The 71,918-nt window shown below is 33.1% G+C and overlaps 6 protein-coding genes across 29 annotated transcripts; all 6 read right to left on the bottom strand.

Moving 5' to 3' along the window:
* Positions 1 to 2,591: 2,591 nt before the first annotated feature.
* LOC147387653 (uncharacterized) lies at positions 2,592 to 8,492 on the bottom strand. 9 transcript variants are annotated; one of them, XR_015171301.1, is made up of 8 exons: positions 8,285 to 8,491; positions 8,022 to 8,112; positions 7,054 to 7,154; positions 4,502 to 4,684; positions 3,824 to 3,915; positions 3,592 to 3,624; positions 3,234 to 3,296; positions 2,592 to 3,133 (listed from the first exon to the last, which is right to left on the bottom strand). XR_015171301.1 is itself a non-coding variant. In XM_086420933.1 (7 exons), exons 1-7 carry the CDS (start codon positions 8,324 to 8,326, stop codon positions 3,114 to 3,116), a joined length of 603 nt encoding a protein of 200 aa, XP_086277059.1. In that variant the 5' UTR covers positions 8,327 to 8,488; the 3' UTR covers positions 2,592 to 3,113. The 9 variants fall into 9 exon arrangements, 4 of the variants coding, with proteins under 4 accessions (XP_086277059.1, XP_086277060.1, XP_086277062.1 ...); XR_015171303.1 differs by having other exon boundaries at positions 3,824 to 3,926; positions 8,285 to 8,488; XR_015171300.1 differs by having other exon boundaries at positions 3,234 to 3,624.
* Positions 8,493 to 14,657: 6,165 nt separating this feature from the next.
* On the bottom strand, positions 14,658 to 23,200 carry LOC147387652 (transcription factor VOZ1-like). 6 transcript variants are annotated; one of them, XM_086420932.1, is made up of 6 exons: positions 20,000 to 20,469; positions 18,175 to 18,420; positions 17,423 to 17,586; positions 17,003 to 17,102; positions 15,507 to 15,579; positions 14,658 to 15,269 (listed from the first exon to the last, which is right to left on the bottom strand). In XM_086420932.1, the coding sequence occupies exons 3-6, from the start codon at positions 17,545 to 17,547 to the stop codon at positions 14,932 to 14,934; spliced, it is 636 nt and encodes a 211-aa protein (XP_086277058.1). In that variant the 5' UTR covers positions 17,548 to 17,586; positions 18,175 to 18,420; positions 20,000 to 20,469; the 3' UTR covers positions 14,658 to 14,931. The 6 variants fall into 6 exon arrangements, with proteins under 6 accessions (XP_086277058.1, XP_086277057.1, XP_086277056.1 ...); XM_086420931.1 differs by having other exon boundaries at positions 17,423 to 17,573; XM_086420930.1 differs by having other exon boundaries at positions 17,423 to 17,491.
* An 11,200-nt stretch (positions 23,201 to 34,400) lies between these two features.
* LOC147387651 (uncharacterized) lies at positions 34,401 to 40,948 on the bottom strand. 11 transcript variants are annotated; one of them, XM_086420939.1, is made up of 9 exons: positions 40,706 to 40,944; positions 40,413 to 40,534; positions 39,461 to 39,560; positions 36,407 to 36,588; positions 35,970 to 36,103; positions 35,728 to 35,819; positions 35,139 to 35,179; positions 34,749 to 35,037; positions 34,401 to 34,656 (listed from the first exon to the last, which is right to left on the bottom strand). In XM_086420939.1, exons 5-9 carry the CDS (start codon positions 36,054 to 36,056, stop codon positions 34,590 to 34,592), a joined length of 576 nt encoding a protein of 191 aa, XP_086277065.1. In that variant the 5' UTR covers positions 36,057 to 36,103; positions 36,407 to 36,588; positions 39,461 to 39,560; positions 40,413 to 40,534; positions 40,706 to 40,944; the 3' UTR covers positions 34,401 to 34,589. The 11 variants fall into 11 exon arrangements, 6 of the variants coding, with proteins under 6 accessions (XP_086277065.1, XP_086277064.1, XP_086277066.1 ...); XM_086420938.1 differs by having other exon boundaries at positions 40,444 to 40,534; XM_086420940.1 differs by having other exon boundaries at positions 40,493 to 40,534.
* A 5,306-nt stretch (positions 40,949 to 46,254) lies between these two features.
* On the bottom strand, positions 46,255 to 50,344 carry LOC147387650 (transcription factor VOZ1-like). Its single transcript, XM_086420920.1, has 5 exons — positions 50,190 to 50,344; positions 49,657 to 49,888; positions 49,427 to 49,582; positions 47,702 to 48,224; positions 46,255 to 47,136 (listed from the first exon to the last, which is right to left on the bottom strand). The coding sequence occupies exons 1-5, from the start codon at positions 50,324 to 50,326 to the stop codon at positions 46,589 to 46,591; spliced, it is 1,596 nt and encodes a 531-aa protein (XP_086277046.1). The 5' UTR covers positions 50,327 to 50,344; the 3' UTR covers positions 46,255 to 46,588.
* Positions 50,345 to 57,842: 7,498 nt separating this feature from the next.
* Positions 57,843 to 64,880, bottom strand: LOC147387649 (Optic atrophy 3 protein (OPA3)). The gene is made up of 4 exons (XM_086421277.1): positions 64,479 to 64,880; positions 62,044 to 62,178; positions 59,883 to 59,969; positions 57,843 to 58,241 (listed from the first exon to the last, which is right to left on the bottom strand). Exons 1-4 carry the CDS (start codon positions 64,605 to 64,607, stop codon positions 58,077 to 58,079), a joined length of 516 nt encoding a protein of 171 aa, XP_086277403.1. The 5' UTR covers positions 64,608 to 64,880; the 3' UTR covers positions 57,843 to 58,076.
* A 2,324-nt stretch (positions 64,881 to 67,204) lies between these two features.
* Positions 67,205 to 67,827, bottom strand: LOC147387648 (histone H3.2). The gene has a single exon (XM_086420916.1). The coding sequence runs from the start codon at positions 67,767 to 67,769 to the stop codon at positions 67,359 to 67,361; it is 411 nt and encodes a 136-aa protein (XP_086277042.1). The 5' UTR covers positions 67,770 to 67,827; the 3' UTR covers positions 67,205 to 67,358.
* Between the last annotated feature and the right edge of the window lie 4,091 nt (positions 67,828 to 71,918).

Genomic DNA, 71,918 nt, shown 5'->3' with positions numbered 1-71,918 from the left:
TTTTATTATAAAAATATGGGTTAATTTGTGTTTTTAACCTTTTTGTAGAAAATATTTTTGATTTGTTTAATTCGGGAAAAGAATAAATCGTGAATGATTCAAAAAGATTCAAAAAATCAAGAAATTTTAATAGGAATTAAATTGGACAGAAGTTTTAATCGTTTTCTTTATCATTTGAAAAATTCAAGTATAATTCACGAATTATTCGAAGAATTACTAACTATGCTCAGGAAATTGACCCTATTTCGGTCGAAGCAATGGATTATCAAGTGTATAAGATCCACTTTGATATGAAGCCTGAGAAAGCCCAATAGTTAGTGGAGGAATCCAAGAGTGAGAACTATGTTAATGGGCTCACAAATATGGTAGCGAACTGCGAACTGGTACAAACTAAATCAATTCCAGGTTGGGTTCGTAGTGGCTTCATGAAAAATAGCAGACGTAACGAACTCTTATTTTGGTGAATTTTAGAGATGCACAACAGTTTGGTCAATAAAAGAGACAGATAACCCTCATTTTAGAAATCCCAAGATTTGGTCAATATTAAAGATAACTCTTTATTTTTTAAATTGATCATATGCCCCCCTGACCTGAGCCTTCTTCTATGAGATGAACATAAATGACTTAAATATCCGTCACGAACTGCCTCTACTAATCTGGTTCGTTCAAGAGTAGTGAACCACAAATCCCAAAGCTAAATTCGAACAAAACGAACCAACAAACCAAGTAACAACGAGAGATTGCCGTAGTGATAGACTGAACAAGGAAAGGTTCATATTTCATAGAGTAGTAACAAGGCCTAAAAGGAAGATCAAGGAGAAAGTCTAACCTAAGGTTGTCAATGGATGCTTATCGGTTAGGATACAGTAATATCCAAATTCGAATTCGAATCAGACGGATGTTCTAAAACTCTATCCAAATTCAAATCCGATTATCTTATCGGATATTGGATAATATCCGATTAGAATTCGAATAATTTGTATATTAAAAAAAACATTATTTTTCCTTATCCAACTGATTTTTCATTATTAAAAAAAAAACTTATTATATATTATATTATTTATATAAAAAATTAATCAAATAAAATAATATATATTATATGTTATTTCAAATTGGATTTGAAATGTTAATATCTGAATTTGTATCCGATAAGGATTCGAATATATAAAACTATCCAAATTCGAATCCAATATCCAAAATTTTTGGATAATATCCAATTTTTCAAATTCGAATTTTCGACTATCCATTGACACCCCTAGTCTAATCCAGGCCAACTGAAACGAATTCTATATAATGGGCCCTACAAGAAATAAAGTTCCTGTTGGGTTTCCCTGGTTGGAATGTATTCCTAGAGATGTGCCTTCTGGAACCATTTCTCATTTTGTTAGTTTTTTGTACATAAGTTCTAAGAGTTGATGTAACATTTTGATTGTTATGGACTTTATCTATTGGTTGTTGTCTGTTTAACTATGTGCTTTCGGTGGAGTTTATTGTAGTTTTCTTTGTTGTTTTCATCCCAGCACTGCAATATCAGATGAATCCACTTAATCCAAAATGGGGTTTGTCTTCTAAAATAAAAATTACCCATAAATCACAAACAAACAAACAAAAAATTTTGAAAAATAACATTGTAAAAGTGGAACATATGTGAAGATTTTGTAGGCATAGAAATTGTAAATTGATCCCTACATTTTGTATGAATCACAAGAAACCCCTAAAAATAATAAAAGGCTTTATAAATTTAAATTGGAGTCCATATTGGGAACGAGCTTCCAACTGTTTGGATTTAACTTTTCGTAGATAAGCCCATGAATTAATCAAAATCTGATTTCAAGTGCTCCACATTAAAAGGCTTTACATGCAAACCAATAAGTAAAACCACTAAAGATTCATAGAGTTCTCAAAATTGAAATTTGACCAAATTAACCTTTAGACTAATTAATCAAAACTCATTAAATCATGGCCATAATTGAAAAATTAAATTATCCTAAATCTATAAATACTAAAAGTTCACTCATATAAGAGGAGTTTGAATCATTTTTTTTCGAAAGAAGAAATGGACTTTAACCTCTAGAGAAGATCAAGTTCACAAACCCTCATCTTGAAACAAACAAAAAAACCTTCAAGAGAAGATCAAGTTTAAAAATCGTTTTCAAAGATTAAGAAATCATTCTCAACCAATCAAGTGCGAAGTCTGAATAGAAGAAAATCTACAATAAGCATCTACAAAGCCTCTAGAGAAGATCAAGCTTAAAGCCTTCTCTATAAATAAATAACTCCTTCTATCAATCAAGTGCTAAGTCCCAAGAATAAATAACTTATACAAAATCTCTACAGAAAAACAAACTTCTCAAGCAATCATCTACAAATCACGAAACCCTTTTTCAACCGATCAAATGTAAAGCCAAGAGAGAAAAAAGTTACACATCATTGTTTTGTAAGTGACTATTAATCGAAGGATAACACTCCAGTGATCAACTATACCAAGAATTATATATCCATTTCATCATCAAATCGATTTATAATCTTATTTCATACATCTCAAGGTAGATCATAAAATTTATTATCAATAGACTTAATGATACAAAAACTAAACAAGCAACCAATTTTTACACAAAATATTAGTGTCAAGTTTGTTAAAAGAAATACAAATGATAACAAATAAAGTAGGTGCATGTACGAAAAAGTTTTCGGTTCAGCATACATTGTCGTCAGGATTTTAATCCTTTCTATCTAGGTACAATCAGGAAGTCCTTTTCATCAGTCAGACCAAGTGAACCCGGCAAATCCAAGCACGAGAAAAACTAAATCATTATCTAAGGTATGTTGTAGAACACCAAATCAAATTTTCATGAGTTAGAATTCCCATACTTTTCCGAATTCACACTCGATGTCGGTCTGGATATATGTGTGGCCAGTGATGGAAGTCCCAATGTAGAGCCATGTGAAGCACTGGAGTAAGGTTGGATGCTCACTTCTGACACGGGTGCACGCAATGGAAGATGCTTGAAAGCCCCAAAGTCGAGATGAATTGGGAGTTTTGGATGTGTGATCTCCGCAACTGACCATTAGTCACTGGTGCTAGATTCCTTCCCCATCCAGGTGAAGGCATGTCACACTATGAAAGATGGCTCTGCAAATTTGCAAAAAAGAATAAAATCAAAACATGCAACAAAAAGACCAGATGATCAACCGTATATTATTAAAAAAAAAAAGGTTTGAAATCAGTTTACCGTCTTGGGAAAGAATGCCTAGTTCCCCGCAGGTAAAAGCACTACGTATCCGAAAGAAATTTCCTGTTTGAGAGTGGTCATGTCATCATTAAATGATTAACAAGTAGCACAAATGAATAAAAATAAAATACTTAATTTATGCAACATAAAAATGTTCAAGATAGAAAATTTTGGTGTCTTTAAGCTTTTCTCTAAGGAGGATCTTTGCAAAGACTATTGCTTAAATTAAAGAGAGAAAAAAATGAAACTCTAATTTCCAAGTTTACATTGCATGACAAAAGCTAAGTTACACAAGAAATTAGATATGAATCACGACAGAGAAGGAATCTTATATTTGAATGGGAGAAAAATTGCATACCTTTACTCACATTGCGCCCAAGGTTTCAGTTTTCTTTTAAAGCACAAAACAGGTTAGGATTACAAGTAAACAAGAAATGAATCTATCCAATAGTAAAAAGTAAATTGAGGGATGTTGCTTAATCACTTTTATTTATTATTATTTTTTTCATTTTTATTGACTAGTAGCAAAATAATTAAGAGAGAAACAAAAATGAAAGAAAAACATTATGCACAAGAACAGCATCGCTTACCCAATATTTCTGGCAGTGAAGACACGCAGACTGGGCCATTTAAACTGATGCAATAGTTGTCCCAGTCGAATTTGCAAAAGTATTCGAAAAATCTACATAGGACCTGTGAGGTGTGAGATAGTTTAGTAAATAAAATTTATTTATACCTAGAAAAAATAAAAGAAAAAAAAATTAGAATTTATCTATGACTCGCCAATAAAGGTTCATCTATAGAGATGAGAGGAAAAGATTGATGACATACAAGACCAATGTCTCCAATGCATATGAAGACATCAAACGATGATGAGCACCGTCGGCTCTCATAGTAGCACCAAGCTTTAATCAGCATGATGCGCTGCACTTAAAGAGGTGGTCTTTGCCAATAATAGGATCAACCTTTGAAATAAAAAGCGCCAGAAATGTCAAACCATGTGCCTTAAAAAAAAGGAAAATGTTTATATTCAAGAAGCCTAAATAAATAGTAAGCTCATCTGATAATGTGCTAAAACCTTTAAAAAAATAGAGAAATTATAGAATATAAATCATACCCATGGAACGTAATATAACCTACTATTTTCCTTTTCAAGATATGTTTATCCATGATTTCTAAATTTTATAATTCTTCATATGGTATGGTAAACTATTGATGAATAAATTATAAATAATTTATCTATAATTTTGAGAGGAATGTAGACTAACCTCTGCATTAAGGCATCGGATGTCCCTCACTTCAAATTCAGCAGAATCGTTCTTCTCTTCTCTTTGAAGGACCACCCAAACATCATCAGCCAACGCAGACACTAGATTTGGACTGCTAAGTGTGGTCAAACCTACCAGTCCATCTAGTACATACATTTTCAACGGCACCGAACCAAATGTGAACTAAAAAAAGAGAAAATATAAAAATCAATGAAGAAATCCTCATCTTCAATGAGATGAGAGCTAATTCTCTTCCATGATTAGAGCAATAGAATGTGCATAATGGGGTGTCACATTCAAGTTTAAAGAAACCACTCCTTCAAGAAGAAGGCTTATTATTCTATTTAAAAGAAAGAAAATGCCATTCAATCTGAAATCCCAATCACATATCACCCACACTTTTTTACTTATTTGGTGGCTTGTGGCTATCATCTGTAAAGTATAAACTACTGTAATGGAACTTTACTGCTAGATTAATCCCAACTTTTTTGAACTCTTAAAGACTAAGAAAAATAAATAATTAGTGTTCCAATTTTTAAACATAAGCTTATCCCTACTAAATTATAGATAAATTTCGCTCGGATGCCTCCCAGACCGAGATGACTCTCCAGAGTTGGTCTCGTCCGAGATTTAAAACCACACATCAAACAGACAAGACAACAAGGTTCATTTTTTGTTTGTGTCATCAAAAGAAATCAACATAGCATCTAAACTAACTAATACTATGCCTCTATACTTATTTTGTATCGACAATTAAAGAGAAGTTTCTCTAAGAAACTTAGGAGACATCTTATGGAAGATTTATATATAACAAAACAATAGAAACGAGATACTGACATAGTCACAAAATTCTCCAAATGAGGGACTAGCCGTTAATCGATAACTTATCGATTGATTAAAATATGGAAAAAAAAAAATCCCCTTCAACCTCAAATTTTTATTTCCTTCCACATTTAAATCTCAATAACAAGATTGGGTTTTTTTAAGGGGTTGAAGATGATCGATTTTGGTTAGAAATCTTAAAATATTGTTTTATATTTCTTGAAAAAAATTCAATTTTTCATCAAAACTTTCATGAATGTATCTAAATTAACCGCCTATCAAATAATTACTGAATCCGAACACTATTACTATGATTCTGGTTTACAATTTAATACTTGTAAAAATCCAAAGAAAAAAAAAAAAAAAAAAAAAAAAAACGGAAAAAAATACATAACTTCATAGCTATAGAGGTAAATAATTACAGAACAAATAAAAATGACAAAATTATCAAAATAAAATCAAGCAAAACACCTCCAAGATAGTATCTAATTATCCTTTGTAAATAATTGATAACTGTCACCCTCATCTGCTCAGGGACCATTGTGGGATAAGCCAATGGTCCTCGCCAATTGACAATGGGTCAGGATTTGATGCCAATGAAAACAACTAGAAGAGTGGGAATGAGCTGTCTTCGGTTAAGAACCTAGTAGGCTTTGGTGAACAAATTCGAAGATTGTCCATGAAATCAGAAGCTAAAGGTATCAACTTGGTGAGAAAGAAGTAGTTTAGAGGAAATGCTTCTATGGGTCTATTTAAGTCCTATTTGGGAAAAGCTAGAAAATGGTTTAAATAGAAATTTTTTGAGGAAATTCTATCTGAGTCTATACAGAGATGAACAACAAAGGTTGAAGAAACTTAAAAAAATGGAAGGGAAAATGTCTCAAGAAACAAACAAACAAACAAAAAAATTGGGTTTGAAAGGAAATATTGTCTAATTTGTGCTCCCACTCATTTTACTAGTTTTTGAGCTCACACCAACAACTCAATATATCAAAAATCAAGATCTTTCAATGAGATTTTCACCTAGTGCGATTTTGAGAAGATTTTTTTTTTTTAATTACACGTGGTGCACATGCAAATGGCAAGAGTATTTTTTATATCTTACTTTCAAATTGGGTTAGATGCATCTACCTATAGATTACTGAAGTGGAAATTTAAATGGAAAATAAATTTAATACTTTGAAAATAATTAAAACACTTCACAACATATTAAAAAGAACAGTCTACTAATGTGTAGTTTAGTATATCATTTGAAAATCATTTTCTTTTGAATATAAATTACATATTCATTTTAATTTAAAATTATATAGTAAATATAGTAGATTTATTATGACTAAAGCGAGAAAGAAAATAATTAATGTACTTCTTAATAGATACCATTTAGTATTCCTAAATTCACTTGCATTACACATACATCACTTGCAGTGCGCATGCCCAAGGTAGATCAAGAACAATAAGAAATAAATGATAATTTTCAAGGAAATTAAATTATTATATCTATTAAATTATTACTAGATTTTCTATGAGTTACATGAGAAAAAAATATATTTAACCTTCTTATTGTGATAGGGCTAATAAACACATTATGCACAAATACTATAGGTATAGAATGGTGCATTCACACACAAATAAGACAAAGAACTACCATCCAATGACATTTGTTTTGTACATCGATCTACTAAAAATTAATATAAAAAAAATGAAGATAGTGAAAGTAAATACAAACTTACTTTCAATAACAAAAGACTTGACTCTAAGCTGAGCAGGATGAAGGAACATGACTCATTTAGCCGATCCCAAATCTTCCGACTTAAACTTTGGTATAGTACACCTATCAAAAAACAATAACAAAGTGGGGTGAGGGATAAGTGAATACTTGCTATGTATCATGTAACATAAAATCTTAACTAACTTTGAAAACTAACACCATGGTTTAAAATCTTGTTTCGATCCAATGTTTCAATTTCTTCAAAAATCGAAATGAAACTGAAACATTGTCGGAATATTTGAAACATTCAAAATATAAGTAACATTTCTAAAAAAATCTTTCCTAGAAGACCATGGTCAAAGGGGTATTGCAACAGTTTGAAAATATATTAGTATAAAAAATATTTACTAGAATATGAGAATTGGTCTATATATCCTAGTCATCTAAAGAAGACCAAGGTCAAAGGTGTTCTACTTGGTGGTAAAGGAAGGGTAGAGCAACTTTTATCTAAAAGCTTGTAAAGCAAGTCAAGGAATTTGAGACGTCAAAAGAAGAAAGAGAAAAAATGTATTCTCTCTCTCTCTCTCTCTCTCTCTCTCTCTCTCTCTCTCTCAAATCTCTCCCCGGATCTCTCTCCTTTCATAGATTTCTCGACAGATTTCTCTCTCTCTCCTCTCACAGATCTTTCGTCAGATTTCTCTCATAAATCCCTCCCTTAGATGTCTTTGGAAGATCTCTCTCCTCCAAATATCTCTGTTAGAAATCTCTAAATTAAAATAAAATAAAATAAAAAAAGAAATAGATCAAAACTTGGAATGTTTCAATTTGTACGTGGTTTCATTCTGACATGAAAAAATCCAAAATGTTTCATATGGAACATTACGAAACGAAAAAAAAAAAAATTTAACCATGGCTAACAATAAATATATCAGAAGCTATACAAATCAATGAAAATTTCCATCCACGAGATTAAAAGGTTGATACACTTACAAGACTTATTTCGCAGGACTCTGCTTAAAATGTCCAATGATTGATTTACCATTTGCCCTCTTTCACGATCATATCCATGTTCTACAATTACCTATAAAATGAAAAATATAATTAAAATTCAAGTCCTGATATTTTTTTTTATTTGAATCCTGACAATGAAAATAGATAGAAAATGGTAAGAATATCAATGAAGAAACTCTTTGATGAAATATGTTTAATTTAACCTTAATATTAAAACCTATTCATAAAATAAGACCCCTTACCAGGTAAATCGGGGAGATTGTCGTCGAATCATCATCTTCCATGGCTAGTGAAAAAGAAGAAAAAAAAAATACATGAATCACTAGGTTTCATCCTCTCAATGTCGTAACATGTTTACTTTCATCAAATCGCTAACCACTCATGTTATAATTTTTCCCCTCAAACTTATTGTAAAATTCTTTGATGCTTTACCTAAAGAGAAGATGAGTATAAATAATGTGCGGGCAAGGAGGTATTGTCAGGTTTACTGTGGGCTACAGACTGTAACTAATAAATGTTACATTAAAAGTTATATTATTTAACTTTTTTTTATAATTTCTAAAATGAATACAAACAACATCCTCATCATTTCTGTTGACCTGCCTATTTGGTTTTTAGTATGGGTTTTCTTGTAACGCTCCATGCAGGTTTTCTTATAAAGCCCCATGTACAGTCTGTCAGCGTTCAGTCCAAACATACATTAATTAACCGAGTTGTCAAGAAACCGTTGGTATCTTTTCAATATCTCACGTTTCATCAACCTGCAACATATTTTCGTATTTTTAAATTTGTATCATGTAAATCTCATGCATTGTTGGGCTTGAATTCAGGCCCAAACTCATTTTAAGGATTTATGTGTAGCAAGGGGTGGTAATCTTACAATAACACTCAAACACGACTCGAAACGACAAGAAATTAGTGGGTTTGGGTTATCATAGTGTCAACCCGTCTAACATGATTATTAAATGGGTCGGGTCTAGGTTAAGAGCGTCAACCCATTGTGACACGTTTAGTTATTTTGCCGTTAACATGTAATTTTAAATATATCAACAATTGTTTAAGAAGTTTTTTAAATTACCCACTTTTTATGATAAAACCTAGTTTATGTTTTGTGATAATTTATGTTGTAGATATTAGTTTATCAGGTTGTGACTTTATTTTTAGTAATGATATTTTATTTTGTGGTGGAAATGGAACATATTTTTTTTCAATAAAATTTTGAATTTTATTAAACAAATTAAACATGGGTCCGGTCAGGTATACCTATTTATAAATGGGCTAGGTTTGAGTTTAAGTTTTTGACACGATTATTAAATGGGTCGGGTTTGGGTTTGGTAAATTTTCATAATACCCTTACTTCAACACAGCACGACCCATTGCCACTTGTATGTGTAGCTCAAATTGTGTGAGTGCATGCCCGTTGAGCCATGCTTATCACTGTGCAGTCATACAATAATTATTTTTTTTATTCAAAATCAATTATAAATTAATAAAATTAAAATTAAAACACTTTGTAGATTTTGGTGCAATATAAAAAATTCCAACTAACCTTTATGAATTTTGTCAAAATACCTATATTGAATATAAATTTTTAAATAATGCATTGACTTTAAAATAAAAATATTTTTAAAACAAATCTATGACTACAATTACGAAATTGAAAGTCCCTAACTCTTTGTATTCAATTCTTAGCTTCTGAACTTAACGATACTTGAATTCTGACAAAGATTGAGCTTCAAATCTTGTCTCAAAACTCTACTTTCTTTGATGATTAGGTTAAAACTACTTGGCGATTTGAATCATTTCTTTAACTAGTTTTGCTTTTAGTTCAATTTCTAACAAGTTTAAAACCTAAATCTAAGGTGTAAAATGGGTTAGATACTAGCCGGATATGAGTGTGTCCATATCCATATCTGAATTTGAATCCGAGTCGAATCATACTATTTAAGTCCATATTCAAACCATTTTACTTTTACTAAAATCATATGTGGATTCAATTCGACCGAATTTATTAATTCGGGCCGGATCATGTCAAACTGCTTAAGATTATTTTAAATAAAATTGCTAAAATGTAACTTGAACTCAAGACCTCTCCATTTTGAAGAATAAGAAACTTTTTATCACATAAAATATTTTCAACATATGTTGTCATCTTGAAATTAATTATTTAATTATATTATAATAAAATAAGATGAACGGTCATATGGAATACGTACAAAAATGGAGAAAAAATTATTAACAATTTTCTTTTATTTGAATGAAAATAATTACAAAATGACTTTGCCAAAGCATTGTTTTTAACACAAACCTCTCAAAATCTTATTAGGTATCATGTACATATACACAATATAAAAAATTTAAACACCAAGTATTATTGTGTAAATTAAAGTCTGCAAGATAAATATCAATATCTAGGATACCACTATATAAGAACAAATGCAACATATCAACATAAATAACCGCACAAACTATCATAGTATCGAACTTAAAAGTCACATTAAATTATAGGAAAAAATTAAGATAACAAACAATTAAAACAAAGAAATGCTTTGATTTTATACAAGGAAGGACAACCAGCAAGGTACAATGAATAGTTGTAACTGACAACAAATATTCAAGGATTAGATAACAATAAATCCCTATGGTCATAAAAATGATCCCAGTGATCATGAGAATGAATGGTAGCAAGAAATTTCCAAATAAAGGTAAGGATGGAAATCTTTATAAATAAATATCGGAAGGTAAGTGTTAAATTAAAGACTATTGGCTTTGGTAAAAATATTTTAGTATTTTATAAACTAATTTTAGTATCAAGGTTCTTAAGCAGGAATCACACTAATTTCCCTAGGTGTAAGCAAGCAAGAAGAGGAGGAAGATCTACTCTTTAGTGAATATTCTCGAGTTGTAAGTGATCAGACAAAGAAAATCATTAATACAATAGACAAAAAAAATTAGATACCTCAGAAGTTGCTTTAGAGTCAACAAACTCTACAATAAAGTAAGACCAATACTAAGTATATAATGTGCAACATCAATGACACACGTAAAGAAAATAATCAACAAAAATTGATGATCCATAAATACCTCGAAGTGGTCATATTCATTACATTGGTCTGTTATGCAAAAAATGAGAAAGATTATCAAAGAAAGATTGTAAGTAATGGTCATGGATCGGTGGACTCGAAGAATTTGAACGTGACAATTTGAGCTCAAGAAATAAGCACAATGTATATTTGTGGTGATTGATTCTTAATAACACTCCAAAGAAAAAAAATTCCATGAATTTCAACTTCTAAAATTTTCCATGTAAAAAATTGATTTCAATTATTTCAAAAGTATTGTCCCCCTAAAAGAATTATTGATTTTCTACAAGTCCATTGTCTTCCATCACTATTCAACAGAAAAAATTGACAGGCCAAGGCTCATGAATTTTAGAAACTTAATTTTGATGGTCTAAGACCGTCGAAATTCTTGATGTTCCCAGATTTGACGGCTTAGAGTTGTCGAATTTCTCCCATCGTTCATTAATTTGACAATTTTGACCCGTCGAAAAAAAAAATTTGACAATGAAAAATTTGACACCAATTCGACCTCTTGGTCTGTTGAATTTTATGAAATTTGACAGCCCAAGATCGTCTAATTTGAGCTTTTTCACATTGTGCATGTTAATTTACTTGGCAAGATCATATAGGGTAAAACCTTTATCTATTTTATTATCATTGATTTTTAGAACAAAATATTAGAGAAATTGAGTAATTAATCAAATCGCATCACCAAAACCCAAAGTCAAAGGGAGTATGTTTTGGTGAGTTTACGTTATACTCTAGTGGAAGACTAGAAGATCATGGTGAAGAAGGTGTACCAATGATTTTGAAATGCTCAACAAAGCCAATGCCAATTTGCTTTTATCATTTCATGCAAATGCTTAAGTGACTTGACATAGTACTCCTAGTAGCACTGAGAATATGCTTGAGTGTGCAGAAAACCATGGATGCTTTTATTAAAGAAAGATACACTCGATAAAAATCAATGGTTCTCTCTGCACACACGCACATAATGATACATCGATTGTTATTTCAAGTTACTGTAGCAATACTTGTATCATTTTGGTAATTTAGACATAACCCCATTAATCTGATTATTCATGGTGACACCAACGGAAAAAATTGACCTAAATACCCTCGTCTTATGTCATCAAGATCCTATACCATTGGATCTGGGGACAATAAAAAAAGGTTAAAGAGATAGGCCTTAGCGTGTCAACATTGAAATAGGGACAGTAAAACTTTTTCCTCACTAGTTAGACATAAAGTATCTTGTTCATTTGACCGCTATCCACAAAAGGCACTAGTCCTACAATTCTCCCTGGGCTTGACCAACTCACGTAGTGCCATGACATCCCAAATAACTAACTAAACAATTGATTTTGGGAATGTCGAATCCCCTATTCTCCTCTACATGTAATCCTTCACGATATGGGAACCAAGTCCTTCTCTACCTCATCACCACCATAGAACATTACCTAAATCTTCAACCTCAAAATTCTATCTCTCAACCCCTTCAAACCTCAAGAATAAACATGATATGAATTATAACTACGCTCCACTGATAAAGTCTTCAACACTGATTATGCCATACTAGATATCAATAGGCCCTCTGATGGATTATCGAACTAATCAAACACCACAGCCCTCTAGATTTCATGGAAAAACTTAGATAAAAGTAATAATAATAATAATTTTGGGGGGGCTTGATTAAGGTTTTTAAAAAACCGACAACTACTAAACTCCCACCGAACTCTAAAATTTAAAATCAAAATTTATCAATAAAAATAACTCTTTTCAAAGTTTTTTTTAAGTTTATACACTACGACAAATATGCGAACTAGGAACGGTTTATAACCGTTCCTTAAGTCAATATGAAACTGTTGATGGACCATCCTTAATTGAGGCGTCGTTAATGAATATAAAGGGAAGTTCATGATCTCAAGATTTGGAACTGCTAAAATCGTTCCAAAATTCATTTGTAGAACGTCTTAAAACCGTTCCAAATTTACATTCATATATTAAACAAAAAAATTTACCTTAGACATCAATTTAAAATCTGATGTCTAAGATCAGAGATTTTAGACATTGGTTACAAACCGATATCTACAGTGTTCAATGTTTTAGGGATCAATGATTCGTATCAGTCTCAACCGGCACATTATGATATTTAAAACCAATGTGATTTTTATGTTCGGCAATACTGCTTTGGTTGAATCTAAAGAAACCCCACAAACCAAAACAAATTACTAACCAAATAACATAATATTCTACACACAAAAAAAAAAAGTGCTTTTTTTTTTTTCTAATGTACCGTGTTCTGTCCAAGAGGAGCCCAAAGTGCAAGTTGATCAAAAGTCAAGCATTCTCCACCAGCTTTCTCAATCCTGGCTCTTGCCCTCTCTGTAAACCTCAAGGCAGTAACTTTCCTTGCAGGGACCTCATAAACACGAGTGTCATCTGTAACTGTGCCAACAAGTACTGCGATCTTACCCTTCTGAGAGAACAAACCAAGACCAATAAACACAATCACCAAAGAAAATCGAGAGAGAAAATCAAAGAGAAGCTAAGATGGTGAATCTACCCTCCATTGGCCACTTGTGAATCTGATGCCACTCTAAGGTTATCACAGGCTTCACAGCCCATTGATTTAGCCTTCTGCATACCCATCTTGATTCCTTGAAGTTCATGGAAGACAACTAACTTGCCTCTAATCCCATTCGCAGTAGCAGCTGCCATCATAACCTGCCTTCCCCATCTTTCCTCTAATTATAGCACCCTATCCCCAAATCCGATCCCTCAAGGATTCATCCGTACTCAATTGCAACCAGCCCCCCCAGGAATATTCCTTTGAGATAATAGTCTGGCTTTTGAATTCGTAAATTGGAAAGCATGGATCTCAATTGAGCCTTGTTAAATTTGTGCCCAGCAACCAAAAAGTTTTTAATATGGGAAGACAAATACAGGTTACCGAGGGATTCAATTTCCTTTTTTTGAAAAACAGAGAGGAAAAAAAAATTGATGAATCAGTTGCCTAAGTTCTTTCTCATACATATATTAAACAAATCTATTCATCGGTGTGTGAAAAGCACATGAACATGGTGAAAAAAATGTTGTGACAAAGATTTTGATAACATAGATTCTAAATACTTCTAATCTAGAGAAAAAGAGTACTAAATGTCTGAATCATAACTCTGTCACATATACTAACCATCATGATCATAATTTGCCATCCTAAGACAAATGAGTTTGCCCCCCTATCTATATGCTACCTAAAAGAAAACACTACCCTCCATTGGTGCAACTATAGCTACATCTTTCTACTTCTCAATGACTATATGGTAGTATGTCTTCTATCTATGTCATTATTTTCTGTGCATCTCGAGAATTGTTCTCTAAAATAGAAATCTCTTATAGGTAATACAAGCATATAATATTAGGCAATCAATCATTCAAGTTTAGTGAATCTACCCTAAGGCTCTCAACCTCAGCAGTTAATGAATCGATCTTCTTTGTATCTTGAATGACTGGTGGTGATTGTTCAATAGCACTCTGAGCTACCTCTTGTTCCTTGAAAACTCTGGAATTTGCCTCTTCTCATTTTATTTGCTTTGCATGCAAAGCATCTTGTAACTTAGTGATTTCTTAGGCTCTCACCTTCTCCAAGTCAGTCTACATTTTAGAAGAAAATAAAATTACACATGTAAGTCTAATGTGATTTGTCTCGCATCCAATACAACCTAGTGGACTGAAAATTTCAACAATGAAGGACAAACGTAGAATATCCACTACGCTTAATCGTTTCTCAAGCCGCAAATGAAGTGTAAGTTCCTCTACTCGCCTTTCTAAAATATGGGTAATTTAAATAAAACTCTGTACCAGAACCTCTTGAGCAATGTCCACACGACTGTTGTTTGGGTGCCAAAATCCGATGGAGAACCATTGCGGGTAGGTGAGGGTGCTGGGGCAGGTGGAATGTTTTGAACGAGGACAGCAACTCTCATGCCATGGAAGCAGTAGCCTCCACTGGTGAGGAAGTAATATGTCTTGGCTTCGGTGAGATGATACACGTCGGGCCCTGCTCCACCTGTTACATTGGCAATCGGATTGTCCGATCTGCATGCCTCGTAATATGTCTCGTTCACCTCCAAAACGTTGTAATGTACCTTATTATATCCAAAATCTGGGAAAGAAGTAGGGAACAAAAAAGGAGAAGAAGATCAGTACAACAATTTTTTTCTTTTTTTTTTTGGTAAGTGTAAAAAACTTCAATAAAGGGGGAAACCAATACAAAACAAAACAAACAAAAAATAAAAAATAAAAAACAAGGAGGCTGAGAAGCCCCCAAACAAGCAAGAGAAAATAGAAACAAAATAAAATAAGAAAAGCAAGTAAACAAGCATAAGCTACATGTCACAACCACACCGAGCAATGATTGCCGCCTTCAGAAGATTCTTATAATATAAATAATCTCTTTGACAACGCCAATGAGCCTGAAAGCCAATAACATGTATGGATTAACAACTCAATATCTGAGCTTCTAAATCTAAAAAATCATGAGAATTGGAGTGAATTTATCTTGCAATTATAAGTGAATTTAGACCCTACAAATAAATAGAAAATCCACATATTCATCATTTGATATCTAAATGACATGCAACCTTTTCATCATATCTGTACATTAACAACGGAATCCACATGAAACACCATTTGATATCTAAATGAACTCAAATGGTAGGAATCAAATAGTGTTTAGAAAAGCATCCCTCGAAACACATAGATGGAATAAAAATGACTTACTTTCCTTCCAAAACTTCTAGTGCAAGGATGCCAAAGTGGTGAAGAAATTCAGAAAATGTTTGTCCAGTAGGATATCTAGTAAAGCTGATCAAAATTGCCCCCTACAGGTATGATATGAATGGCAAAACATTTTAATTATGTCAATGTAAACTTGGTAATTTACAACAAATCAACTGCAAACATGTAAATGAGAAGCAACCAATGTTAAAGAAAACTCTCATCTAACTCGATGGGCATGATTAAGTCACACTAGCTTGATAAGAACTAGGTGCAATTAATATATTTTTTATCAGTGGGCAGGGACGTATCAGTCCATGTTTTAAAACCAGGTTAGGCCCATGACCTACCCCCTAAATGGGCTTTGTGGGCCTTGCCTTTGTTAAGTTCCACCCCAACCCTCTACAATTTTTTCAATATTTTTATGGAATTCTGAATTGGGCTAGAATTGGGAGTACCGAGAGTTGTAACTCCTAAAATGAACTTCAACATTTGATTGTCTTTGAGCGTAGGAGATCGAGTCATGATAGGATGCTGAACACAAAATGTTGGCATCCATCACCACATGGTGGTTCAAAGGTATCCAGGACCTTTGATGCGAGGGAGATCTCGGTCCAAGACATTACTATTTCAATTTTGGGTCTTGTTTTCCTTTGAAGTAAAATCGTTTAGTCTAAAGAATCCTTCTTCGAGCACTTCTTTGGGAGATGGTATGGGGGAAAGATAGGGATGTCTGTTATGTGGAAGTATTGCATTTTATATGATATTCTAGTACATCCAGATCCTTGGATTAACAGACTTCTCGGAATGTGACTTTTAGAATAAGCACCACATGGAAGCATGGAGGCAACCACGAAAATTTTCTCTACATCTAGAGTTGAGGATTCATACTCATATATCCACACCATAATAAAGCATAATTTTTTATCAGGCAATTTTCTTTTTCAGCCTTGGTGCCAAATACCAAACACTGCAACATAAGGAATTGGATTCGAGTGTGATTTCAAACATGTAAACTAGATAGATAACTGTTTATAATGAAGCAAAGGGGATTTCTGGAAGGACAATAAATAAGAAATTTATATTAAGTTACATGAGCACCAATGAAAATATCCTTACATGGTATATGGCTAAAGCTGCAAGATTGCTTCCACGGCTCCAGCTGCTCCAAGGAGATGGCCGGTAGCACCCTGAGATAAGATTAACCTCTAAATGCAAACTGAAAGACCACACATGCCATCCTTTCAAGAATAGCCCTCAAAAAAATAAATGCTACAAGAAGTGAGCTATCAAGGAAAGGCCTATCAGCAAATTTCAATCAAAGGAAAGCCTTATATGGGATTAGCTGCATGAATCCTGTTCCTCCATTCCACTCTATCAAGGGTCATGTTTTCGAACAATCCCCTTGTAATCTTAGAACTTATAGCTTGAGGAAGTGGAGGATCAAGTTGACCACTAGTTCATTGGTTGCATTTTGTTTATAGATAAAAGAGATCCTATAAAATGAGAGGAAGATACAAAGGATGGAGATTGACCTACCAAAACACAAAGCAAAACATGACCATGCGAAAGCTTATCCATTTTACAGTTTGCTGGGTAAGTGGGGAAGTGCAATATTTCCCAAGATGAGCTAAATTAGTCAAGCCATTTCTCCTCAACAGCATCAAATACAAGCTCAACAAGTCGGCTTCTGTTCAAGATAACTTGAAGTATTGAAATGCACCCATATCGATACCAAAGTACAAAAAAAAACACAAATCAATCAAGGTACCAATGCAGATCCACCCATTCACCCATTAGATGATCGTGAGATATGAGGTCCACTAAAGTTTGCCCATCAAAAGTGGCTCATTACAAATACATAATTCACTTGTATATTATGAAAATATGTGGTGTAAATATTACAAAGCAAGAGTTCCCACATTAGAGAAAAAAAAAGACTATTAGAATAGTCTAAAGGAATTAGTCCGAAATAACTATTAATTAATTCCGGCATCCAATACCTAAAGAATGTGTGCAATGCAAGTACAAGATAAAAGAAAGTGCACCAATAAATAATACATAACCACAACACAAGATATACATGATTCACACAATGGAGCTCAATCATGGGCAAGTAGAAATCTTCTAATCAAGATGAAAATTACAATAATGGGGGTCAATACTTACCTCCAAAACACTGGTGAAACTCACCAAGCTCTATGCACAAAACTCAAGCAAAAAACCCAACGAGAAAACTACAAGAATCAGAACTATTGTATACAATAAATGTAATGCCATGAAAAAATTACCTAAAATATGGGATTTTGGCTATCCAATATCCTGCAGAGAAACCCACTACATGGAACATCAACACCGGAAGAACCAATTGGAAACCTTGTGGAGACAAAATCTGGCTCCGATTTATAGCAAGAGGACTTCCAATGCAGTGAAGTACAAACCATGGCAACAAAAGGCATAACTGGTTGAATAATGCTCACAACAGATTTGGCATAAGTATTAAACACAAGACCAAGCGCGATGGGTACAAGCACAACCTGCAAAAAGGTCATAGATATTCAGTAACCTGAGTCATATTAGATGCAAAAACCCCATGTATCTTTTTGCTAAGCAAAATTAACTTTGTTCCCCATAATTGAACATACAAACAAAAAAATCATAGATATTTCTCTTGGATCTTGTCAATCCAAGTATTTCCAACCACCCAATTTCTAGAATGAAATCAAGGTAAGCAAGAAAACAAAATTATCATGTCATTCTAGTTTTTAAAATATTCAGCATACAAGAGATATCTCTAAGATCCATGTTTTGTCCCCGATGTTTGATTTCATATTTTGAACAATTGGGATAGCATATTTTTAAACATTATAGTTGTACTTGTTACGTGCAAGCTTGAATTACATATATATATGTCAATCGAACTCGAGACTTACATGTGAAATGAATCATTTATTTATTTTTTGGAAAATGCTGAATCACACAAACAGAGACACAAAGGTGACAAATATAATGTGGTGGCGCACACATAACCGTAGATGCTTTTTACTCGTATCTATAACAGATCAAATTCATCATTAGTCCTTCAAGACCAAGTCTTGGAGAGAGCACATACACACTAAGATAAGGCTTCATACTTCAAAGTAATTTTAGTGCACTTAAAATGGAAGTAGAAATCACATAAATCCAAAGACATATATAGATCAGCTTGCTACATTTTATTCAAATGCATGAAAAAAGCACATAATTAACTTGAAAACCATGAGATGAAGTTAACAAGATGCGGAACAAAATGAACTTGCTACTTCGAGTTAGTACTCGTGGGAAATCACCCGATCTTTCTTTCACTTAGCAGAAGTTGAGTTTCTACAGCAGTATTATACTTGTAATGCTATTTGGTCTGTGTTGTACATGTGTTGTACTTGCATGCGCCCAATCAACCTCTCATAGCCCATAAACCAACCCAATCAGATGAACCTACCTGAGTACATACATGTTTCCTTGCACCATTCCCCTAATGTTCAGACTAGTGTGAGACATCAAATCCCCTTAGATCTAAGAAATTAAAAATAACAGATTTTTCAAATTACAAAGAGGTCCAACAGAGTGCACTTCGATAATCAAATGATTTTACACTTACTTGAATAAAACTGAAAAATTTTGATTACATCGATAATCAAACCGAATAAAAGTAGCTTTTTCTTTTAAAAAAAACTACTATAAGTTCCTGCAATTAAAGTCCAAACAACCACACACTACAACAAAACTGAAATCCGGCTTTCCTATCCTTCATTCCTCAAAGATGTCACAAACATCAAACAATTCACACCATATTTGATTCTTCAAACAATTAATTTCCATAAATAGCCAAAAATTCAACAAATAAAAAATGAAAATTTGAAGAAACACGAAATTAAGAATTCAGATCTAAAAAGATAGATCGAGAAGCTGTTTGGTGGTAGATGGAGACGGCTGAAGAGCTCAAACTCGTGAAGTTTATTTATACTCAACCGATAATAGAACAAACAAAATTGTGTATAATCACATCTAAAAATCTGAATCTTCAATCCAAATCCTTGATACAATTTATATAAAGAAAAAAGGGATTAGAGAGAGTACCAAGCCCGAGAGATTGATCAAGCGAGCGACTGAGCGAAAGAGAGATGAGATCGAGGGAGAGCGACTGAGATCGAGAGAGGGACTGAACGAGAGAGAGATGAGATCGAGGGAGAGTGACCGAGAGAGAGATGAGATCAAGGGAGAGCGACTAAGATCCAGAGAGATGAGTGAGAGAGAGAGACGATCGGGAGAGACGACTGAGAGAGACTTTCGTTCCAACTAAACAGACGGATATTGGGTCGGATAAAATGTGGATAAAACGGTTTTTAAATGTAAAACGGTTTAAACCCGTTTTTAATTAGAAACGGATAAAATCGATTTTATAATTTTGTTCCTGATTGACTATTTTCTTGTAGTGATAGAATGTTGTCTATATCCCCCTGCAGCATCGGATCATGCTTTTGGATGCCACAAGGTGAGTTCAATGACCCTTGATAAGATTAGAAATCTTAAAAAGTTAGTAAGCCTGGACTTACTCTAAAAATAAAAAACACGGATGCAAGGTATTGATCAAGAAGCTAGCCAACAAGGACATCATGCAAATTTACCGGGCACATTCCATGGGGACTTTGTCATTGCAGCTCCCTCGCATTCTGGAATTCCGACATCTTTTCCCTGTGTTTTCGCACTGAGAGCAGCAAATAATAGACCATCCTTGAGGCCAATGCCTCCAGGTCGCAGAACAGGAGTCATACCAAGTGGGCCTTCATTCAAGGCTAGAACTGCATGAAAGCTACTGCAATAGTATTGATACCAATCAGATCCTTGAGCGGGTCTCGGGCAATCCCAAAGAGCACATTTGGGTCCTAAGAAGGCAGAAGGTGGAAGACAGGTAGTTGGCAGGAAGCCAGACATATGGTGGTGCATTGCATCTCCACAATGACCATTATTACCATTGAAACCAATATAAAAGGAGTGGTCAAAATATTGTTGTAAATCAAACTGCTGGAAGTCCAATGGATTAGCCACATCCAAGTTATTAATCAATGTAGTTTGCACCCCTGAAGGGGAACCTTTGCATTCAATCCCTTGAGTTGCACATTCTTGTGGGGCCTGATTCACAAAATAGTCCTGAAAGAGAGAAAAAATTACACAGCTTATCAGTATGTATTCTCTTAACCTAACAAATCAGCTGATGAAGATGAGGGTAGTAAATATATTTATATAATTTATGAAAAGGAAAAAAAACAGAACAAGAAGACAAACAGATCTTCTGATTTAGGGTGAAAGAGGATGTCGATTTTTGCAATTTTCCTCTTTATGAACAATGATAAACCTACTCAAATCAAATCGATGTAACCATACGATCAATTGGATGCATTTCAAAAAATATGGTAAAAAGGTGGACTTATTGATGAATAACTCCATGGAACTATCCTATCATTGCTTACACTTTTTGGATGATAAATAGAAGAATGAAAGTGAACCACAAGTCAAGGCATAATGAGAAAATGTAAGATCATGAAGGATTTAGAAATGATAAATTAGAGTGCATTCAGGCTGGAGGCTAGTAGAGGCTAGAACCAAGTACTTTTCATCAACTTCATATGGCCTAAAGTTAGTGTAATTATCAAGAATAAACATACAAATGCTTCACTTTCTATTGCCTCAGATCTCCAATAATGGTGTCCCTTTCTCACTCCCCTCAGATTCTGTTTAAGCATCTCCCAGAAACCACAACACCGATCTTTTTCAATAAAATTTTTATTATGAAGAAATAAAGAAGGCAACTGGAGAAATCCTATAAATTCATATTTCCATTATATTGTCAATATTTCTTATAAAAATAAAAAAAAATTACAGCTTATTAATCATTGCCCATTTGAAATAAGATAGGCAAAGCAAATATTTTCTACTTATCAAAAAATATAAGTTTTATATTAATAAAGAGAAGGAAAAGTAGTCAAGGTAGCCACCAAGCAGAACTATACAAGAAACAACAAAAAGCTAACAATCCAAAGCCACACACTCGGTCTAAACAAAAGAGATCCCATCTATATACACGAATCTTTAAAAAAAGAAAAATTCCTCTTAATTCAGAAAAAACAAGATGTTTGTGTTATCAGATAGATAAAAAGTACAGACAGGGATTATTGATTTGTTGAATATTAGCTTAAAAATCACCTAGTGCATCATCTTATCGAGGGCCGTTCATGCAAACAAGAGGGAAAAGGTAGTCAGCGTTGAAGCTATGGAAGAGTTAATCACAATAAAATATCACGCAGAAATCACTCATTTAATTGTTAGATGCAAGCTCTCGCATAAATAAGAATATTACTCTCACGTTCCAAAATTGACCGACAAGTATCTATAAAAATCCAACAAAAATTAGTCATTGAATCGAGAACAAAATTAACCATAAATCAATAATGACATACAAAACCTGCTGAAACACCATAGTATCTTGAGTTTGAAGGTTTTGAACATCGGGCTTGGTCTTCGGGTTGGCCGATGCTGCTAATGAACTAGTTGCATCATCTTCTTCCTCGCAATTCTGCAACAATCGACAAATATCCGAAGTAAAGCTGAGACTACCCCCCTGCACAAACAATTACAAAGTAAGATCACAAGACACACACACACACGGATAGACAGAGAGAGAGAGAGAGAGACTAACATGCAAAGAAGAAGCTGGAGAAGGTTCACTGAGTTCTTCTTTCCACTCGCGTAACATCTGATGCACTTGTTCTTCAAGAACATTGATGTCGCTTGTTCGACTCTCTTTACGAGCGAATTAGAGATCCATAAACATCCCTTGAAGGTCATCTACTCGATTTTTTGCCTTATCTTTGAAGAGCTGATGAGACGCAGATTTGCAACCAGTCTTTGAACCCTTCACCATTGAAACCCTAGAACCAAAAAACAAATCTACCTTAATTCCAATCCTAAACAGAAAAAAAAAAAAAAAAACCGCAGAAAAATCCCTAATTTCCAACTATCACGAAAATCAATGGAACATATTTGAATCAAAAGTTAAAATTTCATAAAAATCCCTAAATTAGGCGATCGAGATCAACAGAACAGCACACAAACACAGTTTAGTAGAGATGAAAGCCCAGAAATTGCAGGATCAACTGTACCAAGAATTATATATCCATTTCTTCATCAAATCAATTTATAATCTTATTTCACACACCTCAAGATAGATCATAAAATTTATTATCAATAGACTTAATGATACACAAACTAAACAAACAACTCATCTTTACTCAAAATATAAGTGTCAAGTTTGTTAAAAGAAAAACAGACGATGACAAATAAAGTAGGTGCATGTACTAAAAATATCTTCTAACCTACACCTTGTAATATCGAGTGCAACCATGGGCTTGCTGGTAGAAGGATGAAGGCTCTGATGTGAGGTCTGTCAACGTTCCTCCAACAATCTTATTAATATTTGAAGAATAGAATAATAAAAAAGAAAATAAATAATAGAATTGCAAAGACGTTTAATAGATATTTTTCTTTCTACTTACTTTTATCTCATTTTTTTTCTCTCCATCTCTCAACTGTTCATGACTTTTTATATAGACAATTATTCAGGGACAGGTATTGATAGCAATTGATCCATGTGTAATAGATGAGTCACTCTGTTTAAGGCTTACTTGAGTGTTTTGGGAGACTAACCCATTACTTGTCAGTGAGATTGAACTTGATATGCAATTGTTGCAGGTTTATTAAATGCAAAGCAAACTACATCTGACCTATAGTGTCCCGCTAGTTAAATTCAAGTCCTTCTTAAGCTTATCTACGATATGTTCAGTTTCGCATGCTTCCTTGGGTTTCGTTTGTGTACTGTGTACCTAATTACTTGTGATTTGGGGCTTGTGACCTGAGCTCAATTTATGTAGAGTGGCATTTTAGTCTGTTTGTGGGGTCGTCTCTATGTTCTTATCTACCTAAAGCTCTTTCCTACTCTGTCCTCTAGATATTCTTGGTTGATACCATGTTCCGTGTTCCTAGGATAAGGGGTTCTACTACTCCTTTTGCATTTGTATTACTTCTCATTCTAGACTTGAATTTGGTAACTTACTTTTGGCCCATGGGTTTTAAAAGAAAGTCTTTCAAAGTGGACTATTAATTCTCATTTTCAAGACCCGTGTCGCTACTATATGGTGTGACTAATATGACCCCCACATATTTGATGAAGATATTTCCACAAAAATAACCAATACCATACCTGATTTTACTTTCTGTTTAACTCTAATTAGGCACAATGGGAAAATACTATCCACCCTTACTATCGGGATTGACCTATCCATTCTTGATATTCACCAATCATCTAACCTTTTCACCTCCAACATAAAGCCAGATGATTGAACTGTTCTCAATGTAGGAAAATCACACATTTGAGAAAGATGATACTGACATGAAAGTCAAGTTGGCAAATTTGGGAGCTGGCCCATCTAGAGTGGGTGTCTTGCTCAACCCCACAACAAATCCGTTGATGATGAGGAATTAAACGTCGAACGGATTTTGGCTTACCTAAATTGGGAGGGACCAGATTCATTAGAAGATCTCGACAATCAATTTCCTTCAAAAAAAAGTATGCACCTTCAACGGAGACAGTTGTATTTGACAAATCAAATTATCTAAAAAATCCGGCTTCTCTTAATGTGATGATTTTGGTCAGGGTCGGCTCAATATACAAAGGCGAAAACTTCAAATATGGTCGATGCAATATGTGGCACACTTTGATTGGAGAATAAATACAGTGGGCTGCATGTATGGCTTAATTAGAGTCTTAAACACCAACTGAAGCTTGACATGTAGACACCATTCCTATTTAATAGGAATGAGACACCGTTTGGATCCTGTGTCAATATATCTAAAAGGCCCCATTTGGAGTTTTCGCCTTAGGCCCAGGTTGTATCTAGCCAGCCCTGATGAGTGTACAGATGCAGAGAGAGAGTTGATACCCCAACTTGAATTCAAAACCTGTCTCCATATTCTTAGTCCCTTTCTATTCCAGGCCGCATGAGAGGCCCGTATGAATACCATTAATATAATTTAGAAGATCCAATCATATAATAAAATGTTCGAACCTTGAAGGTTATCTTCGCATAATTTCAATCCAGTTTGATATACACAACCCATTAAGAGTTATATAACATGAATCTAAGAATTTATGTTAGACATTAATTATCGAAACTGATAACTTTAGTAAACTTTCATATATACATAGTTTAATGTTAGAATAGATTGATTTTTAAGTGGCCAAGGCCTCACACAAAAGAGGGTTAGGTCTTGAGTTCAAGCCCCCTCCTTGGCCACTCACAGGCATTTATCTCATATTTCTTGGTATGTATGAATGGTTGGTGGGGAATAGCATGTACCGAGGGGATTTGGTAAGATATGGCTCTAAGAGGCCAATTGGGACCCTTATCACTAATAATAATAAAAATGAGGATTTAGTTTTTATGAAAATGATTATAAAATTGAAAATGCCTCATTGTACGGTTTTATCTTATAAATATTACCTATCTGGGCCCACAAGAGGGAATACCAACATATAGTAATAATGGGGAGCTGAGCACAGACTAAGATGAAGCAACTGGGTGATTGGAGAGAGGGTGGTAAAGACACAGAGGTCCAATGAGTGTGGAAAGCATCAGTGACTGGTGGTGGAACTAATTAATCAACATGCATTCAAAACCTGCTAAGATTTTCATTTATAGCTGAATCATTTATTTTTCTTTAGAAACTCCTCTTTCAATCCCCAAATTTCGTTTCTTAATCACGTCTTAGAAGTCTATTTGGGTTTTTTTTTATGTCATTCGTAAGACTGCAACCTAGGTGGGTTGGAGAGTAGAATCATTCTCAACTAAAGTGGCAGAGCCCTCAACCCGATCAAACCAACCCAACCATTGAGCATGAGCTCATGATCAACCCGATCTTCAGCTTCTAAACTCAGGGGAAGCTCGGGATAGCCCAATTTAGGTAATTTTGGGTAAGTTGAGTGGGTTGGATGGATTGACTCATTCATGAATAAGCCTAATTTTAATAAATAATTTAAAAACACTTTAAAAGTAAAAATTTATATTTTTAATATAAAAATATTTATATATTACTATATAGCCTCAGGTTCATGTTGAGATGGGTTATCCGAACCCTCAACCCAAATTGAGGTCGGGTTGAGTTATTCTAACCCAAGTTCAACTTGGCCCAAATTCACTTATCAATTGCGTTCAGGCCGAACCAACCCCACCCCAAAGACAAAAAACAAAAAAACTGGAGCCCACCCTATAAGCATTTGAAGTTGCAAAAAAATCATTAAACAAGAAATTGAACCTACTTCTAGTCTAGAGAAGTATATCCAAGAACAATAAAGAAATTAAATAGCACAAAAATTTTTACATGGTTCTCTCAGGATTGAGGTACATCTACAGATCGCACCAATTACATTGTGAAGAGAAAATTTGCAGTTAAGGATTACACCCTTTCACCAAAATTAGAAATATATACCCATAGAAGAACCCTAACAAGGGTTTTACATGATACAATGAAAATACGGAAAAATACACCTAACGGAAAAAAAAGTACATGTGGTTCCCTCTAGGTCAATCTGCGATGTGTGTGGGTTGATGAATAGTAACCCCCTTAATGACCAGTAACATTAGGCTCCACAAACCATAGCAAGAAAAGGCTCAAGTACTCCATTGTCATCCACCCTTAAACTTTTTTCTAAGCAAGCAAAGCAGTTATATTGACTGAATAATATACATCATGTCAAGGGCATGCCCTATCATTTAAAATTTAGGAATTATGAAATTTTGTTAATGCATTCAGTTCCCAATCAAATCACTTTGTACGAATCTAGGGATATCCAGCACCTCTGAAAAATTAAATAAGAGGTTGATCTCAATAAAATAGAAGAGAATTGCTTTCTCTCGAAGTTTGATTATCTTGCCAACCAGTAGAAGGCCCCTTGGTCTTTTTCTTCAGATCCCTTGGATGACTGCAAAGTCTAGATTTCCAGAAATGTCAGGAACAACGATCAAGCTTGAGATTGACAAGTATGATACACCATAAACTTGAAATAGTAAAAAAGAAATAAAAGAGATATGGAAAGAGATTTTAAAAAATAAAAATAAAAATAAAAACATTAAGCAATCCCTGCTTTATGCTACACCAGGCATAATGGACTTCCGTTCAAAGGACAAGCTACTACCATTACACGTAGGATGTTCTTTACAGGAATTGCAGGAATAGATATCGAATTACTAGCAATGCTAGAAACAATCGAAGTCGTTGCATTAGTGGCATGAGTAGGGGTTCATATAGGAAAATTTTCATGCTATTTTAGTAACATAGTTACGATAATTAAATTAATTACAAAAGAATTTGGAAAGATTTAATTACTTGTCAAATATATCTATGTATTAGTAATCCATATTCAAGAAATTTCCTATTTTATTTTTCGCCTTTAATTTGTTTTTGGAGGTGGCATACTTTTAAAGACAATTGAAAATTAATTTAGATTTGGATGAAGTCTCCAACTCAAGGTGAGCTATGGAAGCCTCTGGAGATTTTAGTTAAAAGATTACCACCGTGTTACAACCTAGTAGGGATTTGTTGTCACGCCCCAAACTTTGGGTTCACGATCCGACCATAACCACTGAGTCAAGATGTAAATCCAAATATTGAAAGTCAAAAACTTTTAAATTATTTAAGATATAAAAAAAAATATTTATGATTTTGGTAAAGGGATTTCACGGCTAACGCGTAAAATGATTTTATAACAATCAATACTAGAAGTAAACATTGATAACGCAAAATGTATAATTTTATTTGATTATTCGATATAATGCATTCTTTAAACCGTTAGATTCTCAACTCAATCTATTTTTGATAATAAATAAATAAATACGATAGTCACATGTTACAGAAGAAAATATGAGAGAAAATTTCAAAAAAAAAAAAATTAACAAATGTGTGTTGTCGCATTGTGGATAAAACATACCTATTTTAAAGAAATGATTGTTGTGGATTCCACGTTCGATATTTTTGTGAATGGTCAATGAGGTTGGAAATAAAAATTTTGAATATTTTCAAAAAAAGAATATTTCTAAACAAGATTGGCCGAAATAGAGTCCATTTGCAAAAACTACTAAGATCCAGATTCCAATGATTAATCAAAAAAATAAAACATATAAAATCTAATATCCATTCGATTTTGATGACTGCTCCCATTTTAGAAAGATATTTTTGTTCCCTATCTAATCACTATGATATCATATTCTAAAACTAATTATTTATTAAGTAAAATACAAAGAACATTTGATATGCTTAATGTTCAGAACAAAAGAATAATCAATCATCACTTTAATTCATTATTCAAAGAAATTAATAAAACAACAAAAACATTCTTCTTGGATGATTCATCGCATAAATTTTACAAATAAAATAATTAAATAAATAAACCACCATGTATTTATCAATGTTTCCACCATTTATTTTGACATAAAACAAAACTGAAATAAGAGGAATGTAAAGATGAAATTTTCTGAAAATTTGACTAAGACACCTCCTTATGATAAGCATCTAGAAAAAAAATGAATAAACAACATGAAAAACGTCTCAATATGTACTACCATAGTCATTCATGATTACATCGAGATAATAATCATATTGAGAAAATGAAAAAAAAATTGTACATATTATATTATCTAACTAATATAAAAATTAAATAAAAAAATACGTCTTACAATGATAATTTATGCAAAGGTCTCACCCACGTAACACGGGGCATACATGCAATAAGTCATACAATCACATAAAACAAGACCTTCCGCGGGATGTTTGGGGCATTTCATCCTAGGGTACTCTAACTCATTTTTACTCGATTAACATTTTTACCAATCCATTGTGTTAATGCCATAATATCATTTTTCAAACTTGATTATGATTATCTATTCATCATTAATGATTCTTCTCTCATAAATAATATATATAAAAAAAAGAAACACATAATTTTTCTTACATAAAAAAAGATGCACTAGAAACTTCAGTAAAATAAGATAATAATATTATAACGAAAAGATCAAGAAAAAAATATAAGTGTGCATCTACCTTATATTTTGATTTGAAAATGAATTATGTTTAAGACCTTGATTAGAAGAAAACATTTCGTATTTTGTCCGAGAACAAAAGACTTTAGTAAATAGAAGTTGCAGGGGTTTCTTCAATAGTGTTTCTCTAAGTATTTTGGAGTTGGGTGAGGTGAGCACAAATTTGGGGAGACCTCTAGGATTTTTAAAACTTCAAAAGTTTGTTTTTCTCATCTCCTAATAGTAGCATAGGTTCCCAACAAATTGATGTAGCCTTGATCCTATAGTTTGCATTCATTTAAGCTTAAAATATTCCTAACCGCCTCATAGCCATTGATCATTATATTTTTTAATCACATGAAAACATTTTAGAGTTCAATTTAATCAACCAATAATATTAAAACACCTATCACATTTTGAATCAAAAGAAATAAAGTTATATGCAATAGGAAAGTAGCAAGTGGCATGAGAGAGTTTTACAAATTCAAAGTTCTCAAATTTATGGGATAAGCATCAATTAGCCACCACATTTTCTCTTACACAATTTAACAACAATTTAAAATTCAAAAAGAATAGTTTGAGGCATCCTTAGAATTTTTAAAATTTAAAAAAAAAATCCATCGTCGTTGGACTTCGCATAAAAATACCAAAATGTTCTTTTTCAAAAATTTCTCAACTTTTAACTAATAAAACCATGTGCATTTTTTTAGTTGGTGATGGAGAAGGAATTCATATATGGAGGGACCCTTGGTTAAATGAAGAAAATATTATCTCTAGATTTGGTAATCGAGTTGTACACCAATTTGACAGTCATGAGAATGCAGTGATTAGAGAATTTATTGTTGATAGAAGGTGGGAATTTCCAAGGCCGTACAATGAACACATGCAAGCTATTATTGAGATTATATCTTCCAAAGTGATTCCGAAGATGATTTTGAGGGACAGAATAATATGGAGCTTAACATCGATGGTCAATTCACCACGAAATCAGCATATGCAATGTTAAATGAAGGACATGATTCTGTGGGATGGAAAAAAAATTTATGGAACAAAAATTGTACTCCGAGATTTTCTTTTATTACTTGGCTAGCAATTGATAAAAAACTATCGACAGTAGAAAATCTGAACAAAAGGGGGTTCAAATGGGTGTCACGATGTGTATTGTGTTGGAGCTATCAAAGACTAATGACCACCTATTCTTCCAATGTTCTTATATTTGCTGGATTTTGAAGCAATATTTGATGAAGTTGAGAATAAGTAGAGAAGGAATGGAGAGAATAGAGGAGGAAATGCAAGTGATCAAAAGTGTACGATATCAAGAAGAGGAGATAATGTCAATGCTCTATTCTTCCTTTTGTGCAACTGTTTATTATTACTGGAAAGAAAGAAATCAAAGAATCATTGCTGAAAATAATACTTCTAAGGAAATGTTGCTGAAACAAGTGGAAGAGATGATTAAGAATCGGCATGATGGAACAAATATTGAAGATGGTTCAAATCAAGTTAGTGTCCAAATTTTTAATAATTGGAATTGCTGTTATAATGTGGTTAAATCAATTACGAAACATCTAAGATGGGTTCGGCTAGCAGAGGACGTGGTGAAGATCAATACAAATGGTGCGAGATCGATGTTGGGGGCGAGATTTGGTTTCATTTGTAAAAACACGGATGGGAAAATGCTATTTGTTGGCTAGAGCAAAACGGACGCAGAGGACATTATTCATATAGAGATTCAAGCAATTTCAGAAGCTTTGAAGTATGCAAGAGTAAGAGAAGTTAAAAGAATTCTGATTTCTTCAGATTCTTTATACTCTATAAAGTGCATTAAGAAGGAAATCAAGACTTCATGGGTATGAAGAAGTGCTGCTAGAAATTGCAGAGCAAAGTCAATGGTTTGAGGAACGCTCCTTTGAATTTCAGTAGAGAGAAACAAACAGGGCAGCTGATTTTCTTACAAGGTTGGGTTCCTTCTCAAATGGTTTTTACGTTATGGAAGACACGACTAATACTCCTCAAGAACCTATGAGAATTGTAGAGGAAGATTTAACGTGTATTTTCACTCGATAGTAGTGATTTTGGGAGGGGCCCCATCAACCCCAGCTTATCAATCAAAAAAAAAAAAAAGACCATCTGTAGACATGAGATTTTCATTTTTGGTGATCTCTACTACTTGGATTTGGATCCGCTTCAATTCATTTTTAGAAAAAGGTGTGAATGGCAACGTAGAAGGTAGTTTTGAAAAATCATTTTGTTTGTAGTGACTCTCTTACGGATATCAATCATTGGTCTACCCAAGATCTAGGTAAGGGCGTCCATATTAGGAAATAGGGAAGTTTTAGGCATCATTTTCCCTCTACCATAGGTTGTAACCTCGGATTCAACCAATTTTGGAAAATAAACAAAAAATTTGATAAACCAGTTTGTACCCTCGAATGCGAGGGACTTTGATTTCGGTTTCAACAATTGAGGATTTCCTTATTGAAGAAGGGGCCCATCTATGGTCCATATCTTTGGATAACTTTAAAAAATGTAGACTCTTCGATCAAAGGCCTATTTTCATAAGGAAATGGCCTAATGCCTTCTTAATGCAAAGTTCATACTATCTTAATTAAATGAGTTACCAAGACTCATATCCTAAAAATCCAAGAGGAGAGAGAAGAAATGTAGAAGGAGTGAAAAAAAACTAATTTGTTGATTGATAATTTGAAGATTCAATAACAACCAATGATTAGCGCGATAACAATCAACCATTAGTGATTGTCTAATGATGAAACCTTTGAGTATAAAGATAGAATAATGAAAATATTATCATGTCATATTGAGATAGAATTTTTTTATTATAAAAATATGGGTTAATTTGTGTTTTTAACCTTTTTGTAGAAAATATTTTTGATTTGTTTAATTCAGGAAAAGAATAAATCGTGAATGATTCAAAAAGATTCAAAAAATCAAGAATTTTTAATAGGAATTAAATTGGACGGAAGTTTTAATCATTTTCTTTATCATTTGAAAAATTCAAGTATAATTCACGAATTATTCGAAGAATTATTGACTATGCTCAGGAAATTGACCCCATTTCGGTCGAAGCTATGGATTATCAAGTGTATAAGATCCACTTTGATATGAAGCCTGAGAAAGCCCAATAGTTAGTGGAGGAATCCAAGAGTGAAAACTATGTTAATGGGTTCACTAATATGGTAGCGAACTGCGAACTGGTACAAACTAAATCAATTCCAGGTTGGGTTCGTAGTGGGTTCATGAAAAATAGCAGACGTAACGAACTCTTATTTTGGTGAATTTTAGAGATGCACAACGGTTTGGTCAATAAAAGAGACAGATAACCCTCATTTTAGAAATCCCAAGATTTGGTCAATATTAAAGATAACTCTTTATTTTTTAAATTGATCATATGCCCCCCTGACCTAAGTCTTCTTCTATGAGATGAACATAAATGACTTAAATATCCGCCACGAACTGCCTCTAATAATCTGGTTCGTTCAAGAGTAGTGAACCACAAATCCCAAACCTAAATTCGAACAAAACAAACCAACAAACCAAGTAACAACGAGAGACTGTCGTAGTGATAGGCTGAACAAGGAAAGGTTCATAGTTTGTAGAGTAGTAACAAGGCCTAAAAGGAAGATCAAGGAGAAAGTCTAACCTAAGGTTGTCAATGGATGCTTATCGGTTAGGATACAGTAATATCCGAATTCGAATTCGAATCAGACGGATGTTCTAAAACTCTATCCGAATTCAAATCCGATTAGAATTCGAATAATTTGTATATTAAAAAAAAACATTAATTTTCCTTATCCAACTGATTTTTAATTATTAAAAAAAAAACTTATTATATATTATGTAATTTATATAAAAAATTAATCAAATAAAATAATATATATTATATGTTATTTCGAATCGGATTTGAAATGTTAATATCTGAATCTGTATCCGATAAGGATTCAAATATATAAAACTATCCAAATTCGAATCCAAATTCCAAAATTTTTGGATAATATCCAAATTTTCAAATTCAAATTTTCGGCTATCCATTGACACCCCTAGTCTAATCCAGGCCAACTGAAATGAATTCTATATAATGGGCCCAACAAGAAATAAGGTTCCTGTTGGGTTTCCCTGGTTGGAATGTATTCCTAGAGATGTGCCTTCTGGAACCATTTCTCATTTTGTTAGTTTTTTGTACATAAGTTGTAAGACTTGATGTAACATTTTGATTGATGTGGACTTTATCCATTGGTTGTTGTCTGTTTAACTATGTGCTTTCGGTGGAGTTTATTGTAGTTTTCTTTGTTGTTTTCATCCCAATACTGCAATATCAGATGAATCCACTTAATCCAAAATGGGGTTTGTCTTCTAAAATAAAAATTACCCATAAATCACAAACAAACAAACAAAAAATTTTGAAAAATAACATTGTAAAAGTGGAACATATGTGAAGATTTTGTAGGCATAGAAATTTTAAATTGATCCCTACATTTTGTATGAATCACAAGAAACCCCTAAAAATAATAAAAGGCTTTATAAATTTAAATTGGAGTCCATATTGGAACGAGCTTCCAACTGTTTGGATTTAACTTTTTGTAGATAAGCCCATGAATTAATAAAATCTGATTTCAAGTGCTCCACATTAAAAGGCTTTACACACAAACCAATAAGTAAAACCCACTAAAGATCCATAGAGTTCTCAAAATTGAAATTTGACCAAATTAACCTTTAGACTAATTAATCAAAACTCATTAAATCATGGCCATAATTGAAAAATTAAATTACCCTAAATCTATAAATACTAAAACTTCACTCATATAAGAGGAGTTTGAATCATTTTTTTTCGAAAGAAGAAATGGACTTTAACCTCCAGAGAAGATCAAGTTCTCAAACCCTCATCTTGAAAGAAACAAAAAAACAAAAAAACCTCCAAGAAAAGATCAAGTTTAAAAATCGTTTTCAAAGATTAAGAAATCATTCTCAACCAATCAAGTGCGAAGTTTGAATAGAAGAAAATCTACAATAAGCATCTACAAAGCCTCTAGAGAAGATCAAGTTTAAAGCCTTCTCTATAAATAAATAACTCCTATCAATCAAGTGCTAAGTCCCAAGAATAAATAACTTATACAAAATCTCTACAGAAAAACAAACTTCTCAAGCAATCATCCACAAATCACGAAACCCTTTTTCAACCGATCAAACGTAAAGCCAAGAGAGAAAAAAGTTACACATCATTGTTTTGTAAGTGACTATTAATCGAAGGATAACACTCCAGTGATCAACTATACCAAGAATTATATATCCATTTCATCATCAAATCAATTTATAATCTTATTTCATACATCTCAAGGTAGATCATATAATTTATTATCAATAAACTTAATGATACAAAAACTAAACAAGCAACCCATTTTTACTCAAAATATTAGTGTCAAGTTTGTTAAAAGAAATACAAATGATAACAAATAAAGTAGGTGCATGTACTAAAAAGTTTTCGGTTCAGCATACATTGTACATTGTCGTGAGGATTTTAATCCTTTCTATCTATGTACAATCAGAGCAGGGAAGTCCTTTTCATCATTCAGACCATGGGACTGCATTGCAACCCTGCAAATCCAAGCATGAGAAAAACTAAATCATTATCTAATGTATGTTGTACAACACCAAATCAAATTTTTCATGAGTTAGAATTCCCATACTTTTCCGAATTCGCACTCGATGTTGGTCTGGATATATGTGTCGCCTGTGATGGAGGTCCCAATGTAGAGCCATGTGAAGCACTGGAGCAAGGTTGGATGCGCACTTCTGACACAGGTGCACGCAATGGAAGATGCTTGAAAGCCACAAAGTCGAGATGAATTGGGAGTTTTGGTTGTGAGGGCTCAGGATTGTCTTTTGTCACGATGTTATCTCCGCAACTGACCATGAGCCACTGGTGCTGGATTCCTTCCCCATCCAGGTGAAGGCATGTCACACTATGAAAGATGACTGCAAATTTGCAAAAAAGAATAAAATCAAAACATGCAACAAAAAGACCAGAAGATCAACCATAGAGTATTAAAAAAAAAAAAGGTTTGAAATCAGTTTACCATCTTGGGAAAGAATGCCTAGTTCCCCGCATGTAAAAGCACTACGTATCCGAAAGAAATTTCTTGTTTGAGAGTGGTCATGTCATCATTAAATGATTAACAAGTAGCACAAATGAATAAAAATAAAATACTTAATCTATGCAACATAAAAATGTTCAAGATAGAAAATTTTGGTGTCTTTAAACTTTTCTCTAAGGAGGATCTTTGCAAAGACTATTGCTTAAATTAAAGAGAGAAAAAAATGAAACTCTAATTTCCAAGTTTACATTGCATGACAAAAGCTAAGTTACACAAGAAATTAGATATGAATCACGACAGAGAAGGAATCTTATATTTGAATGGGAGAAAAATTGCATACCTTTACTCACATTGCGCCCAAGGTTTTTGTTTTCTTTAAAGCACAAAACAGGTTAGGATTACAAGTAAACAAGAAATGAATCTATCCAACAGTATAAAGTAAATTGAGGGATGTTGCTTAATCACTTTTATTTATTATTATTTTTTTCATTTTTATTGACTAGTAGCAAAATAATTAAGAGAGTAACAAATATGAAAGAAAAACATTATGCACAAGAACAGCATCGCTTACCCAATATTTCTGGCAGTGAAGACACGCAGACTGGGCCATTTAAACTGATGCAATAGTTGTCCCAGTCGAATTTGCAAAACTATTCGAAAAATCTTTATAGGACCTGTGAGGGGTGAGATAGTTTAGTAAATAAAATTTATTTATACCTAGAAAAAATAAAAGAAAAAAAAAATTAGAATTTATCTATGACTCGCCAATAAAGGTTCATCTATAGAGATGAGAGGAAAAGATTGATGACATACAAGACCAATGTCTCCAATGCATATGAAGACATCAAACCATGATGAGCACCGTCGGCTCTCATAGTAGCACCAAGCTTTAATCAGCATGATGCGCTGCACTTAAAGAGGTGGTCTTTGCCAATAATAGGATCAACCTTTGAAATAAAAAGCGCCAGAAATGTCAAACCATGTGCCTTAAAAAAAAGGAAAATGTTTATATTCAAGAAGCCTAAATAAATAGTAAGCTCATCTGATAATGTGCTAAAACCTCTAAAAAAATAGAGAAATTATAGAATATAAATCATACCAATGGAACGTAATATAACCTACTATTTTCCTTTTCGAGATACGTTTATCCATGATTTCTAAATTTTATAATTCTTCATATGGTATGGTAAACTATTGATGAATAAATTATAAATAATTTATCTATAATTTTGAGAGGAAAGTAGACTAACCTCTGCATTAAGGCATCGGATGTCCCTCACTTCAAATTCAGTAGAATCGTTCTTCTCTTCTCTTTGAAGGACCACCAAACATCATCAGCCAACGTAGACACTAGATTTGGACTGCTAAGTGCAGTCAAACCTACCGGTCCATCTGGTAGATACATTTTCAACGGCACCGAACCAAATGCGAACTAAAAAAAGAGAAGTTATAAAAATCAATGAAGAAATCCTCGTCTTCAATGAGATGAGAGTTAATTCTCTTCCATGATTAGAGCAATAGAATGTGCATAATGGGGTGTCACATTCAAGTTTTAAGAAACCACTCCTTCAAGAAGAAGGCTTATTATTCTATTTAAAAGAAAGAAAATGCAATTCAATCTGAAATCCCAATCACGTATCACCCCCCACACTTTTTTACTTATTAGGTGGCTTGTGGCTATCATCTCTAAATTATAAACTACTGTAATGGAACTTAACTGGTAGATTAATCCCAACTTTTTTGAATTCTTAAAGACTAAGAAAAATAAATAATTGGTGTTCTAATTTTTAAACATAAGATTATTCCTACTAAATTATAGATAAATTTCGCTTGAATGCTTCCCAGACTGAGATGACTCTCCAGAGTTGGTCTCATCCAAGATTTAAAACCACACATCTAACAGACAAGACAACTAGGTTCATTTTTTGTTTGTGTCATCAAAAGAAATCAACATAGCATCTAAACTAACTAATACTCTGCCTCCATACTTCTTTTGTATCGACAATTAAACAGAAGTTTCTCTAAGAAACTTAGGAGACATCTAATAACAAACTCAAAAGATTTATAACAAAACAATAGAAACGAGATACTGACATAGTCACAAAATTCTCCAAACGAGGGACTAGTCGATTAATTTGACAAATTAATTGATAACTTATCGATTGATCGAAATATGGAAGAAAATAAAAATCCCCTTCAACCTCAAATTTTTATTTCCTTCAACATTTAAATCTCAATAACAAGATTGGGTTTTTTTTAAGGGGTTGAAGATGATCGATTTTGGTTAGAAATCTAAAAATATTGTTTTATATTTCTTGAAAAAAATTCGATTTTTCATCAAAACTTTCATGAATGTATCTAAATTAACCGCCTATCGAATAGTTACTGAATCCGAACACTATTACTATGATTCTGGTTTACAATTTAAGACTTGTAAAAATCCAAAGAAAAAAAAAAACGGAAAAAAATACATAACTTCATAGCTATAGAGGTAAATAATTACAGAACAAATAAAAATGACAAAATTATCAAAATAAAATCAAGCAAAACACCTCCAAGATAGTATCTAATTATCCTCTGTAAATAATTGATAACTGTCACCCTCATCTGCTCAGGGACCATTGTGGGATAAGCCAATGGTCCTCGCCAATTGACAATGGGTCAGGATTAGATGCCAATGAAAACAACTAGAAGAGTGGGAATGAGCTGTCTTCGGTTAAGAACCTACTAGGCTTTGGTGAACAAATTCGAAGATTGTCCATGAAATCAGAAGCTAAAAGGTATCAACTTGGTGAGAAAGAAGTAGTTTTAGAGGAAATGCTTCTATGGGTCTATTTAAGTCCTATTTGGGAAAAGCTAGAAAATGGTTTAAACAGAAATTTTTTGAGGAAATTCTATCTGAGTCTATACAGAGATGAACAACAAAGGTTGAAGAAACTTAAAAAAATGGAAGGGAAAATGTCTCAAGAAACAAACAAACAAACAAAAAAATTGGGTTTGAAAGGAAATATTGTCTAATTTGTGCTCCCACTCATTTTACTAGTTTTTGAGCTCACACCAACAACTCAATATATCAAAAATCAAGATCTTTCAATGAGATTTTCACCTAGTGCGATTTTGAGAAGATTTTTTTTTTTTTTTTTAATTACACGTGGTGCACATGCAAATGGCAAGAGTATTTTATATCTTACTTTCAGATTGGGTTAGACGCATCTACCTATAGATTACTGAAGTGGAAATTTAAATGGAAAATAAATTTAATACTTTGAAAATAATTAAAACACTTCACAACATATTAAAAAGAACAGTCTACTAATGTGTAGGTTAGTATATCATTTGAAAATCATTTTCTTTTGAATATAAATTACATAGTCATTTTAATTTAAAATTATATAGTAAATATAGTAGATTTATTATGACTAAAGCGAGGAAGAAAATAGAATAATTTACCAAAACGGTAGAGTTTTTGAAATTATTTACCAAAACGGTATACTATTCAAAATATTTTCGAAAATGGTAATTTTACCGTTTTCGGAATTAATTTTTTTACCAAAACGGTAAAAACAGTAAAATGTATTTTTTTATACCGAAAATACCCTTTTTTGTTTTACATATGTATTTATAATTTTAACCTTAAAAAAATGAAAATCCAACTTAAAAGATTCACTCTCTTTTGGTAATCCAACAATCATATGTATTTACAATTTTTTTTTCCAAAATCAATTTTATTTTTGTAATTTAAGTTAAAAAATAAAAAGGGTATTTTCGGTATAAAAAAAATACATTTTACTGTTTTTACCGTTTTGGTAAAAAAAATTAATTTCGAAAACGGTAAAATTACCGTTTTGGGAAATATTTTGAATAATGTACCATTTTGGTAAATAAACGAAAAGTTGTGCATGTTTTGGTAAATCTGCCAAGAAAATAATTAATGTAATTCTTAATAGATACCATTTAGTATTCCTAAATTCACTTTCATTACACATACATCACTTGCAGTGCGCATGCCCAAGGTAGATCAAGAACAATAAGAAATAAATGATAATTTTCAAGGAAATTAAATTATTATATTTATTAAATTATTACTTGATTTTCTATGAGTTACATGAGAAAAAAATATATTTAACCTTCTTATTGTGATAGGGCTAATAAACACATTATGCACAAATACTATAGGTATAGAATGGTGCATTCACACACAAATAAGACAAAGAACTACCATCCAATGACATATGTTTTGTACATCGATCTCCTAAAAATTAATATATAAAAAATGAAGAGAGTGAAAGTAAATACAAACTTACTTTCAATACAAAAGACTTGGCTCTAAGCTGAGCAGGATGAAGGAACATGACTCATTTAGCTGATCCCAAATCTTCCGACTTAAACTTTTGTGTAGTACACCTATCAAAAAACAATAACAAAGTGGGGTGAGGGATAAGTGAATACTTGCTATGTATCATGTAACCTAAAATCTTAACTAACTTTGAAAACTAACACCATGGTTTAAAATCTTGTTTCGATCCAATGTTTCAATTTCTTCAAAAATCAAAATGAAACTGAAACATTGTCGGAATATTTGAAACATTCAAAATATTAGTAACATTTCTAAAAAAAATCTTTCCCAGAAGACCATGGTCAAAGGGGTATTTCAACAGTTTGAAAATATATTAGTATAAAAAATATTTACTAGAATATGAGAATTGGTCTATATATCCTAGTCATCTAAAGAAGATCAAGGTCAAAGGTGTTCTACTTGTTGGTGAAGGAAGGGTAGAGCAACTTTTATCTAAAAGCTTGTAAAGCAAGTCAAGGAATTTGAGACGTCAAAAGAAGAAAGAGAAAAAATGTACTCTCTCTCTCTCTCTCTCTCTCTCTCTCTCTCCCTCTCTCTCTCTCTCAAATCTCTCCCCAGATCTCTCTCCTGTCATAGATCTCTTGGCAGATTTCTCTCTCTCCTCTCACAGATTCCACTCCTCTCACAGATCTTTCGTCAGATTTCTCTCGTAAATCCCTCCCTTAGATGTCTTTGGAAGATCTCTCTCCTCCAAATATCTCTGTTAGAAATCTCTAAATTAAAATAAAAAATAAAAAGAAATAAATCAAAACTTGGAATGTTTCAATTTGTATGTGGTTTCGTTCTGACATGACAAAAATCCAAAATGTTTCATATGAAACATTACGAAACGAGAAAAAAAATTTAACCATGACTAACAATAAATATATCAGAAGCTATACAAATGAATGAAAATTTACATCCACGAGATTAAAAGGTTGATACACTAACAAGACTTATTTCGCAGGACTCTGCTTAAAATGTCTGATGATTGATTTACCATTTGCCCTCTTTCACGATCATATCCATGTTCTACAATTACCTATAAAATGGAAAATATAATTAAAATTCAAGTCCTGATATTTTTTTTATTTGAATCCTGACAATAAAAATAGATAGAAAATGGTAAGAATAGAAACGAAGAAACTCTTTGATGAAATATGTTTAAGTGAACCTTAATATTAAAACCTATTCATAAAATAAGACCCCTTACCAGGTAAATCTGGGAGATTGTCGTCGAATCATCATCTTCCATGGCTAGTGAAAAAGAAGAAAAAAAAACATGAATCACTAGGTTTCATCTTCTCAATGTCGTAACATGATTCACTTTCATCAAATCGCTAAACACTCTTGTTATAATTTTTCCCCTCAAACTTACTGTAAAATTCTTCGATGCTTTACCTAAAGAGAAGATGAGTATAAATAATGTGCGGGCAAGGAGGTATTGTCAAGTTTACTGTGGGCTACAGACTGTAACTAATAAATGTTACATTAAAAGTTATATTATTTAACTTTTTTTATAATTTCTAAAATGAATACAGACAACATCCTCATCATTTCTGTTGACCTGCCTATTTGGTTTTTAGTACGGGTTTTCTTGTAACGCTCCATGCAGGTTTTCTTATAAAGCCCCATGTACAGTCTGTCAGCGTTCAGTCCAAACATACATTAATTAACCGAGTTGTCAAGAAATCGTTGGTATCTTTTCAGTATCTCACGTTTCATCAACTTGCAACATATTTTTGTATTTTTAAATTTCTATCATGTAAATCTCATGCGTTGTTGGGCTTAAATTCAGGCCCAAACTCATTTTAGGATTTATAGGTGTAGCAAGGGGTGGCAATCTTACAACAACCCTCAAACACGACTCGAAACAACAAGAAATTAGTGGGTTTGGGTTATCATAGTGTCAACCCGTCTAATATGATTATTAAATGGGTCGGGTCTAGGTTAAGAGCGTCAACCCGTTGTGACACGTTTAGTTATTTTGCCGTTAACATGTAATTTTAAATATATCAACAATTATTTAAGAAGTTTTTTAAATTACCCACTTTTTATGATAAAACCTAGTTTATGTTTTGTGATACTTAATTTATGTTGTAGATATTAGTTTATCAGGTTGAGACTTTATTTTTAATAATGGTATTTTATTTTGTGGTGGAAATGGATCATATTTTTTTTCAATAAAATTTTGAATTTTATTAAACAAATTACACATGGGTCCGGTCAGGTATACCTATTTATAAATGGGCTGGATTTGATTTTAAGTTTTTGACACGATTATTAAATGGGTCGGGTTTGGGTTTGGTAAATTTTCATAATACCCTTACTTCAACACAGCACGACCCATTGCCACTTGTATGTGTAGCTCAAATTGTGTGAGTGCATGCTCGTTGAGCCATGCTTATCACTGTGCAGTCATACAATAATCATTTTTGTTATTCAAAATCAATTATAAATGAATAAATTAAAATTAGAACACTTTGTAGATTTTGGTGCAATATACAAAATTCCAATCTAACCTTTATGAATTTTGGCAAAATACTTATATTGAATATAAATTTTGAAATAATGCATTGACTTTAAAATAAAAATATTTTTAAAACAAATCTATGACTACAATTACGAAATTGAAAGTCTCTAACGCTTAGTATTCAATTCTTAACTTCTGAACTTAACGATACTTGAATTTTAACAAAGATTGGGCTTCAAATCTTGTCTCAAAACTCTACTTTCTTAGATGATCAGGTTAAAACTACTTGGTGATTTGAATCATTTCTTTAACTCGTTTAGCATCTGGTTCAATTTCTAACAAGATTAAAGACTAAATCTAAGGCGTAAAATGGGTCAGATACTGGCCAGATATGAGTATGTCCATATCCATATCCGAATTTGAATCCGAGTCGGATCATACTACTTAAATCCATATTCAAATCATTTTACTTTTACTAAAATCATATGTGGATTCAATTCGACCGAATTTATTGATTCGGGCCGGATCATGTCAAACTGCTTAAGATTATTTTAAATAAAATTGCTAAAATGTAACTTGAACTCAAGATCTCTCCATTTTGAAGAATGAGAAACTTTTTATCACATAAAATATTTTCAACATATGTTGTCATCTTGAAGTTAATTATTTAATTATATTATAATAAAATAAGATGAACGGTCATATGGAATACGTACAAAAATGGAGAAAAAATTATTAACAATTTTCTTTTATTTGAATGAAAATAACTACAAAATGACTTTGCCAAAGCATTCTTTTTAACACAAACTTCTCAAAATCTTATTAAGTATCATGTACATATACATAATATAAAAAATTTAAACACCAAGTATTACTGTGTAAATTAAAGTCTGCAAGATAAATATCAAAATATAAGATACCAATATATAAGAACAAATGCAACATATCAACATAAATAACTGCACAAACTATCATAGTATCAAACTTAAAAGTCACACTAAAATTGTAGGAAAAAATTAAGATAACAAACAATTAAAACAAAGAAATGCTTTGATTTTATACAAGGAAGGACAACTACCAAGGTACAATAAATAGTTGTAACTCACAACAGATATTCAAGGATTAGATAACAATAAATCCCTATGGTCATAAAAATGATCCCAGTGATCATGAGAATGAATGGTACCAAGAAATTTCCAAGTAAAGGTAAGGATGGAAATCTTTATAAATAAATATCGGAAGGTAAGTGTTAAATTAAAGACTATTGACTTTGGTAAAAATCTTTTAGTATTTTATAAACTAATTTTAGTATCAAGGCTCTTAAGTAGGAATCACACTAATTTCCCTAGGTGTAAGCAAGCAAGAAGAGGAGGAAGATCTACTCTTTAGTGAATGTTCTCGAGTTGTAAGTGACCAGACGAAGAAAATCATTAATACAATAGACCAAAAAAAAAATTAAATACCTCAAAAGTTGCTTTAGAGTCAACAAACTCTACAATAAAGTAAGACCAATACTAAGTATATAATGTGCAACATCAATGACACACGTAAAGAAAATAATCAACAAAAATTGACGATCGATAAATACCTCGAAGTGGTCATATTCATTATATTGGTCTGTTATGCAAAAAATGAGAAAGATTATCAAAGAAAGATTGTAAGTAATGGTCATGGATCGGTGGACTCAAAGAATTTGAACGTGACAATTTGAGCTCAAGAAATAAGCACAATGTATATTTGTGGTGATTGATTCTTAATACCACTCCAAAGAAAAAAAATTCCATGAATTTCAACTTCTAAAATTTTCCATGTAAAAAATTGATTTTAATTATTTCAAAAGTATTGTCCCCTTAAAAGAATTATTGATTTTCTACAAGTCCACTGTCTTCCATCACTACGTGAAAACTGGAAAATTCAACAAAAAAAATTGACAGGCCAAGGCTCATGAATTTTATAAACTTAATTTTGATGGTCTAAGACCGTAGAAATTCTTGATGTTCCTAGATTTGACGGCTTAGAGTTGTCGAATTTCTCCCATCCTTCATTAATTTGACAATTTTGACCCGTCGAAAAAAAAATTTTGACAATGAAAAATTTAACACCAATTCAACCTCTTTGTCCGTTGAATTTTATGAAATTTGACGGCCCAAGACCGTCAAATTTGGGTTTTTTTCACATTGTGCACATTAATTTACTTGGCAAGATCATATAGGGTAAAACCTTTATCTATTTTATTATCATTGATTTTTAAAACAAAATATTAGAGAAATTAAGTAATTAATCAAATCGCATCACCAAAACCCAAAGTCAAAGGGAGTGTGTTTTGGTGAGTTTACGTTATACTCTAGTGGAAGACTAGAAGATCATGGTGAAGAAGTCGTACCAATGATTTTGAAATGCTTACCAAAACCAATGCCAATTTGCTTTTATCATTTGATGAAAATGCTTAAGTGACTTGACATAATACTCCTAATTGCACTGAGAATATGCTTGAGTGTGCAGAAAACCATGGATGCTTTTATTAAAGAAAGATACACTCAATAAAAATCAATGGTTCTCTCTGCACACACGCACATAATGATACATCGAATGTTATTTCAAGTTACTGTAGCAATACTTGTATCATTTTGGTAACTTAGACATAACCCCATTAATCTGATTATTCATGGTGACACCAACGAAAAAAATTGACCTAAATACCCTCGTCTTATGTCATCAAGATCCTATACCATTGGATCTGGGGACAATAAAAAAAAGGTTAAAGAGATAGGCCTTAGCGTGTCAACATTAAAATAGGGACAATAAAAACTTTTTCCTCACTAGTTAGACATAAAATATCCTGTTCACTTGACTGCTATGCACAAAAGGCACTAGTCCTACAATGCTCCCTGGGCTTGACCAACTCACGTAGTGCCATGACATCCCAAATAACTAACTACACAAATGATTTTGGGAATGTCGGATCCCCTGTTCTCCTCTACATGTAATCCTTCACAATATGGGAACCAAGTCCTTATCTACCTCATCACCACCATAAAACATTACCTAAATCTTCAATCTCAAAATTCTATCTCTCGCAACCTTCAAACCTCAAGAATAGACATGATACGAATTATAACTACACTCCACTTATAAAGTCTTCAACACTGATTATGCCATACTAGACATCAATAGGCCCTCTGCATATGGGGCAGGGGAACTCAATTTCAGTATTCATTGACCAGGTGGTCTGTTTCCCAGGGGATCACTCAAATACTTGCTAAACTAATAGTGTCATGAGGATATGAAGGAGATGGAGACCTTCATATTTGTAAATAACAAGTAATACTCAACTTTTCAATTTCTAAATAATAATATTTATTTCTAAAACCCAACAAATTTTAAATTAAAAATAATAATGTCATACAAGTCACCAAAATTTGAAATCAACTGTCATAAAATCTATTCATACAATACACACAATCTTCTCTCTCATAATAATAGTTGGAGCATCTCATCATCTTATTTCAAAGATGAAATAACTTAATTTTGGATGAATAATTTTCAATGGAAACGAAAGATGCATAATTATAAAAGCACTCCACGAATTAATAAAGGCAACCCACAGCATAGTCAATTTTTTTGGTCTTATATGGGTTAAAGTTTTTGGAATGAACCAATTTTTTGTGAGGATGATCCATATGGTCTAGAGATCATCCTAACCAAAAATCAATCCAATCCGAAACTTCTAACCACATCAAAACTGATTTCCAAAAAAAAAAAGAATGATTTACGGTTCTTGAACTTTTTTTGACATGGATAAAAGTTTCGGGATGGCCTGATTTTTGGTCAAGATGATCTCCTCATTGCTGAGATCGTCCTCACCAAAAATCAACTCATTCCAAACTTTTAATCCATATAAGACAAAACAATTAGGTTATAATGTGAGTTTATTAATTTGTGACGTGCTTATATAATTAACCATGGGATACAAAAGATAATATCATTTTTAAGTATAAAAGCATACTTGTCCGTGCCGAAAAAGAGAAGTGCTAACCGCATCAAAATAATGCTGAATTTTTCACTTATTTTCAATTATAAGCACTAAAAATATGAAGTAAACAAATGCATTAATTTGATAATAAGTGCTGAATTTATTTTTATTTTTTCAACTTTAAACGCTGAAATTAGCAACAGTGCCTAAGAATTTATAAAAGCAGTTGCAATCTGTGCATATAATGAAAATGAAAAATATTAAAACGACGAATTGCAAGGGAAAAACCGCAGAGCCACATTTGCACATTCACTCCTATACAATTCTCCTGATATATTTTATATTAGCATTGTCCATTGTCCTAACAATCAAGTAATTGATCCAAGTAAATACATCCCTTGTCAATTTATGTTAACAAGTACTCTGAAATCAGAGATTGTTTCAGCATCGATGTAGATGATGATGATGAAACCGGGCATCCCCATGTGAGCATAAAATGTTATCGAAGACTAGAAACTTATAATTTGTTAATAAAATGCAGGGGACACCACCAATGTGTAAAGCGAAAGGCATCCACCACTGTAACTGTAAATGCGATTATGAAATGCTGCTTGTTCCACTCCCATCCCAAGTCTCCACCATTACGTTCCCTAATAATCATGTAAATTCTCGACAAGATAATCGTCATACGACACGTTTACTCCATAGTTTAAGCTTTCATTTCCAGGATCCATTTGAGTTGGAGTTGAATAAACCTTGGGATTACCATCCTTTAGATTAGCCTTTGTCCTGCCTTTGGCAGATCGTTTGTTATCTGTGGGAAACTCAGCAGTCAGTCTGCGCATCTGCTTCTGCAGATCAGCAAGTGAATCGTTAGTTACTTTTCCTTTGGGGCTTTTCTTTCCGTCAACAAGTTTGAGTTCCAGCCTGTACAAGGCACGGGCATCATAATTGTTGATCTCGTACTCGTAGAGGTGCCATTCGAAACTGTTCATTGGTTGTGGGTCCATGTAGTAGGATCTCTTCAGGCCTCCAAATTCTTTCATCAGTTGCTTTCTTGATTCATGCCAACCACGCCCACAGTAATCTGGTAAAGACCTTTGCTTTCTATTCCCACTCTCAAAGGCTCTACGAGGCTTATCGAAGAAGAGCCACTCCCTAATAGTTTCACCCTCAAGAACAGACAGATCAAAGAGCTCTGCAATATTAGAAGAGAGAGATAACTAGTCAGATTGCAGTGACAAGAAGAGGACAGCATCAAATGATACCCTATCATAAGTCCTGAGGGGGAAAAAAAAAGAGAGAGAGAGAAACACTCTCCTTACTAACTAGGCAAGGATCGTTGAGCTCAAATGGATTATCAAATTGCTAATCCAACACCACAGCCCTCTAGATTTCATGGAAAAACTCAGATAAAAGTAATAATAAAAATAATTTTTGGGGGCTTGATCAAGGTTTTGAAAATACAGACAGCTACTAAACTCCCACTGAACTCTCAAATTTAAAATTAAAATTTAACAATGAAAAATAACCCTTTTCAAAGGTTTTTTTTTTAGTTCATAGAATGTTGTCCTCTATATCCCCCTGTAGCATCGGATCATGTTTTTGGATGCCACAAGGTGAGTTCCATGACCCTTGGTAAGATTTGAAATCTTAATAAGTTAGTAAGCCTAGACTTACTCTAAAAATAAAAAACACATACAGAAAAAACACAGATGCAAGGTATTGATCAAGAAGCCAACAAGGACATCATGCAAATTTACCGGGCGCATTCCATGGAGACTTTGTCGTTGCAGCTCCCTCGCATTCTGGAATTCCGACATCTTTTCCCTGTGTTTTCGCACTGAGAGCAGCAAATAATAGACCATCCTTGAGGCCAATGCCTCCAGGTCGCAGAACAGGAGTCATACCAGGTGGGCCTTCATTCAAGGCTAGAACTGCATGAAAGCTACTGCAATAGTATTGATACCAATCAGATCCTTGAGCAGGTCTCGGGCAATCCCAAAGAGCACATTTTGGTCCTAAGAAGGCAGAAGGTGGAAGACAGGTAGTCGGCAGGAAGCCAGACATATGGTGGTGCATTGCATCTCCACACTGACCATTATTACCATTGAAACCAATATAAAAGGAGTGGTCAAAATCTTGGTGTAAATCAAACTGCTGGTAGTCCAATGGATTAGCCACATCCAAGTTATTAATCAATGTAGGTTGCACCCCTGAAGGGAAACCTTTGCATTCAATCCCTTGAGTTGCACATTCTTGTGGAGCCTGATTCACAAAATAGTCCTGAAAGAGAAAAAAATTACACAGCTTCTCAGTATGTATTCTCCTAACCTAACAAACAGAACAAGAAGACAAACAGATCTTCTGATTTATGAACAATGATAAACCGACTCAAATCAAATCGATCTAACCATATGATTAATTGGATGCATTTCAAAAAATATGGTGAAAAAGGTGGACTTATTGATGAATAACTCCATGGAACTATCTTATTGCTTACACTAGTCGGATGAGAAATAGAAGAATGGAAGTGAACCACTAGTCGATGCATAATGAGAAAATGTAAGATCATGAAGGATTTAGAAATGATAAATTAGAGTGCATTCAGGCTAGAACCAAGTACAGAACATTTCATCTTCATATGGCCTAAAGTTAGTGTAATTATCAAGAATAAACATAAAAATGCTTCACTTTCTATTGCCTCAGATCTCCAATAATGGTGTCCCTTTCTCACTCCCCTCAGAATTCTGTTTAAGCATCTCCCAGAAACCACATCACCGATCTTTTTCAATAAAATTTTTATTATGAAGAAATAAAGAAGGCAACTGGAGAAATCCTATAAATTCATATTTCCATTATATTGTCAATGTTTCTTATAAAAAAATAAAAAATAAAAATTACAGCTTATTAATCATTGCCCATTTGAAATAAGATAGGCAAAGCAAATATTTTCTACTTATCAAAAAATATAAGCTTTATATTAATAAAGAGAAGGAAAAGTAGTCAAGGTAGCCACCAAGCAGAACTATACAAAAAACAACAAAAAGCAAACAATCCAAAGCCACACTCTCTGTCTAAACAAAAGAGATCCCATCTATATACATGAATCTTTAAAATAAAATAAAAATTCCACTTAATTCAGAAAAAACAAGATGTTTGTGTTATCAGATAGATAAAATGTATAGAAAGGGATTATTGATTTGTTGAATATTAGCTTAAAAATCACCTAGTGCATCATCTTGTCCAGGGTCATTCATGCAAACAAGAGGGAAAACGTAGTCAGCGTCGTAGCTATGGAAGAGTTAATCACAATAAAATATCACACGGAAATCACTCATTTAATCGTTGGATGCAAGCTCTCGCATAAATAAGAATATTACTCTCACGTTCCAAAATTGACCGACAAGTATCTATAAAAATCCAACAAAAATTAGTCATTGAATCGAGAACAAAATTAACCATAAATCAATAATAACATACAAAACCTGCTGAAACACAGTAGTATCTTGAGTCTGAAGGTTTTGAACATCGGGCTCGGTCTTCGGGTTGGCTGATGCTGCTAATGAACTGGTTGCATCATCTTCTTCCTCGCAATTCTGCAACAATCGACAAATATCCGAAGTAAAGCCGAGACTACCCCCCTGCACAAATAATTACAAAGTAAGATCACAAGACACACACACACACACACGGATTGAGAGAGAGAGAGACTAACAAGCAAAGAAGAAGCTGGAGAAGGTTCACTGAGTTCTTCTTTCCACTCGCGTAACATCTGATGCACCTGTTCTTCAAGAACATTGATGTCGCTTGTTCGACTCTCTTTACGAGCGAATTGGAGATCCATAAACATCCCTTGAAGGTCATCTACTCGATTTTTGGCCTTATCTTTGAAGAGCTGATGAGACGCAGATTTGCAACCACTCTTAGAACCCTTCACCATTGAAACCCTAGAAACAAAAAACAAATCTACCTTAATTCCAATCCTAAACAGCACCAAAAAAATAAAATAAAAAACGCAGAAAAATCCCTAATTTCCAACTATCACGAAAATCAATGGAACAGATTTGAATCAAAAGTTAAAAATTCATAAAAATCCCTAAATTAGGTGATCGAGATCAACAGAACAGCACACAAACACAGTTTAGTAGAGATGAAAGCCCAGAAATTGCAGGAAATAAGGGGAAAATTATTAATATATCTGAAACCCTAATTCGATCGAGAGAAAGAAAGAGAGCAAGAAACGCTTACCTTGCAAGATTTGATCTTTTTTTTTTCACTTTTTGGTTCGAAATTTGGGAAGCTTGAGCAGACGAAGAGTGATAAAATTGCTTCCCAGTCTCTTCTTTAATGGAAAAACCTAGAAAAAAAATAAAAAGAGAAGGCATATACAACTACGCGGCAAAAGCAAAAGAGGAATTATTCCGGGAAAAGTTTCTCACCATGCCCTTCGTTTTTTATGAAACTACCATTATGCCCATGTTTCTTTAAAAGATAGAATTCTCCTTTGGAACTGTATACTAGATATTTGAAATAAAAGGGTTATTTTGACATACTCCTCCACATTTTGGTGGATACTTAAGACACCCTGTTTTTCAAATTGGTGGTATGCCCCCTTGACCTTGGTCTACTTTATTAGACTAATTGAAAATAGTTAACATGCCCTTTTAACTTTAACCTATGAACTTTAGCATCTTGAATTAAAAAATTTACCTTCACCTCAACCTTTAAGAGTCTATCTACTTCAATCTCCAAATCTTAAGAATAAGATTAGATTTTCGTAAAAGTGGATGAAAATTTTAATAGAAAAATCAAGAAATGATTTTGCAACAGTATAAGATGAGGTTAAGAAAGATGGATTGAACGTGTAATCGACTTTTTGGAGATTAACTTCAACAAAAATTCGATACTTTCTAATAATTTAGTTAGAGGTTGAAAATGAGGGCATTTTACATTAGTTTCTCATGGAAGACATCAAAGGGGCATATTAATTATAAGTTTAAAAACACAAGCGAATCTCAAGTGTTGATACCCCCAAAAAACACACACACACACACATACACACTTTCTCCATTAGAACAATTTTTTTATATTCACAAAGAAGATATATAGAAGAAAATAATTTTAAATAATAATATATTAATTAATAATTATTAAAAATATATTTTTTAAAATTTATTAAAAAAATAATAAACCGATGGTTGGATCATCAGTTTTCAACTTGATGAAAATACCCTCATGAAAACCAATGGTCCAATCATCGGTTTTCATATATTATTTTTTTAATAATTATAAATAGGAATTCTTTAATTATAAATTAATACATTATTTTTTATTTATTATTATTATTATTATTTTTTATAAATTATTATAATTATTTTTTAATAATGATAATATTATTATTATTACTTTTTTGATAAATTCACTATATTACTGCTAATAATATCTTATTTTTTGTAATAATTTTCCCAAAATATATTATTTTATAATTATTAAAAAAAAAGTGGAAAATATATTATTTTCTAAAAACATTAAAAATTAAAATTTTAATATTGACAAAAAAAAATATTGATAATTGCATAAATTATTTGTAACTATTATTATATTAATAATTATAACTATTATATAATATAAAAAAAAATGTAATCAATACTTACAAATAATATTGATAATTACATATGTTATTGAAATTTTTTCCTATTTTTAATAATTTTACTATTATATTGAAATAATTAATTAATACTTAAAAATAATTAAACTTATTATTTTTAATAATTATAACTATTATATTATTTTTTTCATTATTTTCCTTTAAAATAATGGAAAATTATTTCAAAAATAATAATGTATTTTATAATATTTAAATAAGTAATAGTTTAAATGATTTTTTAATAATATAGCAAGTAAAAAAAAATTAAAAACATATTTCTAACCCAATTTTGTCGAAATGAAAGTGATTGAGAGCGAGAGGGAATTTTTGCCGACATGAGAGGGAGTGAGTGAGTGGGGGGACCATGGGGTCACTATGTATAGAACGAAAGTGTTCCAACCGTTGATTTTCATTAAAAATATGTGGTTGGGAATTAGAGAGGATGTTAGTATGATAATTGGCAGTCAAACCGCCTTTTTTTCATGGTCAAAAGGGTATTTTCATCAATTTAAATATTTAATACTGAAAATCGGTATTTCAATTGCCGATTTTTTAAAACTAACCATCGGACCGACGATTTATTATTTTTTTGTTAAATATGAAAAAGTATTATTTTTTAAATAATTATTAATTAATATATTATTATGTTAATAATTTTTCCTTTATAGATTATAGGTTTTTTATGAGTCCGACTCAAAATTTTGGTAGAAACCCTCTTTAGGATACGACATATGACATTTTGTATTTATTTCGTACCCATATTCTTTCATTAATTTTTGGGATACCTCCTTGGAGACACCACCAGTAATCCAAAGAAGAGGGTTCTGTCGAAATTTTGAAACGAGTTGTCCTCTTCAAAGTTTTTTCCATTTTTTTTATTTTATGTCCATTCAAATTGGGACTAAACGTTAACGTGATAAACCTAAGTGCATTTCGGAACTGTAGAATAGAGGTTTTTGGTGGTAGAAAATATAGTGCTCTATATTTTGTATAAAATAATTTAGAATAAGTAGTAAAATTGAATACTTTATAACTAATATGATGACATCTAATCATATATTTTTAATTAAAATCATCACACCATTATAAGGAGTTGGCATGTACATACTCCATATTTTTACTCTTTAATTTGTACCCCACTTGCATTGTAGGCCAATGTGGAAATTATGTTGTGTCTACATCAAATTTATTAGGAGATGAGTCACACTGGACAAAATAAGTAGTACAATATTTACTATACAAGAATAAAATATATGATCATGTGGCACTTGGCAACTCCACAGTCCAAATTCATGGAATATGGGAATATTTTTCTTTTTTCCAGCAGTCTTGGAGGTGGAGGATAAGATCCTTTAGAAGGCCAGATAGGGTGGATGTTTATTTTATTATGAAATCTACCCAAAACACCAAAATAAATAAAAAATAAATAATGAAAAAAAAAAAACTCTTAGAATTAATTTTTGAAGATGCCATCACTTAGTCTTTATATGTGTATGCCTGCATTTCCGAATGCCCCCGTCCAATATTTGAGCACGAGAGAAAATGTTTGAGGCTGAAAATAAAATATTTGAGAAAACTACTTAAAGGACCCTCGTGAAAGAGTTTTTTTTTTTTTTCTAAATAGTCTTGAAGTTTTGCGTATTAGCTTGATAGGATATTTAGTAAATTATTTTCTTTCTTAATGATCTCTCGTGCTGTCGAGTTCATAATTTTTACTGTTGAACTCAGTGCTTTTTTATTTAGTGTCGAGTTCACATTTTTTACTATCAAACTTGATGTTTTTTAATTATTGTCGAGTTCACCGTTTTTTAACATAAAAAGTAGTGAACTCGACATTGGTGAAACCCACCAATTTTCAATTTTCAATATTTTTTCAACTAAAATATATGGAAAGATCGACTAAAAATTTGAGATAACGAGTTGTTTAAATGATTTCAACCCAAAAGAACCATTATTAATCGATTGTCATAAAAAAAAAAACTAAGGGAAAAAAAATGTTCAAAAATCTTAATTTGTTACATACATCTTTAAAATGTTTGAAAAAATCATTGAAAATAGTTTCTTCTTTTTTAAATCTTTTTTGACGGAATGGAGTCTCTGAAACTCAATTGAAATGTCAAAAATTCAATTTTTAGATGAAAACGATGAGTTCGAACAGTTAGGACATTCAATTGTGAGAAATGTGGGAGATGAGGTCTAAGGACTATTTAGAAAGAAAAAATTTACTAAATGTCTTGCCAAGTAACTAGTAAAAATTTAAGGACTATTTAGAAAGAAGTCCCTCCACAAGGGTCCTTTATATAATGTTCTCTATTTCTTTTGCTAGAAAATGAAAGGATGCTACAAAACTTTATATTCCCTTTTTATAGTGAAGAGATCATAATTTTGGAAGTTGGACAGTAATCTTGACACTTTAGTCAAATTGTGTGTCTATTTTAAACAAAATGTGTAAAAGATCGTGAGTAGTCTTGATGATCATGTCGAGGTAGGACTTGGGAATCACCAGGGATGTGGTACTTCTAGTAGGTTGCACTCCTACTCGGTTTATGGAAACCCAACTAATCGCTAAATCTCTAGCTAGAGAGGATAAGTCCATCTAGAGGGGAAATGTCTAGCCCAAATACGATTTCTAGATGAGTTGCTACTCGTCTATTCCTTATTTGTCTGTAAGAATCCAAGGAATGGATATTATCATATCTCATGGGAAAAAATTGTTGTGGATAATAGGAAGGTTATAGGAGGATGTCTATAAATAAAAAAGATACCCTTACAAGAAAGGACTTTTGCATATTTGTTTATCTGAGAAACCCTAATTGAAGTTTTAACTTAGACATTGGAGGTTCTTTAGCAGGTACCACATCAATGTGTCCAGATCAAAGCAAGCTTAAAGGATCTCCCATTACAACCTAGAGTGTGAAGTGATCACAGTCAACCGTAAAAGACTTCTATTGTTTGTTACATCTTTTTTAGATAAATGTGTTTTTAAGTTTGACTTGTTAAAAGTATTTTATATAATAATAGCCGAATTTTAAAGCAATAGTATACATTAAATGAAAAAAAAACTTACTTTGCTTTAAATTATATGTATTTTATAAGATAGGGTGTTTTAGATACACCTTCCACGTTTTAAAGAATATTTGAGATACACCTATTTTTTTCAAATTGATGGCATGCCCTCCTTAAGTTCAAACTTTCATGATAGAATAATAGAAAATGGCCTAAATTCTATCATGTTCTACTTATATTCAAATACGAATTTTTGATAAGTAGAAAATGATGGGTTTTAGATAAGGTTGAATAAATTAAAAGAAATTTAGTAAAGAAGAAAACAGATGTTGAAAGAAAAATCAAGGGTTGCTTATTTTTTTTTCTAGAGATTGAAAATGAGGGTATTTAGATTATTTAGCATTAGTATATAAAATAAGACTGAAGTCAAAGGATGCATGTTAGAAATTTAGAAAACATAGGGGGAATCTCAAATATTTATCAAAACTTGGAGAGCTATGTTTAAATCACTCTATAAATTATTATCAAATTACCCTTTTAGTTTCAAATTTATATATCACAATAGTCCACTAAATGTTGCGTAATGGACAAAGTTGATAAAAATTATTGAAATAAGGACTAGTTGGTAAAAAAAGATGAGGGTATGTTGGGGATTTGGAAAAGTAGACCAAAAGTAAAGACTTGGGAGAGGAGCATTGAAGAGGAAGCTTGAGAGCATATACGAGCGGAGCGCTATTGGCGGTGAGACTCGGCCGAAGGCATAAAGTGGTGCTCCACTACTTGCTTCCACTAGGGCTGCCTGCTGTCAATGAATCGGATCAGACCCAACCCGATTAGTTCTGATCCGATAACTTCGGGTCTAAACCAATGATTTGAAATTTGATAAGGATACGTCCCATCTGACATCTTATTGGGTCAGATTTGGATCAACCATGTCCCATAGATAACAAACAGATCCATAAAATGTTAGGAAATATGTAAATTAAATCATATATTTATTTACATCTATGAAGTTTATTTATATTTTGTATAATCGGGTGGGTTGACCCGTTTTTTAACTATTAATCTTAGAGAGCAATTGTTTATTTATATTTTGTAGAATCGGGTTGACCAGTTTTTTAACTATTAATCTAAGAGAGCAACTGTTTTGAATCCCGAGGCATATCCTCGCATCTCAGCTGTTAGATTATGAAGAGTCCCGAAGTTTAGGAAAACAATTTTTCTCCACATTAGCCAAATCTTCTAAAAATGTTGAAAAAATGGCTCCACCATATCATATGTCACAACAAGTTTGACATGTGTAGGAAGACGGCACTCGTGGACTCGCTAACTAGTACGATCCAGTAGAATTGGACCAAGTGGCAATACAGGCTCATCTTTCAATCAAAATGAAGTCAATGAGATCACCACATTTGGGTTAACCTTGAAGGGTTTGCTCAATGAAAATTTCGGATCGATAAAGAGTTAATTCTAATAGGTTGTGGGTTCGATACCCAATATGAGCATTAATTCATTAGGACACACCCTCACTAGCCTGCTGCGTTTAATTACACATGCATCGGGACTGGCCTTTGGATAAGACCATGATTTATGAATTGGTTAAAGTCCAGATACGAGTCTAATTCATTGTCTCCAGGGATACCTGGTTATCAGAAAAACAAAAAACAAAAACCTAATAGGATACAATTCGTGTTGATCAAAGATTATCTCAATCCTCAATTGTTGATGTTTGGTTCTTCTCTTGACTATAGGGAATTCTACAAATAAAGCTCCAACAATAAAGTCCGTATTAATTTTTTCATAATGTAACATTAATTTTAAGAGTCGTGACTCCCCCCTCTAACATACTCTCCCTCTACTCTTTCGACGTGGCTTGAGTCAGACCCATGACTTTTCTTTTCTCGGGACACACAATAGCACATCCTCATAAACATGTGCAGTTGTGTATCCCAAGGAAGAAAATATATGGTCATGTCACACGCCACGTCAGGAGAGTAGAGGGGGAAGTCAGAAAACATCACAACCTATCTAGTCATTTCTACATTTTTAGGTTTCTATGTCTGTGAGATAAACTATGGGTCAGTTCTAATAGGACCTACTTGTATTATATGTAGAAATTAGGATTTTTACTGTTAAAAGCAACTTTCAACTACTAGATTTTTATCAAAATGAGCAAAATAATTAACCTTATATGCAAAATGAAGCAGCATTTTATGTTTTTTGGGTCTTGATAAATACAAAATTTTGGAACTACATTTTGTGAACTTCATTAATAAAATTATATTATTATAAAAATTAACAAAAGTAGTGTCGTAAAATTAAAAATGACATTTTGACGGTGTTCGGATTCCCATGATCACAGAAACACAAACATCATCTTCATGTGGTCTGCTTCTAACTTCCTACATAAGCGAGAATTTGGATCCAAACATATTAATGAATGGGCAGATATCTATAAAAGTTGACGTAGTGTGAAACAGAAAAGACTATTAAAATCTGGAATCCACCACAAAATAGCTCTTAAAGGGAAATTTTATTAAATTGAAGATCATCTTTGCATCGCAATTATAATCTCTTTTATAAGTACAAAAAAAAAACTTTTAATCCTAGTAAAACACGAAATATGCCTAAAATAGCAAAAATTATTTAAAATGTCCTAAATATTAAAATAGATACTACTTAACCCTAGAAGCAAAGGAGAATTAACGGTTCGAGATTTTGACTTTTATAACTAACATTATTAACCAAACAAAAATTACCAAAAATAGCAAAATTAAAATTACCTAAAAATACATACTCAAATCACAGGCAATTGATCTTGAAAATCTCGACGTTTCCATTTAAATATGGGTTTTCTCAGATGATTCTAAATCCGTCGCCTCTCTGGATCCATGGACCAAAGCCTTACATTTGGACTTTTGACAATCCAAATGTTTCATGAATTATTCAGCAACTTGTCCTGCATCAAAAGTGCTTTCCAATACAACTTGATTGTGTTAACCAATTAGAACCTAAATCTCTTTTTCACTTGTACAACTTAGATGTCTCATATTTCTCAAAAAAGTGATTCGATTGATGGAATTTGATATGATACTTATGAGATAGATATTCAAATATTTCTTAAAATGTATTGATTTGACCCCATAAGAGCGACCACCATCAAATAGCATGTTGCCCCCAGAAGCAGAACCCCATATTTCTTCTAACAAATCTCCTAATTGATTTCTACCTAAATTGCAAACATGGAATGATTAAAAGGGGGAAAATCACCAATCATTTTATTAGCTCAACATCAATCAGTCTCATCGACAAATGGAAACCAATACAACAACGTAAACCCAAACAGCCAAATCCAAAGGCCATAAAAAAGCTTTCCTTTGGTGGAGAACAAAATTGAACAAATTTAGATAGATCTATAATTCCAATATCAAAGGAGAAGTGGCCAAAGCAAACTTTTTTTTTTTTTTTGGGGCACAGATATCTCAATGTGTGGGTGTCACAGACTTTTCTTCTTGAGAGGCATGAGCATGCTTAAAATTGAAGAGACCGGTGAGTCCTCGTCCCTTGGCGAGGTGCTCCAATTCTTCGAGTTTTTGTTTAAGAAGCTCTATCTCTCTTGCTAAACCTTCATCTCGTTGCTTCATTGCCTAAGAAAATGAACAAAAGGGTTAGTAGGTTATCTCTACCTCTAAAACAAGGCACATTGTGTTACTTTTAAACCCACAAGAAAACAAATCAAAAGATGTCCTTGTCTCTACCTCTTTGAGGATGGAAATGCATTAATTTTCCAACAAAGGGACAGAAATAAAAGGTAGTATTTAAGCAAATGGTGCATATCCATCTTATTAACTCAAATTTAAAAAGAGAGTTAGTTAACTAAAATAAATATGGAACACGATCTAGCCTTCAGAGTTGGATTTAATCATATTTAAGTATTGTGTACTAAGTTAGCTTGTCAAAAGTTTATCTTCATCACTTACCTATCAATAACATGATTTTTTTTTTCTATAGCTAAATATAAAATTTATTTATAAAATAATAAAATAATTCAATTCTCTAACAGCAGTAAAAACGATTATTGTATTTGCACCTTCAATGGCAATAACTTTCCCAAACATAAAACCATTTTGAGAGTGAGGATGGGTAGGAAAACTAAAGCCTTCAGCCCTCACAGAGGAGCTGTTCACAGCAGGGAATCGTCCTTCATGTGTAAAGTAATTTGAGAGTTTAACAGGACAGATGATCCTCCGACCGTTAACGTGGAGTTGCGCTTCTTGAGTGCTATGTGATCAACAAATACCAATCAAATTAAAAGAAAAAATTTAGAAGACGATAGTTAGACCAACTATGCGTCATGGAGCTGAATGTTGAGCGGTCAAGAAGCATCATATTAATAGATTGAGCGTACCAGAGATGAGGATGTTGAGAAGGATATTTGGAAAGACCAAGGAAGATAAGATTAGACATGCATTTGAGAAAATGCACAAGTAGCTCCAATATGTGATAAACTAAGAAAGTTGATAGAGATGGTATGGACACGTTCAATGAAGACTGATTACAATCTTATTAGAAGGAATATGTAAGTTAAAGGTTCTAAAAGTGCTTAAGGAATACCCAAAAGACTGGATTGAGGTAGTGAAAGTAGATATGAACACATTAACAGAAAATATGGCACTGGAAAAAATGGAATGGAGGAACAGGATTCATTCACCCGGCCCCAAATCTTTGGGATAAGGGTTCGAAGATGATGGAAACATGAAAGCAAATGGAGTCTTGTTTCAAGAGAAAAGAAAAAGGATACAATCACAACAAACACAAGAATGTATCCAAATACTTGTGATGGCTTAAGAGAAAATTTCTTTAAATTGCCTTTGTTCTGTTCCTCTGGCAAAGATAACCATATTATGTTCGGCGGGATGGGTACGAACTATGAAGGTTAATCTTTTCCAGAGGAATCAACAACGATCGTTAGTCTTCATTTTTATCATATTAGATACCCAAAAGTACAACACAAGTGCAACTGATACTATATATCGCCTAAATGCCAAGAACTTTACAAATGCTAAATTATTTATTTTAAAACAAAATTAACAATAAGTTTGACATTTTCTTTTAACATTTTAAGAAGGTTATCGAAAATCTGCAGAGATCTCATGAACATGAAAGTCGTATTTTAGTTTTATGAATAAAATGATAAGCACCATAAGGATATAAAACACAAAAAGAAAATTAAAAATCTGAAGGAATCAATAACCTATAGGCTATCGCAGATAACTTTCATATATTACCTCTAATTCCTGTCGACGTAGTTCCTCCTTTCTAGCTTCGGATCTGGAACTTCTTTGCACCTCAAAGATAACAGCAGCACCTGCAACCTAAATAAATGGATGCATGCAATTACTCAAAAAGTTAACCTAGTATCATAAATAAGTTGCAAACAGTTTATATACAAGTATGCTAAGAGAGGCAGAAACCACTACCCTACCTGTGCCAGCCCATTAGGTATGCATGTAGGAGATTGGGATTCCACTCAATGGATCCCCACCTTAGGATATTTCCTAGGCCAAAATTATCCAATCTAGACATCTTTCTGGACTGTCCAAAATTATCCCATTTTGTTTGATTTGGGTGAGCAAACCAACTCATTTTTCGACTGGATTTTGAACAAATGATGTCAAAAAAGGCGGAGCCAAGGAGCAGCTCCCCCATCAACTTTTTGGATAATTTAGATACACCCCTGATATTCACATAAATTTGAGATTCCCTCTTATTTCTAAACTGATTTCATGCCTTTGACCTTGTTGCCCCCTCTCAATTTTAGACACCCCTCTATGGTGGATATTTGAGATACCCATTGTGTTTTCCAAATGATGCCAGCGACCGTTTAATTGATACTCGAGCAGACCTGAACTGATAATCCCAGTTATAGTTCCTACTTGGAATCTGTTTACTGGCTCGAACCCTGTTAAGAGTCATGTGGGCTGTTTATGTAATGGTGGAACCCACACTTTATGTTATGTATGTGGGCCCCACATACTTTTAAGTGCTTTTAATATATAGGAGGAGACGCCAAACCCTAGGGCTTCTCTACCCTTGACTTAGGGCTTCTCACTGACCACATCTTTTTTCTATTGCAAAAGAAGTTCGATTATCTAGTAAGCATCCCTGGTGTCATATAGCCTCCATCATCTTCAGCATTGCCCTTAATAGTTTACAACTATGACAAGTCCAATACGTGAAGTTGTTTTGGTTATGGGGGATAAAATCAATGCAATAGATTTTTTTTTTTTTCTTGTTCTTTATAGTGGATTATTAATTTTTTGTAATAAAAGCATAATTGAACAAAGAAAAAAAATTCTTATCTTTTAGAATATTTTTACCTGACAATCGGGATAAAGCATTGATAATGATGATCATGCCCCAATCAGATAGATTCCTTTGAAGTTTCTTGATGTGCTTCAAGGCTGCAGGTTTGACTTTGAACCTCTCTTAAAGTATGGTTTAGATATTGGAGATATAGCCAATTTGGGTGATTTGGCGTTGTCTTGGGTTGTCACGTGGGAAGTTCTCCACCACTTACCTCGATTTACATCTCAGAGCAAGGCACATAAGGTTAGATCGATTTGGGATCCCGTGATAGAGAAAATGTCTTCAAGATTAGGTGGGTGTAAATCCACAAATTTTCCCAACGGGTGTAAATTAACCTAATGAAAAGTACTTTGTTGACCATCCCAGTGTACATGCCTTTATTCTCAATTCTTAGAAGTATGGTAAATCAAATTAATAAATTCGTCATGGATTTTTTTTTTGAATGATAAGGAGGGGGATCTTAGGACACATGTATCAAGTGCAAGAAAATTTGTGCTGTCCCTTGCAGAATTATTCCTAAACCTCAATTTTGTCATTATGGTAACATTTACCATACCATTTACCATACCAAGAATATAAATGAACCGAATTGTTGCAATTGCTTAGGATCAGTGTTGTCAATGTGGTCGCATATGCCAATTTCAAACTGAATTTCGCATATGCTACCACACATAAAATTATGCTATCTGCACAATATACAATGGCATATTGTCCAACAGTCATATTTGGACACAAATTTTCCTTTTTTTTAGCTTAAACTCATTTTTCTCTTGTAAATACCCCACTTCCACTACCCATACTCCTTTTACAACATCTCTTCTACCTTCTAATCTCTTTCTTACTCTCACAAAGCTTCTAACTATTAAATCTCATTACATTTTCTAATACATCCTTATATAATTATAAATATTCTCTAATCTCTACTCTACACTATTACTCTCAAAGTTCAAGTCTCAACTTAAGTCACTCACTAACTCTCAACTCTCAAGACTTAAAAGGAAAAAAAAATACTACTCAAGAATCGAGATTTAAACATTTTCTGCATTTTTTCCTCTCTTTTTTTGGGGAATGGAGACATACCGAGAATACAAAGAGCTCCCCAAGAAGATCCGCAGCAGCTTGAACGGCCTTCTCCTCATTCAAAGGGCGGATCTCAACATCAGTTGCATGACCGTAAATGCGTCTTTGCATGGTTGTCGTAAATCGATGGTTTGCCTGATCCAAATAGCAGTATTAGAAAGAACGCAATTTGGGTGCCATGAACTCTGTGAAAGTTATTGCAAAAAAATATAATAAAAAAATAGCTTAGCATATAGAACACTCATAAAGGAGAGAAATATAACAATATAGCATGCTTTTAGACACAAGTAGACTAGAATACACAGGAAAGGAAACAAAATTATTTAAATAAATAAAGCCAAATTCATTGAAGAAAATTACATTGGACAAAGTTACGAAACTATATTCACAGGAAAAGCACAAATAAAATGCAGGATCCTTTGCAGCTTATTTGCTATCATTTTACATAATCAATCTGGTTGGACCCCACAAAAACTTAAGAAAATGTGCCATTGAGTTACAAGGAATGTGGAAGTTGAACGTTCAAAAAGAGCAAGAGCAAGACCAAAAAGGACATGGATAAAGGTAATGAGAGCAGATTTGAAGATTCTTGAATTAATGGAAGAATTGGCTTTAGATATGATTGAATGGAGGAACATGACTCACTCGGCAGACACCAGATTTTGAAGAACTAAGGCTTTGATGACGATGACAATGCATGCAAAAAAAAATGGATGAAAAACAATTCCAAAAACTAATAAAATAAAACCAAAATTCGATCAAAGACTCCAATAGTAAACAAATAAGAGAACGAGAACAAATTTCAAGTTTCGAGCCCTGATTAAAAGCAGGGGGGGGGGGGAGGTTAGCATAAGATTGGTAAGAAATCCCACGAGCAAAGTCAAATCACAAAAACAAATGATTAATCGATTCTTTATCTTTCCGCTACATGAAGAACATATTGGTAAAACCTCTCCCACTTAGATTTTCAGTAGAGAAAATTTTACCTTGAGTCATGGTCCAAGAGAAACTGTCAACTTTAGATGGGATTGGCACCGACCATCCATTCTTTGAAACATGTATGCCTAGTTATTCCTCTAGATATGGATGAAAAAAGGAGCTACCCAAAATTATTTCCATCCTAGTTACACTTACATACTCTCCTAGTCCTATCTACTCGATTGATAGGGGATAGAGGCACTCAATATAAGAAGAAGAAGACTCGTAAGAATTGAGATACCTAAAGAATCAGGACTACAAACCATCACTAGTAATTTAGGGTTATATTTAAAAATGGAAAATATGGCATGTAGGTTTAGAGTTATGATATTCTTACTCCCAATATTTCCCCCATAAGTGGATCCACACAGATTATGTTGGGTGATCAAATCATGCAACAAGTAGTTCCCATCACAATGGGGTCCAAAAAATCAGTCTATTATTTTATCACTAACCATATGAAAAATCGACTACAATTGTCAAAATTTTAAAGCTTCAAACCATAATTTCTATTTTTAAATAAAAACTCATTGCCAAAACCCTAAATTACCTACTCATAAATTCATACAAATAAATTCTATTTACAGGGAAGTCCAAAATAAATATCATAGGGATGAAAAGAAGCTTTGCATCCATGAGCTAGAACCATTACACAAAAATGCCTTCACGCTTTGCAAGTCCTCCCATCCCCAAAAGAACTAAAATCTCATCCAACATTAATATAAAAAGTGAATCAACCACGACAAGGCTCCACAAAGCTCCCAAGAAAAAGCTGTTGAAGGTGCCTCCACTCATTGGTTATTTAATGCCTTCTAGTTTTTGAATTTCTAGAATTGAACAAGAAACCCGAACCCTATGATGCCCACATTGGATGGGCATTAAAACACTATTCCATATACTTTCTTGTTTTCCCTGTGTACTTCAACACCTTTTTGTGAATTTCAAATCTTAATGAGAAACATATTTCTCCATTCCTACTTAATTTCCCCACTACAACATAAAGGTTATTGTAGTAATAAATACAATAAAAAATTGTCGAACTAATGAAATTCGAGGTCGCAACCACCTCCATGACAAAGAAATAAAATGGCGATATAATCTTAACATTCATGGGCAAACAAGCATGCAATAATACAACGAGAAATTAGACAAATTTGAGAGAATACACTCTGAACCCATTGAGTTTTTTTCCAAACAATCTCAAGATCTCTACCCATGTCAGAAAAACTCAGCATATAAACGTTACCATCAATTTCATTTAATCAAATGCACAAATGGGTATCTATGATCACCTAAACTTCCAACAGAATTGCTTTAAAATCCAATACCCAAGTCATAAAATCAAACCAAAACTCAATCAACAGTGGGGAAAAAACAACATTTTAATTCATAAACAACTACTTAAAAAAATAACCCAAATTTCTATTAATAAACCTATAAAAAAAAAAAAAACGAACCTGAGCAAAGTTTACAATGAATTGGCGGAACTTAGGGTGCAAACCGGCCTCTTTCTTGAGCCTAGAAGCAATGGGTTTACAAAGGGTCTTCAAGGCGAGCGTCCCGAGCTTCACAAAAGGGAGAATCATGTCCGTCTAGATCTGTTAAGTCTTCGTTGAAGGTTTGAATTTGATGAAGACCCACCAACTGTTTGATCTTTTTCCGGAGTTTGAAACTGAAAGATTGGTTAGCGGCTAAATAGATAGTTTAGCTTGGTCACCACTCGGAAATGGAGTTTTCTTGAGAAAGAAGAAATGGGTTGAGAGAAGGTTGGAAGAAGAATGGCTGAATTCATTTCTCCCTCTAGTCCTCCCTCTCTTTGGACTAAATTCTTCAAAGAAAATTGGGGTAAAAAAAAAATTGCTAACATGAGCTTTGTGGCCACGTTACCTCCACCACCCCAAAAAGGGTGATTTAGACATACACCCCGCTTTGGGTTTTGGTGAATATTTGAGACACCATTTTTGTTTTAAAACTGAATACATACCCCTTGACCTCAGTTTTCTTTGAGAGACTAACTGAAATAGACCTAAATGCTCCCCCCACCCCGTTCCCCCTTCCCACTTTTCTTTTTTTTTTTTTAATTATAACATTAGGGTATCCCACACCACTTTTGAGATGGGACTGGTCCCTGTGATCTCATGGCTCGACCCTATGGAAATTTTCCAACATGCAATAAATAGTTGAATTCCACATTTAATTGGCTTGTCTCTTGTGGAGAGAATTTTACAAATTTTTTAAAGGGAAAATTACCCAAAAAGGATTAATTTTCTTATTAATTATTATAAAAAAATTAACAAATTTTAAAATTTTAAAATTGTAAAATCGTAGAACTAGCGTGTTAGGCTGAACGTAGAATATGAGGAAGGTTAATCTTACTAACTTACTAAGATTTCATATCTAATTAAAAGTCATTGAACTCAAGGTTGTAGAAGATAAAATTCTATGAACTTGTAAAAAAAATTAGTTATTTTTTTTATGTTGAATTTTAATTTTAATTTTAATTTTGAGAGTTCCGTGAATATTCGGTTGTTGTCCATTTTCAAAATCTTGGATCAACTCCAAAAAAAATTGTTTTTTGAATTTTTATCGTTTGAATCTAAATTTTCTCATGAAATCTAGAGGAAAGTATTGTTAAATTGCCAATGTAGCAATCCATTTGAACTCAACGACCTTTATAAGATTTCAAATCTTACTAAGTTTTTAAGAAGTCTTTTTCAAAAAGGATGGGAGGCTAAAAAATATTAGACAGTCCAACACTCTCAAAAAATGTTGGATAGTCCATCACTTTAAATCTCTTTTAGTAATTTACTAAAATATATTATTTTTTCAATAATAAATAATAAAATTAATATTATTTGAGTAATTCTTTCTTTTATAAAATTCTAAGATTTCTTTTAAAGAATTGCTATTGACACCCTAACCTAATTTCTTCAATTATTTATCACACCCTAATTGAAGATTAAAACACACCATTCAAACATTACAAAAGTCTTGTTCAAGTTATCACGTAAGCATTACAAAGCATTATAACACATTTAAACTAGGGGTGCAACTTGGTGTTAATTGGTTTTATTTGAGGTCAAATTGAAACTAAACCCACATAAGTCGGTTTCACTTAATAAGAACCAAAACCAAACCAAATTTCATTAGAACCGAACCAACCCAAATTAAACTAAAGTCGGTTTGATTCAATTTGATTCTATAAGTTGTTAATATTCTATAAATTATAAGTAACATTTTTAATGAAAAAATAAATATAAATTTTCATAAAACAAATCACTAACTTATCCATAAAAAATCATTAATTTATCCATAAAAGATCATTAATCTATGTCCTACCTCCTAAAATAATTTATAATAATTATTATATAAATATATATTTATTTATTGCAGAAGAGTTAAATTCAATTTTATATAAACTTAATCCAAAAATCGAACCAAATTTGATCAATTCTCCATCTCCATTTTTGTAACCCAAAACCAAACCACATCTTGTTTCAAACCACTCCAAAACTATTAATTTAGTTCAATTCTCAATTTGAACTAGATCAAGTTGCACCCCTGATTCAAACAACTTCAACAATTATTTACAATTAAAATTAGACTAAATTTAAAAAGGAAAAAGGCTAGAGTTCAAACCCCCTCATTAGCCACTCTTGGGGATTTAGCCCAAAATTATCAATGTTATGGTTCTACACAATTGCCGCATCAACCAAGTACAAACTAAGTGAAAATTTGAGTCAGATCATCATTAGTCTTAAAACAATGCAATTTCAGTTCATTTAAACCAATAAACTACCTTAATTTACTTTATTTACAATTTGGGGATAGCGCTCTATTGTGGTAATTTGGGATTCAATTTTACTGAATTTGGATATTCTACTCTAATCAACACCTGATAATCCCAAACAAGCAATCATGAGAGGGGAAATTGTACCCTAATTGTTTACAAATAGCTTACTTGGGATCCAAATTCCACATATATTTAATCTTATTATGCCATTTAAAAAAAAAAAGGTAAAGTGATCAAAATTACAGATCAACCCCATTCAATTAGGAAAGCCCAACTGAAGGAATTCCTTCAAGACCAAATCCAACCCATTTGTTAGTTAAAACTTCAAATCGATCAAACATTCAGAATGATTGATCTTCTCCATTGGATCCATCGTTTGAAAAGAACAGATTGATAAAAATATAAACTTTTCACTACAAATTTTAAGTGAGAACAGATCAGTTTGAGATTTGATGAGAGATACAAGATTCAAAACCCAGATCATGAGAACCCTAACTCTAGCCCTAATCTCACATCCTTCATTACAAACCACCATTACCATAGATCAAGCACGCTCACCTCTGATCCTACGAGCAAGCTGGATATCTTTGGGCATGATCGTAACCCTCTTAGCGTGAATCGCACAGAGATTAGTATCCTCAAAGAGTCCAACGAGGTAGGCTTCCGCGGCTTCTTGAAGAGCTGCAACAGCAGAGCTTTGAAACCTCAAATCGGTCTTGAAATCCTGAGCAATTTCACGAACTAAGCGTTGGAAAGGAAGCTTTCGGATCAAAAGCTCTGTACTTTTCTGATACTTCCTTATCTCTCTCAAAGCCACTGTCCCTGGCCTGAATCTGTGGGGCTTCTTCACTCCTCCTGTTGCAGGAGCGGATTTTCGAGCAGCTTTTGTTGCTAGTTGCTTTCTTGGAGCCTTCCCTCCTGTTGATTTTCTCGCTGTTTGCTTGGTTCGCGCCATTGAAGAAGAATCTGAGTGAGTGAGAGAGAGAGAGAGAGAGAGAGAGGGTTCTGAAAATGTGGAACGATAGGGAGAGGAGGATTTGGGAGGAAATTTATGGAGAGTTTGAAATTTTTGGCGGGAGGACAAAAGAGATCGAAACCGTTGGTTATGTTGAATGTTATCGACGGCTGTTATTGATCTCTTGAGATAGACACGGATCGAGGATAGCTGACGTGGCTCGCTTTTGTTCTATTCTTTTGAGTCAAACTAACCTGCCTCATTGTGTTAGAAGTCTTGCACAAGTAAACTCATCTTGGTTGGATCATAATTTAAAAGGAGATATTCTATTGTCACACCAAATTTTGCTAAGAACACCCCAATTCATATGAAATCATCTTAGAAGTAACCCCATCATTGCTCATGTACCAAAAATAGTGTGCGAGAGATATCCAACCAAGAAAGAAAAATGTGAGAAAACCATTGTACGACTCTTACCCCTAAACTATGAACGGTAAAACAAATTGAACACTATAGTTTGGGAAGTCTCACTATCAAAATTATGTTCGCTTTCGCTGCTTCCCTTTTCTGTACATTGTCCTCTTAGGTCTATTCTTCGAGGCCCTAAAGTCCAACATGGAGATGATCATTTGAAGCCATGTATGCATCAAAATCCACATCTAAATTTGTCACATCGAAAGAAACAATAGATATGGATGTCTCAATCGTTGACGTTTGTCAAGCAAGCCACATGTATAGAGGGTGTCAATTTGTACCCAATTAACCGATTACCCCATGTACCCCAAGATTGATTAGTCGATTTTGAGTCTACCATAGTGGACCTGATCATTTTTGGGTCCAATTCTGGGTAGCTATTTTGAGGACCCGATAAGAATCAAGTTTCATTTGACTACCCGGATAGTAAATTTATTTTATTTATAATAAAATTAGTAATTTAATTATGTACTAATTATGTACATTTTCTTTACCTTAATTACGATTCATTTTCCACGTTTACAATTTCAACAATAAATAAATGGTCCTTTCCATAATTTTCTACGATTTTGGTATCAAAAGTTTGATTTGCTTGAAGAATTCATTGTTAATTTTAACTTCCAAATAAGGAATTACAAGTTAAATTAATAAATTTATAAATAAATTTCTATTTTATTGAATACTTTTTTTTTCTCATTCAAAAGATAAAAAAATTTTAATTATCTATCTTAATGGCTACTCGAGGGGTATCAAGCATTTGTAGGGTTGGTTTTGGTACCAAGATTTTCATAGTCGAAACCAAAATCTATAGGAACCTGAATCAAAATTTTATTCAGGTTTCGAATTTGGGTACATGTGGAATTGGCCCATTGACACTATCATCTTCTTCAGCTAATGTATCATTATGATATGACCATTAGATAAAAATATAGCTCAAATTGCATAGTTTTTTTAGATAACAGTTGAGAAATATAACAATCATTAACTAACATTTTAATTTAGGGTAGCGATCAATGGCCAACAGTTTGGCAAACATTTTGGCAAACACATTTTTCAAAACATGGGTTAGAGGTCTTGGAATGGGCTGATTTTTGGTGATGATGATCTCTATGGTGAGGAGATCATCATCACCAAAAATCAGCTCATTCCAAAACTTCTAACCTCATCAAAAATGGTTTACAAAAAATGGACGGTTCACGATTTTTCAACTTGTAAAATGGGGCTAGAAGTTTTGGAATGAGCTGATTTTTGGTGAGGATGATCTCCTCACCATAGAGATCATCCTCACCAAAAATCAGCCCATTCCAAGACCTCTAACCCATGTTTTGAAAAAGTGTTTGCCAAAATGTTTGCCAAACTGTTGGCCACGGATAGGGACCCTTTAATTTATGTTACAAGACTTGTGGAGGATTGGATTGGAATGGACTTGAAACTCATTCGATGAGCATTGGTTCAAATTCTTATGAGATCAAGTTTTATTGGATTTCAACATTAGATCCAAGCCCAATCCAATAACAATTGAATAGGATCCAACTGGGTCAAATCCAATTTGATATATAAAATTTAAATAAACTCCATATATTTAAAGAAAATATATAATATAATTATATACTTCACCACATTTTATTGGATTTGGACTTGATTCGATAGGATATCAAATCAAATCCGTTTTGGAATCTAATTCCTTTATCAAGACCTAAAGTTATCCAATCAAAACGGATCGGATTTCGGATTCGATCCGATCCATTGACTTCCATACGACCTGGTCATCATTTTGTGTATCATAAGGTTTAGAAGTTGAGGAAGCCTTTATGGTTCCATCTTGGAAACCGAACGCCTTTCGGCCTTTCTCACGTGCACGTTCCCACAAGGCCACAACATTAATGTTTCTCTGGATTACTCAGCAAGACAATCTACCCACGTGATCAAACTCCAAACTACCCCTACTTTTCATCTTAATATCAAAAATGCCATTATTGTCATCTTATTAAGAAAGCTGCTCCTGCTCGCTCATACCATAGTGTGCACGTCGTCAGCAGAGCAGACCCAATAATAATAATAATAATAATAAAAGACTGACACATGGCATTTTTTTAAAAATTTAATATAATATCTTTGGTCCGCTGCAGTACACAGAAACAAGCGAGCACTCACTATCTCGCTCTTTCCTTTTCTTTGTATACTTCGATCGAAGTTGATCTAACCACGTGATAACAGGACCCACATGTTGTGTGTACCATCACAGATCATGGACCACCTCTTTTGGTTGTAAGCCAAAGTCCCCAATAATTTCACCAAATAATGGAAACTATATATGGCTCATTCAAGAATTTGCTATTGGAACGTGGGCATCGAATAATTCTGATCATGACACGTGGCATGATAATTTTGTGGGTTCTTTATCTTGATCAATTCTTGCTCTTTTATCTTCGTTTTAAGATGATGATGATAATGATCGAATTCTTGAATTGCGTGTACACTCCAACAATTAAATCAATCAAATTTCGTATCTGGAGATGTTTTTGGACAAGGTTCCATATCTTTGTCTTTTATCTTGTTATTTATTTGTAAATGGCATATTACCATTTCGTGAGCCGAATTTGATGAAATTACGATTTTGACTTTAATTACCAAAATGTGAAAGTGTGAGATCGCTAGTTTTTCAAGTGGCGAGATCGTAAGTTTTTTTTTTTAAAGGTCAACCGAGTTAAGGCAAACCCAGACTAGCTACAATCGAAGAATCGGAACACCACAAACATCTTGATAAATAACAGAGACAAGGTCGTTAGAGAGCAACTCACAATCTAATTCAGTATAACCTAAACAATTCTAATAAGAAGCAAACATGTCGACAGTCCTGTTGGCCTCTCTAAGGACATGGGTGAAGGATACTTAGTTGAATATGTCAAGCGAATTTCTTATAGTAAGGATCACGTGAAGTATACTTCACGGAAGGCTCCACCTACCCTTCAAGACTTGGATAGCGAGCAATGAATCAAATTGGATCTGAATCTTAGAGCATCCTTTAGAAATTGCTAACTTGATCCCATTGAAAATGCCCCAGAGCTCATGGGAAATGACAGAAATAGGAACTTCACATCCAACAATAGTCACCAAAACTTCTCCTTCACTAATTCTAATAATTGCTCCAAACCCTCCTCTACTCGTGGAGAAGGAACCATCGGAGTTAATGGCTCAAATTCCTCAATCTGATTTAGGCCAAGAGCAATACCTACTCGGCTTATAGATAAAGCTAGCTTGAAGGTCCTAAGCATGAGTGAATGCCCGATTCAATTAAGAGTCTTCAATGTCTTCTAGCAATCCCTTGAAGTTGATCAAAATATCTTCAACAATCTTGCGAATAATAGACTCCGGATCAAGGCATTTATTTTGATAAATTATATTGCAACTGTAGACACCTGAATTTGAGCGGGCCCTCGACACAGAATACCCCAAAAATCGAAAAATTGGAATGGGCCCCGAGGCCCAAACCTACAAGAACCTAATCTATTTTCAACTAATAAATGTCCGAGGCCGCTCACATGGCCCATGGACTCGCACACCTCACCACTCTCCTACATCCTTAAAACCAACCAACAACCTAAAACCCTACCCAATCTACTACTAAAGCCCAAAGCCCAAGTCCACTACCATTATTATTCAATCCCCTAACCA

This window comes from Akebia trifoliata, chromosome 13, assembly GCF_017979445.1.
Source record: "Akebia trifoliata isolate Shusen 1 chromosome 13, ASM1797944v1, whole genome shotgun sequence".
Taxonomy (NCBI): Eukaryota; Viridiplantae; Streptophyta; class Magnoliopsida; order Ranunculales; family Lardizabalaceae; genus Akebia; species Akebia trifoliata.
This window is presented reverse-complemented; position numbering and strand designations above follow the sequence as displayed.

Bases quoted from the DNA above. Each gene is read 5' to 3' on its own strand.
- LOC147387653 (XM_086420933.1), bottom strand. From the start codon at position 8,326: ATGGAAGATGATGATTCGACGACAATCTCCCCGATTTACCTG. The intron at 3,927-4,501 runs GTTAGTCTACAT...CACACCTCACAG, and splicing joins TCCGATGCCTTAATGCAGAG to GTCCTATGTAGATTTTTCGA. The intron at 3,297-3,823 runs GTAAGCGATGCT...ACTCTCAAACAG, and splicing joins TTCACTGCCAGAAATATTGG to GAAATTTCTTTCGGATACGT.
- LOC147387652 (XM_086420928.1), bottom strand. From the start codon at position 22,673: ATGTTACGCGAGTGGAAAGAAGAACTCAGTGAACCTTCTCCAGCTTCT. The intron at 22,539-22,616 runs GTTAGTCTCTCT...TTGTTTGTGCAG, and splicing joins CTCCAGCTTCTTCTTTGCAT to GGGGGTAGTCTCAGCTTTAC. The intron at 18,421-20,547 runs GTAAATTTGCAT...ACCTTTTTGCAG, and splicing joins GTCCCCATGGAATGTGCCCG to GTTGTGCTTGTACCCATCGC.
- LOC147387651 (XM_086420939.1), bottom strand. From the start codon at position 36,056: ATGCTGATTAAAGCTTGGTGCTACTATGAGAGCCGACGGTGCTCATCA. The intron at 35,180-35,727 runs GTAAGCGATGCT...TCGGATACGTAG, and splicing joins TTCACTGCCAGAAATATTGG to TGCTTTTACATGCGGGGAAC. The intron at 35,038-35,138 runs GTAAACTGATTT...GCAAATTTGCAG, and splicing joins AGGCATTCTTTCCCAAGATG to TCATCTTTCATAGTGTGACA.
- LOC147387650 (XM_086420920.1), bottom strand. From the start codon at position 50,326: ATGCCTTCTCTTTTTATTTTTTTTCTAGGTTTTTCCATTAAAGAAGAG. The intron at 49,583-49,656 runs GTTAGTCTCTCT...TTATTTGTGCAG, and splicing joins CTCCAGCTTCTTCTTTGCTT to GGGGGTAGTCTCGGCTTTAC. The intron at 48,225-49,426 runs GTTTTGTATGTT...TTTCTCTTTCAG, and splicing joins ATACTACTGTGTTTCAGCAG to GACTATTTTGTGAATCAGGC.
- LOC147387649 (XM_086421277.1), bottom strand. From the start codon at position 64,607: ATGATTCTCCCTTTTGTGAAGCTCGGGACGCTCGCCTTGAAGACCCTT. The intron at 62,179-64,478 runs GTTCGTTTTTTT...TATTTGGATCAG, and splicing joins TCATTGTAAACTTTGCTCAG to GCAAACCATCGATTTACGAC. The intron at 58,242-59,882 runs GTAATATATGAA...TCATTTTCTTAG, and splicing joins TACGTCGACAGGAATTAGAG to GCAATGAAGCAACGAGATGA.
- LOC147387648 (XM_086420916.1), bottom strand. From the start codon at position 67,769: ATGGCGCGAACCAAGCAAACAGCGAGAAAATCAACAGGAGGGAAGGCT.